Source organism: Homo sapiens, chromosome Y (assembly GCF_000001405.40).
Source record: "Homo sapiens chromosome Y, GRCh38.p14 Primary Assembly".
NCBI lineage: Eukaryota > Metazoa > Chordata > Mammalia > Primates > Hominidae > Homo > Homo sapiens.
This window is the reverse complement of record NC_000024.10, coordinates 9,582,658-9,654,746: the sequence shown is the minus strand read 5'-3', so window position 1 is coordinate 9,654,746 and position 72,089 is coordinate 9,582,658. Positions and strand designations below refer to the sequence as shown.

Genomic DNA, 72,089 nt, shown 5'->3' with positions numbered 1-72,089 from the left:
AACTATCGCAAGAACAAAAAACCAAACACCGCATATTCTCACTCATAGGTGGGAACTGAACAATGAGATCACATGGACACAGGAAGGGGAATATCACACTCTGGGGACTGTTTTGGGGTGGTGGGAGGGGGGAGGGATAGCATCAGGAGATATACCTAATGCTAGATGACGAGTTAGTGGGTGCAGCGCACCAGCATGGTACATGTATACATATGTAACTAACCTGCACAATGTGCACATGTACCCTAAAACTTAAAATTAAAAAAAATTAATTAAGAAAAATAATAATAATTATATGTATTTAAGATTAATATGCTTTCTTTCACCTGACATTTGGTCAATTTTGTTAATTTCTTTACTAAAAAGTTTAAAAATAAAAAAAAGACAGGCGTAAGAAATTATAAAAGTATTAATTTGGGGAACTAATAAATGTCCATGAAATCTTCACAATTTATGTTCTTCTGCCATGGCTTCAGCTGGTCCCTCCATTCAGGGTTCCTGACTTCCGCAACAGTCCTACCAAGGAATCAGGCTGAATTTATAGAATGAAATGCATGGACACAGTCTGAAACATATACAGTCAAAGAGTTGATCCTGAATGATTCTCTAGCAGTAAATTCATAGACATAGACAATAGCTGATGCAGACAAGCTGTGGACCAAGCCTGAATTTCCAGCCATAAATCTCTGTACAAAGTTTCTAGGTGATAGTACATACCATGGATTCAGGATGCCTCTCCAGCGATGAATCCATTTACACAGTATCTATCTTATACAATCAAACCATGGGACCAAGATGAGTCTTCAGCAGTAAAACTCTGTACACTACCTGAATTTGATAACATTATCCTGTGGATACAAGCCAAGTCTCCAACAGTAAATCTGTGCATAGAGGATGTTACTTCCACAGTCATACCATGGGCCCAGGCTGTATCTCCAGCAGAAATTCCATGGACACAGCCTATACCTTTGATAGTCATAGCTTGGACCCACATTGAATATCTATCAGTGAATACCTGGACAACCTCCATAGCTGATAGTATCACACTATAGAAAGGGGCTGAATTAACAGCAGGATTTCCATGAATACTGCCTTGGGCTGCTACTATCACACTAACGGCACAGTCTGAATTTCCAGCAGGAAATCTTTGGACACAGCCTGTGAATGATACAGACACATTATGGCCTCAGGCTGAACCTCCAGTAGTAGGGTACTGGACAGAACCTGTAGCTGATACATTTCGTGGACTCAGTTTGAATTTTTAACACGAAAGCCTTGGATCAAATCTGTATCTGATACACTCATACCATGGACCCAGGCTGAGTCTTCAGCAGTAAAGCATTTGACAAGGGCAATAGGTTATACAATCAAACTATGGAACCAAGTCAAATCACCTGCCATACATCTCTGGAAACAATATGAAACTGATATCCTCACACAGTGGACCAAGACTAAATGTCCAAAAGTAAATGCCTGGACACAGCCTATACCTGCTACAGTTAGTTATACCACAGAACCAAGCAGGTAAGAGTAGCAGTAAATCCCTCCACAGAGCTTGAAGCAGAAATTGTCTTACTGTGGACTCAGGCTGATTCTACAATCAATAATCTCTGTACACAAACTCTACTGATAGATTGAAACCATTGGCTAAGAATGTTTATGTAGCAGTAAATCCATGGAGCCAGTCTAAAACTGAGAAAGTCACATCATGGACCCAGGATATGTTGCCAGCAATAAGTCACTTAACAGTGGCTGTGACTGGTATAGTCACACTGCAGTACATGGCTGTATTTCTAATAATAATTCCCAGGACAGAGGCTCTAGATGATACAGTCATAACATGGACACAGACCAAATCTTCAGCAATCAATTTCTGGTTACAACCTGTACCTGATACAGTCACACTATGGACCTAAACAAAACATCTAAGTAATCACTTGGAATGAGGCTGAATTTCCAGCTGTAAATCCCATGATGAAGTCTAAGTCTCCAATTGTAAACATCTGGACAGTGTCCAAATCTCCAGCCCCAGGTCCTCTGTTGCAGGATAAGACTATTGATACAGTCACACCATGGACCCAGACGGAATCTTCGGCAGTAAATGCCTTGACAAATCCTGTTGCTGATACACTCACACTGTGTACACAGCCTGTAACTCCATCATTAATCTTCTTTTCACAAAGTTTACATGCTACACTGAAAACAGGGCATCAAACTGAATGTCTACCCATAAATACCTGGACAGAGGCTATAGCTTCCTAAGTTACACTCTGGACCAAGGCTGATTTTCCAGCAATAAATACCTGGACACAGCCTGTTTTTTATAAAGCTACAATTTGGGCACAGGCTGTATGTGCAACAGTAAAGGACTGTGCACAACCTTCACCTAATACAACCAGATTATGGTCCCAATCTGAATCTGCAGCACTAATTATGTGGATACTGCCTGTATCTGAGACATACATAGGATTGATCCAATTTGAATCTTCAGCAGTAAATCCCTGATTACTGCCTATATTTAATAAATTATCATTGTGGACCCAGCCTGTATCTCTAGCAGTCAATCGTGGATAGAGTCAATAGTTTCCAAGTCACCCCATGGACCAAAGCTTTACTTCTAGCAACAAGTCCCTGGCCACATCCCATATTTGATATAGTTGCACTGTGGACTCAGGCTGAATCTTCTGCAGTCATTACCTCCACACAGCCAGTATCTGACAAAATTATACTGTGGCTGCAGGCCCAGTATCCAGTAGGAATTACCTGGACACAGACTGTATCTGATATACTTACATCGTGGACATATGATGAATCTTCAGCAGAAAATCCAGGGGCATGGGCCATAGTTTCCTCAGTGTTACCATGGACACAGGATATCTCTTCAGCAGAAAAAGCCTGGACACTAACTGTGTCTGAATCAATCATGCCATGATCCCAGTCTGAGTCTCCAGTGGTAAACACATGGACAGAGACCGCAGCTTCCACAGACACAAAGTGGACCTATGATGATTTTCCCGCTGCAAATTCTTATACACAGAGTGATATGGGCTCATTTTGGACAATGCTTAAAACTGAAGCTAAGAAACTCTGGGCAATGCCTGAAGCTAAATTATTTATAGAATTTCATTACTGTCTCAACCTGATACCATACAACCTTTGATCCAAGATGAAAATCAAGCATCAATTTTATGGACACATCATTAAATTGAAAATATCGATGAATGGACCTTGCCTAAATTTGGAACACTTGTATCTTGGATAGTGCCTATGCCTCAGGCAGCAAAACCATGGTCCAAACTTGAAGCTCTAGTTACAGAACTTTGTTTAAAACTGGAACAGAAAAAATAAAACCTTGGGCTCAGTCAGAATTTCAAACATTAAGCACATTTACTCCCTTTGAACTTGGTAAAATTGAATCCTGGGCCAAACAGAGAACTACAACATTTATAACATGGATCCAATGTGAAACTGATGCCTCCTTCCTGTGTACCCAATCTGAAGTAGGTACAATGAGACCCCAGATCATTTCTGAAGCTGCTACAGTAAAACTATGGATCTGGACTGAAACAGGCACAATCCACCCCTGGACTCAAGGTAAAACTAATACGATCCTTGTCTGATACACTACTTTATCAGGCTGAAATGCAGGCAGTGAAATGCTTGACCATGCCTGACATTAATACTCTGAGTGCTGGGTTTCAGACCCAAAACAGTGTAAGAAGAAATGGTACTCAACTTTATTCTCACAGAGTTACTACCCGGATGAAGCCAGAATGGCAAATAATCCACCCATTGAACCAATCTGAAAAGAATGCAGTCAGACCCTGGACCCAGTCTGAAGGTGATGTTCTGCAACCTTGGATCTATGCTGAAACCAATACAGTCAGACTCTGGGCCCATTCTGAAACTGATAAAATAAAACAATGGACTGAGCCTGAATCTCAAGCAATTAGGACCTGACCTGAGGCAGGTATGTTGACAAGTTGGTCCCCAGCTCAAAGCGCTGCAGTTTGGACCTGGACCAAATTTGAATCTCAAATGACACACTTCTGGACCCAGAATCAAATTAGCATAAATTACCCTTGGGCTCAGCATGTACCTGCTACAATCATACAATAGACTTATTCTGAAATTCATCCCTGGACCCACTCTGAAGCCAATACAGTGATAAGATACTGGTTCCAGATTCGAATTCAATAAGATCTTGGAACCAACCTGAAACTGAAGTATTCCAAATTTGGACTGTAAGTCAAGAAATGAAACCCTGCAACATGACTGAAATTGATACAGTCACATCTTGCTTATAGACTCAATGTGATACAGTTAGACCCTGGATTCATCCTGAAAGTTAGCTGCTCTCTCCCTGGCCCCAGACTGAAGTTGGTATATTTTGGCCCTAGACTCAGCAAAGAGTTGCTACATATCCAACCTGGACCCACCTGAAACCCAAGCAGTGAGATCCTGGATCAAGCAGGAAACTGATATAGTCAGATCTTCATTTTACATTCACATGAATAAAGGCAGATCACGGGCTTATTCAAAATCTCAAAGAGTCAGTCCCTGGATCCAGCTGGTAGTTGATATAATTCCATCTTTTATCCAGTCTGAATCCTTCCTACTAAGATTCTGGCCCAAGGTTCCATCTCCAGTAGTCAAAACATGGACCTTGCTTATGGGAAGAACACTCATATCTTGGATACTGCCTGTAACCTAAGCAGACAGACACTGGATCCAGTCTGAAGCTGATATTATTGAATCCTTTGGTGTTTTTAAAGCTGGCATAGTAAGAACCTGGATCCAGCCTGAAACAGAAATACTAAGACCCAGAACCCATTATAAGGCTGATATAAGTGCATAGTTTTCTCCTCCTGAAATTGAGTCTGAGAGACACTATTAATGAGTCATTTTGGCTGCTTGTCTAAACGTGCACTCTTTTTGCCTGTAAAAAACTGTTTCTTTCCCAGATCAGTATTTTATCTCTCTGTTAACTGAGATAACTGCCTCAGAAAGCCAATATGAAATCAATTATCTCCAACCAAGCCAGCTTACAAGCATTTGGCTTCCTGGAAGAGCTGTTTACCAGCACTAAAGCAGGAAATTAAAAATTATCCAAATAAAACAATGCCCTGATGTCCCAGGTACCTCTCTTATCTCTCTTTCTTCCTCCATTTTCCTTCCTCTTTCTTATTCTCTTCCATCTCCATGTACACTGTGCCCTTCTTGTTCCGTCTTTTCTTCTGGTACATTCCCTTCATTCTTCATTTTCCCATCTTGTTCAGTTATTTCTCCTCTTGTCTCCTCTCCTATTCTCCTTTCCATAGCCTCTTCTGCTAACGCCCTTCAGAAAATATTTTCCTCAACATTTCCTGAAGAGTCCATTCTTTCTCATTCTTTTTCATTCTTGCATGCTGCTGCAGCCACACTTTTAACAAAATAACCTCATCTGATGCCTGGACAATCTGGACCCAAGTCTGAACAACAACCTCTTAGGCATTCAGAACTCAAATGTTTCCCTGGTTGAGTGTCAACTAGCTGTGATCTGGAAAGAAAGTTTGCAGGCTTTCTGGCTCTTCAGAATAGTTGTTATTTCTCATGAAACCACAGACACCTTTGGTCTAGTCATATGTTTAAGTTATTATACCTGGTACAAAGACTCTTGTTGAACCCTAAAACCACAGTTTGTAAGATCAGAGGTTATGTCCTCAAACCTTTGCAAAACCAAAATTTATGTTATTGTATGAATCAGCACAGACATCCCAATATTGAGAGAATATCTTATTTTTGCCAGACAGGATTTGTGGGCTATGTTTTATAAACACAATTCTATTCAGAGAACAGTATTTTAAAGATAGTCTTACTTCTTAGAAAGGATTTATTATTCCACTTGAGGTATATAAATATATACACACATTATTGGATAATAGTATAATATCTTGGATATAAATAATAAGATATATATTTATATATACATTAAATTATTATTTGAAGGAAAAGCATGCAGATAACCTCTGTAGTATATCTAAACTTGTAGGATGAATAATGTATATTTCCAAGGATTTTCTCAGATTGAAGATACTGAATTTCCAAGCTTATTCCTAAAAACCTAAAATTAGATTTTAGAAATGGAAGAGTAGTAACACTAATCTCACTCTATTCCATATGTATATTCCTTCTGCAGAGTGTGGATTATGCCCTGGCAATGTCACCCTCTGTCCCAACTGCTGGGAGTCAGAAATTGGTGAATTCCCTTGGATAGTTGCTGTACCACTTTCTCTCATGTCTGTGCTGGCTCCATACTAAATGAACAGTGGTTCCTTACTACAGCTAGATGTGCCAATTTTATGTGAGTCTAAGTAATTCATCTTAAGATTAAGATATCATTATAAAACAATAACAACATTGAGATTATAAATGAATATATTTCCCTTTATTTGTGTGTGTGTATGTGTGTGTGTGTGTGTGTGTGTGAGAAAGACAGAGAGAAAGATAGATAGAGACAGGGTCTTGCTCTGTTGCCCAGGCTGGAGTGCTGTGGCATGATTCAGAGTAGCCTCAAACTACCAAGATTAAGGAATTCTCCTACCTCTGCCTCCTGAGTACCTGGGACCACAGGCACACACCAATGCATCTGGCTATTTTTTTCAGCAGAATTAAAGTCTTATCATGTTGCCCACCTGTTCTCAAATAAACCTTGAAAATAGTTTCTAGAGGAGTATTTGTATTTTAGTGCTTTGCTGGACTTCATCTGATTCATGTGACCTCCAGGGCTTTATTCAAATTGAAATGTAGAAATAATATGACTTTTTATTGACTTTTTTCCCCTGAAAAACTCAGCAGCCCTGGTCCTGGTCCAAGTGGGGCTTAATCATCTTCTGGATTCTGCTCAGACTGTCAGCATTGACTGTGCCATACCCTACCTAGGTCCCAAGGGACTTCTGGGACCTGTATTGATCTTCCTGAAGCAGCCACTATATTTTCAAACCCTGGTCCTTCCTATATGCCCAAAGGAGAGTCTGGAACAGGAGAAATTTATACTAGTATATGGCTGTTGACTACCTGTTGGTCCCTTATGAGGGCTGAGTAATGAAGAAGACAGTGGGATGGAAGAGAAGCATGTTTGGAAAGATAATATTATCCTCTCTTGAATAATAAATAACTTGTCTTTCTCTTCACCATACTTCTCTCTCTAATCTAGGCTAGGTTTGAAAACAAGCAAACACAAACACCTCTTCTCTGTTTTCTATCAGGAAGTCCTGTAGTTCTGCAAAAACAGCACCTGAGCGTCCTACAAGTCAGCACTTGTACCAAATTTTGCCCAAAGCTGAAGGAATTCACTTTTTGTGTGGAGGCCCAGAAAGCTATGTGGGAGCCTGGCTGTAAGGTGACAAATTCACGGGGTGTGACTGCCAGGGAGAAAGAGGAATATCTTGAACACCAAAAGTTACTTCTGGCCCTCCTTCAAAATATTGATTGCTATCTTCTCTCTTGTTTCTTGCAGGGTGAACTGGCAGCACCTTTGGTGTGCCATCTACACCAAAAGGACACTTGGGTGCAAGTGGGAATCTTGAGTCATTTTGAGGAGCATTGCACAAAGCCTTATGTCTTCAGGCAAGTGCACTCTTTCCTTTTCTGGCTCCAAGGAGTGACATGACCTAGCCATGGACCCTGGCAACACCAAGGGCCCATGACTACTTCTGCTTCCATGTCCCTTTCAGTCTACTTCTACAAATGCTTCAGCTTTTATCCCCACTCCCACTTCAATGTGGCCACATTTCATCTCTCTGCCACAGCCTCAGAGTAAGGCTCAAAAACCTGGTAGGACAAGTAAAGGAAGAAGAAAATGGAAATATAAAATAATAGAGAGAAGGAAATGGGAGCTAAAGCTCTTCCTGAGAAATGCATGAGTTTTTTATCTACCAAATCATAGAAATTATTTTCTTTTTGGCTTACAAAGGCATTTCATACTTGATATATGATACAATTCCCAGAGTATCCCCATAGATTACTCTGATATAGAACACATAACATGATTATTATACTTATCTTAAATGTATATTCTGATACTACATAAATACAATGGACTGATCAAATTCCCATGTCAAAAGATGAACTGGGTTATCATTAAGACACACTCTCCTAATACAAAGATATTTCTTTACTACCACACAGAAGCTTACATTTGTAATAGAGTTATTTTAAATTAAGTATATTTTAAGTTAAAGATATGATATTTGGAAACAGCATAGTTGGTAAGTAATGAGATGTAGGTGACGGTGTACCAGACTGCATTACATTGGGATTATCAGTTTCTCCCTTCCCTTGGCTGCTAGAAAACCTACCAGAATATTAGCAATGGCTATTTCACATTACTGTCTATCCTCTTATTTTCTTGGAAATTGAGACATCTCTTTCGGTCTCATCAATTAAACATGCTCTTAACCACAGCTATTTTATACCTAACACCCATTGCCATAGCTACGGTGAATAATACATTTAAAACATAAAGGAGGCCATAATTATTTGCTCACATCCTCCAAAGTCTAATTCAGAGACAATTACATATAAGATCTTAGTTATGCTTCCAATTTCATCTCTAGTTGCTTACCCCTTCTATAGACAGATTATCTTCACCATTTTTCTCTCCCTATTTATATAATGATGAGTATATCTTCCACTCAATTTTCTGAGGAACTCTCAAATGATTTTAAAAATATGAGCTCTTTCCTGAAACTCAGACTTGGATTTTCTATTTAAAGTATTGGTTTGGTATCTTACTAACATTATAAGTTTATGAAGATAAGCCCTCTCCAATTTAGAGACAGGTGCTTTATCTCCAAATTTTTCATTATTTATCTAATATCTTCAAATCATTGCATTTTTTGTTGCCTATCTACTTCAGTGACTTCTAAGTAGCTAAAATCATAGATATATAAATGTTGCAATGGGGGAGAAAGCTGGAATGACTCCCAGTATTTTGATTAAATAAACTTAAGCTAGGACTTAAAGAAACTATGATCTTGGAAAGATAATAAGAGGCATACTTATTTTCAAGAAAAATTCATAAACACAGAAGAAGTAGAAGTTTGTCTTTGTTAGTCATATTTAACAATTCTGACTCAAATAGCAGAAATAGGAGGGATTTAAAACTTTAAAAAATGGTCTACAAATGGCAATTCTATTTAAATTAGCACAGTTAGCTTATTATTCCTCCTCAGCTTCAGCAGATCAGATTTCTCTTGAATACGCCATGCCTTGGAAGGCTGGGATCAACATCTTTGGCAGTCATGTCTGCCATAGTTAGCAGCTCTTGGGTTCTCACAGCTGCCCACTATGTTAGCAACGTGTAAGATTGTGCCTGCCTCTTCTCAACTGTATAACTCATTATCCCATAATTACATTGCTGATGGTGTCTATGTCCAAATTCACTTCTATAATGCATGACCATCTCACTTGTACAGATAACTTTTTTTAGGCTAAAAAGAAATTGTCTCACTGTGTTTGGCTTATAGTACCTCTGTTAGTTAATTCCTCTGCAATCCCATTGTCTATGGACTCTTTATTCATAGATTTCTGATTTCTCCGAAGATGAGCTAGGGACCTTGTGTATCATGACTAAAGCAATATACTGGAAAGCCTGATGTAGACTTAAGGTTGAGGTTTTCTTTTTTTTTTAACTTTTTTTATTATACCTTAAGTTCTAGGGTACATGTGCACAATATGCAGGTTTGTTATATATGTAAACATGTGCCATGTTGGTGTGCTGCACCCATTAACTCATCATTTACTTTAGGTATATCTCCTAACACTATCTCCCTCCCCACTCCCCCCACCCCATGACAGGCCCTGGTGTGTGATGTTCCCCTTCTTGTGTCTAAGTGTTCTCATTGTTCAGTTCCTACCTATGAGTGAGAACATGTGGTGTTTGTTTTTTTTTCCTTGGGATAGTTTGCTGAGAATGATGGTTTCCAGCTTCATCCGTATCCCCACAAAGGACATGAACTCATCCTTTTTATGGCTGCATAGTATTCCATGGTGTATATATGCCACATTGTCTTAATCCAGTCTATCTTTGATGGACATTTGGGTTCATTCCAAGTTTTTGCTGTTGTGACTAGTGCCACAATGAACATACGTGTGTATATTTCTTTATAGCAGCAAGATTTATAATCTTTCATGTATAATCCCAGTAATGGGATGGCTGGGTCAAATGGTATGTCTAGTTCTAGATCCTGGAGGAATGAACAGACACTTCTCAAAAGAAGACATTTATGCAGCCAACAGACACAAGAAAAAATGTTCATCATCACTGGCCATCAGAAAAATGCAAATCACAACCACAATGAGATACCATCTCACACCACTTAGAATGGCAATCATTTAAAAGTCAGGAAACAACAGATGCTGGAGAGGATGTGGAGAAATAGGAACACCTTTACACACTGGTGGGACAGTAAACTAGTTCAACCATTGCGGAAGTTTCAGGTTTTCTAAAGAATGTACTATAATAAATATTTGCCTATGCATACAGGAATCCTGAAGACACTGCTGTGATTCTGGGCCTGAGGCACCCTGGGGCACCAATGAGAGTTGTGAAGGTGTCTACCATTCTACTGCATGAGAGGTGCCAGTTGGTGAATGGGGCAGCAAGGAATGACCTGGCATTGCTACTCCTCCAAGATGTCCAGACTCCCATTTGGCTCTCAGCACCCTTGGGCTATCTGAAGAACCTGAATAGTTCAGAATGCTGGCTGTCTGCACCACAGATTATTATACCAGGTCAGCAGTGAGTTTTCTTATTAGGGTAGCAGTTCTACAAAATGAGGTTCATATTTTTAATATTATGGTTCAAGGAAGAAGTATGATCACAACTGTATAAATTACTAATTATAAGATATTTAATGCACATAAAAAACCCAATATGAAATTTGTTTTCATGTTATAAGTTGATGGTTCTGATGATAACTTCATAGGATTTTAGATCTGAAAACAATTATATGAGTATCTTTCTCTGTACAGTCAATTTTGTAAACTAAAGTAGAGATGATTTGCTTTCCAACTCTTTGGTGACTAAAAAAAAAGGAAAAAGAAGTTTTTGTTTTGTTTTGTTTGTTTTTCCCTCTTTGTGAAAAAGAAGCTGAACTTGACTTGGAATTTGGAATTTCGTAAGTAAAAATTTACTTATTACTTTTGAAGGGTGGCATTTAAAAAGTGATTAAAGAGTGACAGTGCTGTCCACAGTGTCTCACTCCTGTAATTCCAGCACTTTGGGAGCTTGATCTAGGAGAACCCTTTGGGCCCAGGAATGTGATACCCATCTGGGCAATGTAGCAAGACTTCATCACTAAACAACAACAACAAATAGCCTGTTGTGGTGTTGCACACATGTAGTCCCAGCTACATGGGAGGCTGAGACAGGAAGATAGCTTGAGACCGGGAGGTTGAGGCTGCAGTGTGTGAAGATGGTAGCAATGCACTCCAACTTTACGTGGGTGACCACGCAAGAACTTGTCTCAAAAAAAGGGGGCGCTAGTGTGGTGGTTCATGCCTGTAATTCCAGTATTTTGGGAGGATGAGGCCAGTGAATCACCTGAAGTCAGGAGTTTGAGACCAGTCTGACCAACATAGGGAAAACCCATCTCTACTAAAAATATGAAATTAGCTAGGAGTGGTGGTGTGTTCCTGTAATCCCAGTTACCCAGGAGGCTGAGTCAGGAGAATTGCTTGAACCCAAGAGGCAGAGGTTGCAGTGAGATCAGGCCACTGCACTCGAGATGAGTGACAGAGTGAAACACCATCCCCACCCCCCAAAAAAATCAAGGACTAGAAAGCGAATGAAATACATAAACATATCATGTAAAATGGTAATGGTGACAAAATAAACTGAATTTATTTGTATAGGTTATACGTACAAGTTTAAAGTAATGATGACACAGTGATAAGACAGTTCATGGTTTTATCTCAATACTTAGTGTTTAAATGTAACATATGTTCCTTAGGATGGTTATACTCCATTTTTCTTCCTAGGAGAGAATGATGAGTTTCTAGAAATGTTAAAGGTGCAAGTGATGGAAGCTTCCAGCTGTGCCCACCTGTACCCTGACATAGGCAGTTCCATTGTTTGCTTCATTACCCAGGCCAAAGACTCTAATGCAAATGTGTACACAGTCAAATGTTTTTTCTATCTACATGATAGAAAATATAACTTTGTCCCTATGTTAAAGGGTATACAGCATATGCTTAAATGAAAAATTTAAGTGAATCATTGATCAACAGGAAACCATTTTAAAAGTCTTTAATTACAGAAAAAAATCTCTGAAAAAAATTTGTTGTTAATCTCTGAGTTTTCTTACATGGGTTGTTAATCTCTAGCCATACTAAATAGCTAGCATGCTGCACTTGAAACAAATTAGACATTATATATAATTCCCATATTCTAATAATAGTATCTTCACACCTCAAAGTTGAAAACAGTCTAACCTTTTCCTATTTCCCCAATTAAATAACTTTTTAAGGCTTAATCCTCTGATTTTTTTGTAGTAATATTTTCGAATGTATTTGATCAGGATGATTTTCTTGTGTACTTATCTGATGTCTCACTTTCTTCTGAATACATATTTTATTATCCATTTATTAGATGTAAGTTTAAGATGTTGGAACAGGGATTTAAATCCAAATTCTGCATTTGAATTTACAGGAGTCAGTGAGTCCAGGAAGTGCCATTATGTGCAGACCAATATCTGGCAATGGCAGTTGGAGACATATAGGCTTCAATAGTCTCAAAGCCCTAGCTACTACAGTGAGTTCACACTTCTCCTGGATCTTATCTACTTCAGCAAAAGAAGGCCACCCACTAAACCAGGCCCTTATGCCTTGAGCGCAAACTCCTAAGTCCTCTAGTCTCCTTAAACAGCCAACCACACTGCCACTTTCTTCAATAATAATTACTGCAGCCCTGAGACTTTGGTAGCCTAGTGACTATAACTAGTGATGCTACAGTCTGCTCACAGTATGATAAAACACCAGAACAACAAAAACAAAATATTGACTTAAGCCTCCTAAAATATCTCTAAATATACCTTCAATAAATATGCTTTTTCTACATAACAACTGCTTTCTACTTACTTCCTGAACTAATGCTTGGCCTTGGATTGTTTTCATTCTTCAGATTGATTCAGAAGTGTCTATTTAACATGAAAGTGAATACAGAATTTCATGTGTCAGCAAATAAAAATTTCAAAATGATGCAAAATACAAATGTGAAATTGAATTTGTGAACTTTACTATGCTTTCAAATTATGTATTCATACCTACCCACTCACACAATTTTTTATAACTATCTGCATGTTCTCCTCAGGTGGGAGAAAAACAGCATCAGAATTCTTGAATAATTTATGAAAGACAGAATGACGACACTATACAAGGTTTAACCTATTCACAATACTGTAGTGAATGAAAACATTACATTTAAAATCCTACCAAGTGTTGAGTAAGTAAATAAAATATGTGATTTCAATCACTCTAAAATATGTGTACATGAAGAAAATAGAACAATGATTAAAACCTCAGCATAACCAGGCGACTTTTCTCCCACGCGCCGGCCTGGACCCACTTTCCCCAGGCCACTCCCGCTGCCCTCGCCCCAGCAGCCAGAGAATTCTCCGGATCTGCAATATTCCGTACCATCTACCTGGCTTGCGTAATGAAGTGAGACGTTTCATGTGTTCCTTGTGGGTCAATGGCTTGCCACACTCAGGATGTCAGTTAGGGCACAGGGCTCACATGCCAGCATTTCCAAAGGTCACGCAGCCCGCGTGTGCCTGGATGCAGCGCTACCTGGCACTAGCTCTGAGGGCTTCTCAGAGTAGGCTTACCCCGGGAGGCTGGGACTGCAGGCCAGCCTTGGTTGGTGCCGCCCAGGGAGATGCGCACCGCCTCGCACTGATTGGCCGCAGGGGGAGGCTGGCGGTCTTGGCGCGGCTCCAGGTGCCCTTTGAGTGCAGTCCGTTAGGTGGCGCCTGGAAGCCAGGTGCATGCGCCCTGAGTTCCCGCCCACCCACAGGCTACAGAAAGGGCAGCGCAGGGTTCCTGTGCTATGGGTCGGGCTGCACAGGCGGTGGTCTATGGGAGTCCGGAGAAGGACACCGTCTTCAGGGTGCACCGTCTTCACTCTGCCCGAGGCGCAGAGGGAGGAGGCAACCTTGAAGCAGGAGACAGTGCTGGTGTTGGATGACATAATGGCGGAGGTGGGGGTGATGGCCGAGGAGGAGGCCCTCGTGGAGCGGCAGAAGGACCAGCGGGCACAGCCTGGCCCTGGGCCCATGACCCCAGAGTCTGCACTGGAGGAGCTGCTGGCCGTTCGGGTGGGGCTGGAGCTGGTTAATGCCCAAGCCAGGAAGGCCTTTTCTCGGCAGCGGGAAAAGATGGAGCGGAGGTGCAAGCCCCACCTGGACCGCAGAGGGGCCATCATCCAGAGCATCCCTGGCTTCTGGGCCAATGTTGTATCCTTTTCAGTGTTTCTTCTGCCTTTCTAGTTGAGAGGTGCTCTTGGGGAAGTGTAAGTAACTTACGGGCAGCTCGGCATCTATCAATTTTTGAGAAACTTATACAAGTCTCAGCTAAACAGCTGGCACTGGACCACTGCCCTTTCAGCTGCCTGTTGCTGACTTCTTTCGTTAGATAATATCCCCCAGGCAGCAACTGCTTGTGTCACCCTGCCTCCACTTGATATCCTAAAGACCAATATCTACTGTTTAAAACACTTTAAGTCTTAGATATAGCATAAAGGGTTTATGGGATACAAAACAACAGTCGGACACAAGAGATTCAGTCATTCTTTTTTAAACTTTTGTTTGTAAGTATTTTGTAGTTTATCTTATCAGAAGTGAGAGACCAAGAGAGTAAAAACACTGCTTCCTTTTCATCCACCCTAATGCATCTCAAACATATGTCTCATCACTTGCTTTGTATGAGATGTCTGTATATGAGCTCCCATAAAATGTTGCATAATTTATACAAGCAAATGGTCCCATGAAACAATATTAATTTTTAAAGATAAATCCACATTCAAAAGTAAAGATTTTCAAAACCAGAAATAATTTACAGAAATGCTAAAAAATGTGGCATAATTATCATAATGTGGAAATGGAAATTCAGACAAACTTTCACATTGTTACTGAGAGTACTTTTCCTTGAAGACCTACAGTTCTGGCTATCTGCATTCCAGGAATATTTTTCTTATTTTTTATCATCTCATAACCAAATGGCCAACTAGGTTAGATTTTCCATGATACAGTGTTTGACTGAAGAGTCAATAACCCTTGCAACAGAGAACATCCTTAGAAATTAGTTGACCAAAGTCTCAAGTTTCCCAAGGCCAGTCCTTAGGGTTCAATCTCAGACTGTAATAGTGTTTTCTGCAGAACAGTGTCTTTAAGTAGGCAGTTATTTTCACATTTATAATCTGTTGGTGGAAACTCTGGTCCTAAAGTAAGAGCAGAAGATGCATCTCTCCTTTCATGACAAGTTTGACACTCAGGAGATGATAAACTTATAGGAAAAAAATTATTTTCTCCATTTTTCTTTGGCCATTTATTCCCAGAAGAAATTAGAATAAATATATGAATGATATTTAAAAACATTTTGGAAAAAATTAAAGAATATATTAAGAAACAAAACTTTTGCCAGTATCAGTCTTTGACAAAAAAGTTAACCATTTTAACTATAAAGTATAAATGTATTTACAAATAAAGTGATGCATAGGGAAATGTTTCTTGCATTGTACACACTTTCTCCAGTGATGTCCTAGCCACTCGTTTAAAATGGGTCATTGATTGAATTACAACTATAACCTTAATGCAAATAGTACAGTAGAAAGTTTTTTAAAACAGAACACATGTACACAACAGTTGGTCTTCCAGTTGCACAGTTTTTTTTTATGCATGTGTGTATGTCTATGTAATTTTATATACTTATAGAGATTAGATTTTGGGCAAGCAATTAGAAGTAACCAGATTTTCTTTGTAATAAGAAGGAAAATGTTTAAATTGAAATTTTAGTTGAACAGTAAAACTGTATAAGAATTTACACTGCTCAGGGAAAAGATGTATTGTGTTTTGCAGACTGAAAGAGTTCTTTCCTGAGTAACCCAGTGTTGGTATTCACTGCAGAAATAGATTTGTTTTGGTAGACCCCTCTAACCAGCTACCTGCAGAGAAGGAAATCCTGCTGAACAGAATTATAAATAGAATAGTTAAATATTCTTTCATTTCAGTGAAGCGTTCACATACGATATTCTCTTTTATTCATTTATAAACATTTATATTTAATACATTTCCCAAAAAAATAAAGTAATTATAAAAATTAACAAGAGATTTGTATATTCCTTATTTAAAATTTTTAGCCTATTCAAATATAAGAAGTCCACTCTGAAATGCCTGAAGATGATATATGAAATGAATAAGAAAAGAAAATACAGCAGAATGTACCAGATGTTTTTTGTGTGTTGGATGTACATATATCTGTTAGCTTTTAGTGGCAGACAGAGTGCAGTCTACATAATTTTATTCATAATAGATGCCTATGCATCATACATTCACACATAAATATTATTTCTCTGAAGATTGAAATAGAAAGCTAGGAGAATACAACATGACACATATGCTGAATTACATATAAGCAAGTGTGAATTATGTAGTTAAATGATCTCTTCACCAGTCTTCTTCTCACTCTCTCACTGGGTAGTCTAAGGATTAATTAAAGTTCCTCAGCTCTTTCAAGCTAAGAAACAGTATGTAAGTGCTATGCATTATCATGGTAACACAAGAGGGAGGTATAAGTGATTTATAACTTCACAGGCTCTGTGAAATGTGTCTAGCCTGATAGGTTTTTCTAACAGTGTTTTATGGATTGGAAAGTGCTTATCAGATTTGAAGATGGAATTTGCTCTATTAAAATCATGCTAATCTGCAAAACCAATCTTTGTTCTATATGTATGTAGAGTGATGTTTCTCAAAATAGAAGAAAACTTGGGATATGATTTCGGAGGTAATATAATAAGGTAGAATGGTGACATGAATTATAACTTATCTATTATTGTTTGACTCAGCTGATGCTCTCTTAATTAGGGCAACTGAAGTCTAATTAATTTGCATAAGGTAGCCATCCCATTTTTATACTTTTAAAGACAGTCAGGAGACATCACCGTTTCCACAAAGCTTATATAGATTTTATTAGCATGTTTCAATTACGTATCACTGCAATAATGTCAATTCTGTAATGTAACATATTATTTCCTTTAGTAGTGTATTTATTTTATTTGTATTTCATTTTTAGTATAGATTCAGAGAGTACATGTGCAGGCTTGTTACAAAGGCATATTGTGTGATGCCGATGTTTAGTCTTCTGTTGATCCCATCACCCAGATACCGAACTTTGTACCCAATAGGAAGATTTTCAGCCCCTGCCTCTCTCCCTCTGTCCCACTTTGGAGTCCCACTGTATAATGTTCCTGTCTTTATTTCTGTGTGCACCTAAGTTTAAGCTCTTTTTCATAATTGAGAATATTCAATATTTGTTTCATAATTGAGAATATTCAATATTTGTTTTTCTGTTTCCTCATTAATTTGCTTAGGTTAATAACACAGCTAAGTCCGTGTTGCTGTAAAGGAGATGATTTTGTTCTTTTTATGGCTGTGTGCTAGTACAGGGTTCATATGTACCACATTTTCTTTATCCCATCCACCATGGATGGGCTCCTAGGTTAACCTCGTGTCTTCGCTATGGTGATGAATATGAGATTTCCTGTGTCTTTTTGGTAGCTTTAATGATTTATTTTCCTTTGAGCATATACTGAGTAATATGATTGCTGGGTGGAATGGTAGTTCTATTGTTAGTTCTTTTAGAAATCCCCAAACTGCTTTCCACAGTGACTGAACATTCTTACCACCAGTGTATAAGAGTTCCTTGTTCCCTGCAGCCTTGCCCACATACATCATTCTTATTATTTTCGCTTTTTAATAATAATAGTCATTCTGACTTGGTATGAGATGGTATCTTGTTGTGATTTTGATTTGGATTTCTCTGATGATCAGTGATGTTGAGCACTTTTCTTATGTTTCTTGGCCACTAGTATGTCTTAAGAAGATATTTTTAAAATTTTCTCTCATTATGTAGGTTGCCTTTTCACTCTGATAGTGGTTTCTTTTGCTGTGCAGAAACTCTTTAGTTTAATTAGATCCCATTTGTCAATTTTGGCTTTTGTTGCCATTGCTTTTGGTGTTTTAGACATGAAGTCCTTGCCCATGCCTATGTCCTGAATGGTATTGCCTAGGTTTTCTTCTAGGGTTTTTATGGTTTTAGGTCTAACATGTAAGTCTTTAATCCATCTTGAATTAATTTTTGTATAAGGTGAAGGAAGGGATTCAGTTTCAGCTTTCTACATATGGCTAGCCAGTTTTCCCAGCACCATTTATTAAATAGGGAATCCTTTCCCCATTGCTTGTTTTTGTCAGGTTTGTCAAAGATCAGATAGTTGTAGATAAGTGGCATTATTTCTGAGGGATCTGTTCTGTTCCATTGGTCTATATCTCTGTTTTGATACCAGTACCATGCTGTTTTGGTTACTGTAGCCTTGTAGTATAGCTCGAAGTCAGGTAGCATGATGCCTCCAGCTTTGTTCTTTTGGCTTAGGATTGACTTGGCAATGCGGGCTCTTTTCTGGTTCCATATGAACTTTAAAGTACTTTTTTCCAATTCTGTGAAGAAAGTCATTGGTAGCTTGATGGGGATGGCATTGAATCTATAAATGACCTTGGGCAGCATGGCCATTTTCACGATATTGATTCTTCCTACCCATGAGCATGGAATGTTCTTCCATTTGTTTGTATCCTGTTTTATTTCATTGAGCAGTGGTTTGTAGTTCTCCTTGAAGAGGTCCTTCACGTCCCTTGTAAATTGGATTCCTAGGTATTTTATTTTCTTTGAAGCAATTGTGAATGGGAGTTCACTCATGATTTGGCTCTCTGTTTGTCTGTTATTGGTGTATAAGAATGCTTGTGATTTTTGCACATTGATTTTGTATCCTGAGACTTTGCTGAAGTTGCTTATCAGCTTAAGGAGATTTTGGGCTGACATTATAGGGTTTTCTAGATATACAATCATGTCATCTGCAAAAAGGGACAACTTGACTTCCTTTTTTCCTAATTGAATGCCCTTTATTTCATTCTCCTGCCTGATTGTCCTGGCCAGAACTTCCAACACTATGTTGAATAGGAGTGGTGAGAGAGGGCATCCCTGTCTTTTGCCAGTTTTCAAGGGAATGCTTCCAGTTTCTGTCCATTCAGTATGATATTGGCTGTGGGTTTATCATAGATAGCTCTTATTATTTTGAGATACATCCCATCAATACCTAATTTATTGAGAGTTTTTAGCATGAAGGGTTGCTGAATTTTGTCAAAGGCCTTTTCTGCATCTATTGAGATAATCATGTGGTTTTTGTATTTGGTTCTGTTTATATGCTGGATTATGTTTATTGATTTTCATATGTTGAACTAGTCTTGCGTCCCAGGGATGAAGCCCACTTGATCATGGTGGATAAGCTTTTTGATGTATTGCTGGATTCGGTTTGCCAGTATTTTACTGAGGATTTTTGCATCAATACTCATCAAGGATATTGGTCTAAAATTCTCTTTTTTTGTTGTGTCTCTGCCAGGCTTTGGTATCAGGATGATGCTGGCCTCATAAAATGAGTTAGAGATGATTCCCTCTTTTTATATTGATTGAAATAGTTTCAGAAGGAATGGTACCAGCTCCTCCTTGTACCTCTGGGAGAAAATTTTTGCAACCTACTCATCTGACAAAGGGCTAATATCCAGAATCTACAATGAACTCAACATATTTACAAGAAAAAACATAAAACCCCATCAAAAAGTGGGCAAAGGATATGAACAGACATTTCTCAAAAGAAGACATTTATGCAGCCAAAAAACACATGAAAAAATGCTCATCATCACTGGCCATCAGAGAAATGCAAATCAAAACCACAATGAGATACCATCTCACACCAGTTAGAATGGCGATCATTGAAATGTCAGGAAACAACAGGTGCTGGAGAGGATGTGGAGAAATAGGAATACTTTTATACTGTTGGTAGGACTGTAAACTAGTTCAACCATTGTGGAAGTCGGTGTGGCAATTCCTCAGGGATCTAGAAATACCATTTGACCCACCAATCCCATTACTGGGTATATACCCAAAGGATTATAAATCATGCTGCTATAAAGACACATGCACACGTATGTTTATTGCGGCACTATTCACAATAGCAAAGACTTGGAACCAACCCAAATGTCCAACAGTGATAGACTGGATTAAGAAAATGTGGCACATATACACCATGGAATACTATGCAGCCATAAAAAATGATGAGTTCATGTCCTTTGTAGGCACATGGATGAAGCTGGAAACCATCATTCTCAGCAAACTATTGCAAGGACAAAAAACCAAACACCACATGTTCTCACTCATAGGTGGGAATTGAACAATGAGAATGCATGGACATAGGAAGGAGAACGTCACACACCGGGGACTGTTGTGGGGTAGGGGGAGCGGGGAGGGATAGCATTAGGAGATATACCTAACGCTAAATGAGGAGTTAATGGGTGCAGCACACCAACATGGCACATGTATACATATGTAACAAACCTGCACATTGTGCACTTGTATCCTAAAACTTGAAGTATAATAATAATAAAAAAGAAGATATTTTAAATAAACATACAAATGTTTCCTCTACTTATACATGAAATTCTGCCTGTGTCCTTCTCTCTTCTACTACGTGATTTTACATGGATAATGAGTCAAAAAATGTGAAGTGCTGGTAATATATTTTATCTCACACTTGTAAAATGTTTTTCTTTGAAAATACCACTTGTTCTAATTTTTAATTTTTTTAATTTCTTGGAAGTGACAATTGAGACAAGGAAATTGTAAAGCAATTACTTCACAAGGTGATTGCAATGTAAATGGTATTATAAAATTATTTGGTTTTGAGGAAAATTTAAAAAGATATAGAAATACAAAATAATATAACAAATACCAATTTAACCCCACTTAAAAATAGCAGCTATTAATATATTCCTTTTTCTACTTACATTACCTCTGGTTGTAATTGGAATATTCGCCCTCAGGTTAGTTTCCTTTTTACCATTTCTTAGGCACCATTATCAGGAACTGGTATTATATTCATATTTTTAAAATTTATTAAAATATTTATTTCTGAATAATACTGGTGTTTTGTGAATTTTGAGTGTTTATGTCAATATTATAATGTGTGTATTATTTCACATTTTTTTTCTGTTAAGATTCTTGTTGACAGCTGCCATTATTGATGGCATAGTTCGCAGTCTACTGAATTCTTATGTTCCATGATGGCTTTATTGAAATGCTACAATGAAAAACCTTCCCTATCCCTCCAGTTACACATATGTGAGAGTTTCTAATGAATATACTAGAAGAATGTCAGGACTGCAGTGTGTGTACAGTTTTAATTTTGAGGAGATAAAATATTCTCATTAGCTCCCTGGACTACCACTTTATTACTATTGTTGATCCATGCTAATCAGCTTAGCATATGTCTTAGATTTTTCATTTTTAGTGAAGTATTATTATAAGTTACATTAATTAGAACCAGCATGTGTGTGCTAAATGTTCATTTTGTTTAACAATTACAGCTTGTCAGGCCTCTATCAGTATGTGAGAAAAATAAAATGTTAACAGAACGATGACTTTAGTGTGGGGATAATCTGAAAATCAACTTTAGTTTCCTGACACAGTTCACACAAAACATAGATCCTGCTACTTTTCAAGGACTGCATGTAGCAGACTGAGTGACGGTAAATCAATATGCACTGAATCAGTAGTAGCTAGGGATGAGTAGTTTCTTCCAATCTTGCCTGGTGATGGAAGAAGTATTTGACATGGTTTATTTTTTGTTTTGTTTTGTTTTCTTTCTATGTGGTCCACTTATATGACACTCCCAGATCATCGTGTGGTAGGTTTGGGGAAAATGAAGGAAATAATAGGCTAGATATACGTAAATTATGTGCTAGAAATAGAAGCTTAACACACAGAGCATAGTTAATTGGTCTGGCCACAGTGGTTTTGTCATCTCTCATATACCTACAACTATTTATGGGCTGCTTGCTAATGACTATTTTACAAAAATCTGTTTCAGCAGCAATGGTTGAAAAATGCAAGTAGGTATTTAATTAAAAACTTCTCAATTTCCCTTTAAATCAAATTATGGGTTGAAAAGTGCCAATAAACAAATGATGTAATCATAAAGCCTTGTATTCCATGTTAGAACCACAAGGCTAAAAGTGATATCCTGAAATCCAGCATATAGAAAGCTGAGGGGAAAAAGCAGCTGCTATTTCAGAAGGTAATACTTAGTTACATTAAGAAAACTGTGCCTGAAGATGACATTTTCACAGGTTTAGTATGTGAATTCGGAAAAATTAAGCATATAATTCTGAGATGCAGGGCTTTTTATTTACATCAAATTACTATTTTTTAAAAAATCAATTGTGTATATATTTTAATTCTAATTTTTTTGCAGTTAAGAAATATGCATCAGTAATTGTTAGTATGTTAGCTCCATTAGCTACAGAAGAAATTCCAAAAGAATTCAATAATGACATTTAGATGTTTCAAACAGAAAATTAAATTAAAAATGGTTTGAACATTTAGTCAATCATTGGAATTAAAATAAAGCTCTTGAAATTTTATTGTGCGAGAAATAAAACATTGAATAATGTGACAAATGATTTTTAATGTTCAGTTACACTAAACATTGTTGATAACTTTTATTGGTAACAAGAAGCAACTTTGGAAAAGCTTGCAAGTAACTTTATTTTAAAAACCAATATAAAATTGAAAGAAATGCATTTTCCAGAAAAGAACTATGGATAATTATTGATAAGAAACAGATCAGTTCATATAAATATGTTCCGGGGTCATTATTCTGCCTACTATTTCTAATGTTTAAATAATAAATGTAAAGAAGCTATTTTTCTGTTTTGCTTGAAGATATGTAATTGTGGTTTTAAATTTTTGAAGGAATTTCATTTTCAAAAATAGTTGGAAGATAACTATGTAATAGATCCATCGATATAGTAAAAACAATTTGCCTGTAAGGAAATAATATACTAAATAATAAATGGTTTTGTATATGTTAGGACTCTTTTATCCTAAAAAAAATTTCCGTTGGAACAATAACCCTTGTAGTCACCCTAATTTTACTAAATATCATTAGATAGTCCTGTGGATTGATGGAAAAAATTACACTTTTCTTACATTCTTGACTCCACTCAGTGTTATTATTTTAATAGTTGCCAAGCTAATGAAGGAAAGTTAGAACCTAATGTGGTTTTGATTTATATCCCTGGATTACTAATGAGCTCAAGCATCTAGTCATTTTTCGTTGGTCATTTGACTTTCCTCTTTTCTGAAAAAGATCTAACTACTTACCTGTACTGCTTTTTCCTTCTCCTGGGCTAGATTGTATATATTTTTTCTTGTATATTTGTAAGAGTTATTTTTATTATTTTGGATACTGGTATTTTTATTTATATTTTTCTTAGTGATTTTTCTTGAGTTTTATAAACACTCAAGATAGTTTTTAGAATTTATGATCTGAAGATTTTCAAAAGGCTAACTCAGAAGTCATTTGTGGCTATGATGCTAACTTCAAATGAAAAAATAATTTTGCCACTTTAGCAAAACATACTTTAAAGATACTAATTAGAAAGCACTGAAGTGCTTAATTATGTCTTTTTCATAAAACTCATCTAAATAGTCATTTCAATAAAATCATTTACCCTTATAGTAAGAACAAATTATTAAATGTTGATTACCTAGCTCCTGCATGGTTTTCTAAATATCTCACAATTGTCATTTGTTAATAATCTCTTAGCATACTTGTTAGAATTACTGGTTCTCCAGGTCTCATTTCAGATGATTGAACCAGGATTTTGAAGGAAAATAGCTGGAAGTATCTGGACATATATTTTATGACCCACATAATTATTTGGGGTTGTTTGTGAAACTTTGGTCTCACACATAAGAGAAAGTAAAAAAATAACAAAACAAAACAAACAAAAAAAACCCAAAACACAAAAAAAATAAAAAACACACACACACACACACACACACACACACACACAAGAACATCAAGTCAGGAGTCAGGAATAAATACCTTATCCTTCCCTCACTCCAGGCTTCTCAAGTTGTATGCCCCTAAATGCATTTTCATTCTTGGCAAATACTACTCCAACTATCTAGCACTTCAGAGTAGTAATTAACCTGTTAGTTTGCAATTTAGCAAAAAATAAGAAACCTATTTCTTAACATTTTCTTTAGGATCATATTTCTAGCTATACCCTGTGTGTCAGTTAATGCTATGTATGGCTATAAAATAGCAGTATTTAACAAAAATATTTGACCACTGCAGCAAAATTACCTTCTGTAAATGATCCACTGCTACTAAGATTAACTGACAATTTGGAGATTGTACTGGCATTTTGAATTTCATACATTCAAGGAAGATTGGAAAGCATCTTCAGATGCCATTGTCTATAATGATAATAGTTAATAATCATATTAACTTCCAAATTTTTCTGTGTTAAAGCAGGTGTGCAGGTATTGGATGAACAGGTAGGCCACTACTGTGGTTAGAGTTGTAAAAGTTTTGGTGAAATTGCACATGACAGCATCTCCACAGAAAATTTAGATTTTGGCACAGCTAGGAGAGGTGGAAGAAAATGACGTTTTTGTTGTTGTTGTTGTTTTTAATGATTCCCCATCTGGATCTTAAAGGGAGATAGCACAATATTGTGGAAAGAGGTATTTTTGTAATCTGAAATTAGACTTTAAGAGAAGTTAAGTATTTTGAGACCCAAATTTCAGACATATGAAGTGGGGTCTAAAATATCTAGTACCTGTATATGTAGTTATAAAGATCATGTAATGATGGATTCTATTTGCCTTGTACTTGTCTGTAAAACAAAGCCCTCATTTAATTGTGTTACTTAACATAGCTTCATGTGGGCATTTTTAAGGAACATTTATCTCGTGATAAATAAAATAGTAATATTTGCAGAGAATGGTACTTTCTCCAACATTGATATTGCAGAGCTCCAGCTGTTCTGTAGAGAAACTGACACAAATTGAAAAAAAAAAAGGATGATTGAAGGTTGTTTAGGGGCCAGTCATTATTTACTGAGACTATATAATTCTCAGAGGGGACACACAACCTGTGAAGAGTTGGATGTGAATGATGAAGAGTCATTGAGAAAAGGCTGCCTGAAGAATCATCCTCTACATTTCTAGCTTGAAACACAGGGTATTTGGTGCTGTGAATTTCTGAAATAGTGGAATACTGTAGGAGGAAACATGTTTGGAGGATGAAATGAAGATCTGGTTTTGTTAGTGGAGATGTAAGGCATGCAGTTGGATATGCCAAGTCTGAAGGTCAGAACAAAGATCTGGCCTGAAACTGGGAATTTGTTAATGGTCAGCACAAAAAGGGTGTTTTAGCCTTGAGAAAACCCAAGAGGATCCATGACTGAGACCTGAACAATGTCACCACCTACAGATTTAGTAAAGATGTCAACAAAATACAGACCAAAGTTCATATTAAAATTAATGGGAACAGTCAAACTACTTAGTGAGTGGTATTCAGTCAACTAGCATTTAGCTAGTTATTGGCTAGCAAATTTGGGGGAAAAATGTATAAAGAATCTTTGATTAGGTTTCCAAATATACAAAATAAAAGCCACTCACATGTTAGAAGTCAATATACAAAATTATATTATGTTAATGGTACTATTTAGTGCTAATAGAGAAAAATGAAAATTATTCTGAATTAAATCAATAGACAATGTATTTTCTATCGTTGTCTTTGTTTTCTTCTCAATTTATTTGTGTGTCATTTTAACTCACTAAGCAATGACTCCTCTTAATCCCATTACTTTTTATTTAACACTGCATTTGTTTTTCATGTGTACAATATCATACTGCCCAATAGAGAGGAAATGCAGAATTTGGGCTATTATATCAGAAACATCTTTGCTTTTCAGATTTGGACTTCTGGAGTGTGGTTAATTTAAGTATTCTCATCAGGCCTTGATATTTCAGATTTCCATAATCACTTCTCCAAAATAAACAATGTCTGAAGGTGATGACTACAATAAAATTAAAATTATACTGGCTTTTAAGATAATTATGTTTATGTAAATGTGACGCCTTTTTTGGGGGGGTGGGGTGGAGAAAAAGTTTTGCTCTTGTGGCCCAGGCTGGATTGCAGTGGTCTGATATTGGCTTACTGCAACCTCCACCTCATGGGTTCAACTAATTCTCCTGCCTCAGCCTCCCGAGTAGCTGGGATTCCAGGCACTTGCCACCATACCTGGCTAATTTTTGAATATTTAGTAGAGATGGGGTTTCACTATGTTGACCAGGCTGGTCCTGAACTTCTGACATCTGGTAATCTACCTGCCTTGCCTACCCAAGTGTGCAGATTACAAGCATGAGCCATGCCTCCTAGCCTTCAAATTACATTTTCATACACACTCACTCACACAATTTTTTGTAACTATCTGCATGTTCTCCTCAGGTGGGGGAAAAACAGTAACAGAGTTATTGAAGAATATATGAAAGAAAGAATAACAGTACTACACAAGGTTGAACCTATTCACAATACTGTATTTAGTGAATAAAAATATTACTTTTAAAATCCTACTACAGTATTCAGTAAATAAATAAAATATATTATTTCAGTAACTCTAAAATACATGTACATGAAGAAAATAGAACAAGCGTTCAAATACATAAAAAAACAAATGAGGCCAGGCATGGTTGCTCACACTTGTAAGCCCAGCATTTTGGTATGCCAAGTCAGGTGGATCACTTGAGGTCAGGAGTTTGAGAGCAGCCTGGCAAATATGGTGAAACCCAGTCTTGACTAAAAATACAAAAATTAGCTGGACATGGGGGCATGTGACTGTAATCCTAGCTCCTCAGCAGGCTGAGGCAGGGGAATTGCTTGAATCTGGGAGGCACAGTTTGAGGCGAGTGGAGATCCTGCCAATTCACTCCAGCCTGGATGACAGAGCAAGACTCCATCTCAAAACACACACACACACACACACACACACACACAGAATAACCAATGAAAATAAAAATTTTGTACTAGAAAAGGTACTCACAGCCAAACTCACATATCTAACAGAAAAAAAAAGTCCTTTAAAAATTCCACAAGAGGCAAATAAGAAAACAAATTTATCACCTTGCATATAAAGTTCAAATAATAAACTGAAGAGAACCACAGGAGAAAAAATTCAAAATTTACAAGTAAGTACTCTAAAAGAAGCTAAAAGTCACTCAAAAATTTTCGGATTCTATGTCTGTACATTGCAAACATGACCATAAAATTTGCCAGGAGCAGAACAATCAAAATGTATCTTAAAATTCAATAAACACTTCAAGTCTCACATAAGAATTGTAATGGAAAATGGATGCATCTGCAGTATTTCCATACAAATCTGAACAAACAGTATTTCTTCTTACTCATTGTTTCACTATTCCAAGAAAATAACTTCCATATTAATATTAGGGGATGTGACAAAGCAGGTCTTCATCATGATAAGTAACACTGGGTGTCCACACCAGTACTCAGGTGGGCCTTAATTCCCCACCAGTTTCCCTCCCTGGACACACACTGAAGGTCCCCAGCTATTTTGCAGTCTCTTCACATTTCCTCCCCTGTAAGCCCAGTGTGGTCCTTCAGATTCCCTGTGCAGTGGCCTCTCGTCTGGAGGAGTGGGCCAGTGTGAGTGAGGATGGCAGAGGGGAGTAAACATGTCAGGGGAGCCTGGGATCATTGTAACTGAAAATGATGGGCCTGGGAGAGCCATTCTGGGAGGACACAGAGACTGGCCCTGGGGGACATCTGTGTGGAGGGTGAGAGAGAGTGAGAGAGCCCAAACTGAGCACCAAGTGGTAGCCGGCCTCAGGGCAGGGAAAAGAGCGGGCAGGGATGATGAGACAGCTATCCCTTGAGCCTTGCTTCTCACCCACTGGCCTTAAACACTTATGCCCCTTAGGAGGCTTCAGGTGCCCCAATCCTAAAATGTGGGTGTTACAGTTCTCTGATGGCCATTTCTCCACCACCCCTTGAATGGCTTGGGATTGCTCACTGCAGTCACCTCCCTGAGGCTCAGATTCTCCATGTGGGGCACAACTCCAGGAATCAAAGGCCTCTCAGTCCCCAGCCCTAGACTGCTCACCTGACCTCCTCTCTGTTCCCTCTCTAATGGCCTCCCTCCATTGGAATGTACGCAGGGTATTGAGCACAGGCCCTGGCTGACGATCTGGGGGACTGCAGACGGGGCTACAGGACAAATCAGGTCATGGCTCAAAGCCAATTACCCAGAGGTGAAGGAATGACCAGCAAGGTTCTTTTCCATGATGCCCCACCATGGTGCCTACCTCAGCTATTCTGCCAGAACCTGGGCACCCATGGTCAGCCAACCAGCTGAAAAAGCTCAGGTAGGAGGTGTAACTGCCTGCAGCATTGACCTTCAGGATGCCACAACCACTGGACTGCAGTGGAATGAGATACCCTGTATCCTAGAGAGAGAGGAGACAGACAGGTTCATGCCAGACCCACCCTCCCATACTCCACCTCCCCTATTATGCTGGGAGGCCCTCCTTACAGAGGATGCCAACACAATATCCCTTAATGATACCTTCATTGTGGAAATAAAGGTTATGATGAAAGGAAAACTTCATCCTGCCACTGGTACTCAGGATGGCTGTGTTCCTCTCCCTACCTGGCCAAGAAGAAGAAAGAGGACGGACTCAAAGGACCATTTCATGTAGCTAGGCTGAGTTTCATGGAGTTTCACTGAGTTAGCTGGAGTGAAGAACGCGTTTCCCCTTTCCAGCTCTCCCGCTGAGACACCCCGCGGCCCCAGAGCGACCTCAAACTCACTCAGAAACTGAATCCCTCCTGCAGACCCAGGTTCCTTAGCCTGACCTACAAATCCGTCAAGTAGCTTAGGAAGACTGACTTCATTATCATTTGTGATCCTGGCCAACATCTGCGTGTGCCGCACAATCTGCCTCTGGTCAAGGAGCCGCCAGATGACTGGGTGGGCATGCAAGGAGACACCCTGCAACTTTGCAAGAGCACGGAGAGTGTGGGGCAGGGCTACCTCGCAGGACTTTGGTCTAGCACCTTCCCTTCCTGGTCCTTTGTCTCTGTCTGGCATGGGGGGCACCATCGCGGCTGTGGTGGTCTTGGCCGCCCAGACAGCGTGCTCTGACCAGGGTCAGACACAGAAGAAGTGGTCAGGGGGTTGTGGGCGGGGTATTGTGGTGTCAGGCGGCTACTTGCTCAGAGTTCCTGAGCTGCAGGAGGCCCTCGTGTGCTGGGTGCTGGACAGCTTCTGCTGCTGTCCGGATGTGCGCTCTCCCCTTCTCCTGGTCTCCCTGAGGGGTGGGCTTGTACACACGAGGGAACCTCTGTGGGTAGAAGTGGCTGCAGGGCTATGCCTGGCTCTCCCCATGGGGCTCGTGTGGGTTCAGGGGAGGTTATATATGCTCAGGGCCTACACGTCTTTGGGTGCAGTGCCGGGGGAGGGAAGAAATCCTGTCTTGGGAGCTGTTGCCTGCCTTGCAGGGTACAGCAGCCCTGTGCACTGTGAACCCAAGTCTTGAGCACCTTGTGTTTCTGGGGTGAGTCTGCTGGACACAGGCATGGGGAGCAGGAGTAGTTCCATGGCTGGCATGGGCATGCAGACTCCCTTTCCTGCAGGGACTTTCCCAGTGAAACCTGTCCTTCAACTTTCTGCTGTTTATGAAGGGTCCTTTGCGCTGTTATTCTCCCTTGTGTGTGTTGTGCTTGGCTTCCTGTTCTTACCACGTGCCCTCAGGGCACCCGCAAGCAAGCTGCCCTCCTATCTGCAGGAGCCTGTCCTCGGTTGCCATCCTTGTCCCCCAGCCCCTGAATCTTGCTGACCCCTGGTGCCTACCACCATGCTTCTCCCAAACCCTCTCCCGGGAGCTTGATGCCCACCCGCTGCTGCCAGCCACGCTGAATTGGCAGCTGCAAAGATATGGCTCTGGCCCAGAAGTAGGGGATGCCCTGCAGCCTGCGGCATTCACGGAGTCCAGCTCCAAGTGAAGGACGTCCAGAGAGTCTGTTGTGGGCCGTGGCGTACTGGGGCCTGGGCCAGGCTATGCCTGCTAGTCCTCCAACTGCCGCTCCACATTGGCCTCCTTGGTCACCACCTCCATCTCTGCCATGGTGTCATCCCCCACTGCCATGCCTCCTCCCGCAGGGTTGCCTCCCTGCTCTCACACAGTCCGCCCTCTCCTGCAGAGCCTAAAGCCTTAACACAGTGCCCTCCTTGAGGCTCCCACAGATTAAGGCCTGCACCCCCCATCTCACCTCCCTAGCACCCCTAGACTCTAGAGGAAGCTCCCGGAGGAGCCCGCCGGCCTAGCCCTGCTGAGAACCACGTCTCACACCTAGGTGTATACAGGGCTCCTGGGGAGCTCCTCAGGGCCCACAGCCTGCCGCGCTCTTCATGGGGCCCAGACACCCAGCAGGGTTACCTGCGCACAGTAGCCCTGGAGTCGGAGGCCGAGGCCCTGGGCTTCCAGAGCCCCGCTAGCAGGCACTACGGCTGCTACTGCTCTTGCAGGAGACTCTGCGCCAGCAAAGCAGTGCACATGGGTCATCGAATGGGGGACCATGGCGGCTGGCCTCCCGTGTGCCCAGGGCACAGGATGAGAGGTCCTTTGGAATGCCCCTGTGAGTAGAGTATCCTCAGGGAGGAAGTGTGGAATTCGGAGTCTGCATTTGCCTAGACCTGAGAGTCCTTGTGGGGTTTTGGCTTCTGGTGCAGATGAAATCCACCCCAGCAATGTACCAGTCGACTTTCCTCCCACGTACCAGCCCTGCCCAACCGCCCCCTAGCCACCACTGCTGCCCTCGCCCTAGCAGGCGGCTCTGGTCCCTCTCTCTCTCCTCTGGATCTGCAATATTCAGTACCATCAGCCTAGCCTGCCTAATGAAGTGAGGTGTTTCATGTGTTCCCTGTGGATCAATGTTTTGCCACACTCAGCATGCCAGTTAGGGTGTAGGCCTTCCATGCCCACAATTCCAAACGGCTCACAGTCCGCGTGTGAATGAATCCACCGCCGCGCGGCACAAGCAGCTTCTCAGGGGATGCTTACCAGGGGAGGCTGGAGCTGTGGGACAGGAAGGGGCGGGGCACCTCGGGAGACACCTACAGCCCTCGCAATAATTGGCCGATGCCCACCGCCCTTGCAATGATTGGCCACTGGAGGTAGGCAGGATTTCCGGGAATGGTTTCTCCCGTCCTTCCAGCTCAGGCCAGCTCCAGGTGTCCTTCCTGCAGTTGGCCCTGTAGTGTCCCAAAACAGGATGCATAGGACCAGAGGCCCGGATCCTGAGGCTGTTTGTCCTACTGAAAAGCACCTCCACTTTCTGTTTCTCTGGACAGGTTGGTCTCTCGGCAAGAATAGAAAGCAAACTTTTGGGATTTTGTCTGTAAAAGGGGATGGGTTTTCCATGTGCGGGTGTTGAATTGTGGGAGGAGACAATAGGGAAAGAACTCCTTAGTACTATTAACTCATTTTTGTTAAACTCACTGATTCTTCTTGAGGATTCTACCTTTAACTGTTGGATATGTCCGACAGGTGGGCAAGTTGCGGGAGATGGTGCTAAGGTGACATTGTTTTCATGTGCACTTTATATTAAAGTAGTTTTTCACTGTGAAATGTGCTCATCATTCAAAATACAGGCAATATACTTAACCACTGCAATTAAAAACTTATACTTTTCGTCAGCACATGTCACATGTCTGATTTGCTTGGAAGGAATTATCAAATTTTGACATAAATTGTGTGACTTTCATGTATGTAGAAATGTGGGGCCATAAATAATCTCAGTTTAAATTTGCCTCTGTAAAAACTGTAATTGTCTTCTTCCTTGCATGACAGTATTTGAAACATGTTTCAGGTATCTCTGGCAGCGTAAATAATTTAAACTAAGTAAGTGGATGTAATCAAGATAAATGGAGTTAGATAGCCTAAAACGGGAACAAAATAAATGCGCTTAAGTTATTCTATTAACCTGGCACACTGACTTACTCTTGTAAACCTGCCATTTTGGGAAGAGGAGGTGTGAGGATGGTTTGAGGTCAGGAGTTGGAGACCAGCCTGGGTAACATAAAGGGCTCCTTTAATATATTGCCATTTTTGCAATGGGGATCAGTTTAGTGGGAGACAGTTTTTCCTCAGACAAGGGTTACACAGGGGAAGAAGGTGGCAAGGTGGACACCTTTGGCAGTGGGGGCTGGCAGCAGGGCCCGGAGGGGCACGTGGTGGGGCTGGGCTTCCAGTGGGAGCAGTGTGACAGAGGGCGGGTGGGGCAGCGGGGCTGTCACAGGGACAGGGTGGGGCAGCAGGGGAATAGGGAGGATGGTTTCTGGATAAAACTATACTACTTCAGGTCATCCTCAAGCTTTACATTCTCCACAGACAGGTATTACAGGTCATCCTCAGGCATTACATTCAGGCCACAGACAGGTACAGGTTGAAGACCAAGATTTGGGAATCCTTAACCTATTGTATATTTCAAATTACTAAAAGATGGTAAACTATTTAAAGTGTTCCCCCCTAAGAACATTTTAATTAGCTTGATTTAATCTTTTATCCAAATATCATTCTGGGTGTGGTGGTTCACCCTTGAAATCCCATAACTTTGGTAGTCCCAAGACAGCAGATCACTTGAGCCCAGGATTTGGAGGGTTTGGGCAATATGGGGTAACCAGTGTCTATTAAACACACACACACACACACACACACACACACACACACAAATTGCCCATCTCTGGTAGAAAGCCCCTGTAGTTCCAGCTATTTGGGAAGCTGAGATGTGGGAGGATAGTTGAGGTGGGGTGGAGGAGGCTGCAGTAAATAGTGCACTCTGGCCACAAGAGATATACATCTCAAGAAAAAAAAATACACAAAATATCACACTGTACCTCATAGATATATAGTTTTCAAAAAAATTATTTAAATGGGGGCATCTTTCATATTGCAACTTAGGAAAATTACAATAGCTTTGCTTATCTAATGTTTAGAAATGAGATTTTGTGAGGTACATATTAAAATGCATCATTTGTCCATGAAGTCATTGCCCCATTTGCTCTAGATGTTACAAATTTTACATATTTAAAGTAAGAAATACTAAAAAGATGTCAGCCTCTGGAAGGGAATTTTACTTGAGTTTTCAACACAGTATGTAACAAAATTTTATCTTTTTAGCTTATTTATTTTTATCTAATTATAGATAATTTTTTACCACCTACAGTACAATGGCAGAAGCAGATCATCCCAGCAAGCTTTTCATTGGTGGCCTCAATAGACAAACCAATGAAAAGATGCTTAAAGCAGTATTTGCAAAACAGGGTCTCATATCTGAAGGTAACACTTAAAACTGTGTGTGTGTGTGTGTGTGTGTGTATTTTCATAGGTATACTTCAATATGTATATTTAAAATATGTTATATGTTTTGAAAAATATATTTTTTTCAAAGTTCATTGTATGCATACACTAAAATGCTTTATCATTTTTAAATTCTTACTTTGAAGTTTCTGTTTGATATTTGGAAAATCTCATAGCACCAGATGAAGGGTTTGTGGTAAGGATCACCTACTACTTAGAAAGGAAAATGAGGAAAAGTAAATGTGTTGTGGAGTTCAGGAACAAACTGGAATAAAATAGGCTGACTATAGGGGTGACTTAGTATTAAGAATCATAGCAGTGATGTGAAATGCAGTTATTTTTTGGTTTGATGTAATTTTCAGATAGTACCTTGGTGATTCCATTATATAAATGTAAAATGTTTTCATATGTTTTAATTCTTTTGTTAAAGGATTGAACCAGCAAGTCCAGAGGCTTTGTGTTTATTATTTTTGAGAAAAGTGCAGATGCTAAGAATGCTGCCAAAGATATGAATGGAAAGGTAAGTTTCCCTTATAAATAATATTCTAATGCTGTTCTTCAATTAACAGAATTTCCATGTATTTTTATTATTACTAAACTTTTGAAGGTTATAAATGCCATCTGAACCAAAATGCTTTAGCCATGTTCTTCTTTTTGCCATATACATGCAAGTGTAGTTTGAAGGGTATTGGAATAAACATTATATAAATTAATATATGATAACCTTTTTCTATGTTTTTATTTCTATAGATAGATTTTTGAAGCTTTTGAAGATCTTTAAAACTTAGAAGGAATCCTCATGTGAATGAAAGGAATAAGTCAATATTTATTAAATGCTATTAATGGAATTACATCCAATTCATGGAAATACTCCTAGAGCATAGACAAACTGTGGATAGACATCTAGACAGACTCACAAAAAGGAAAGATTCTCTCCCACTTTCTGAAAATATATTTTTGAGAAAGTATATTTAAATAAGACCTTTATATTTATGGAAGTGTCAAGTACTTGAAAATAGAAAATAATATGAGAACATTGAAGTTGGATAACAGAAGAAGTAACTGGCATTTTTGCCTCATCCTTGCTCTCTTCTCCTAAGGACTTTTTTTTCCTGTCACCAGAGTGATTTATGTAACAGGAATACCTAATAACTCATTTTTCCCAGTGTGTTTGAGGACTTGTTTTGATCCAACCAATGGTCTCTTGTCCTACTGAGTCTTAAATCTAGGGATTGTGTGTTTACTAAAGCTTTAAACTTTCATATAATTCTATTAGCTATTGAATTCTTTTACATGGTAGTCAACATCCTTCCATTCTGGGCCCTTTAGAGGTTTTTTTTATTTATAACATTATCCCAGTCAGGCAGGGCGTGGTGGCGCAAGTCTATTATTCCAGCACTTTGGGAGGTCCAGGTAGACGGATCATGAGGTCAGGAGATGGAAACCATCCTGGCCAACATGGTGAAATCCCATCTCTACTGAAATACAATAAAATTAGTTGGTCAGGCTGGTGTGCACTTGTAGTTCCAGCTACTCAGGAGGCAAGGCAGGGGAATCAGTTGAACTCAAGAGGCAGAGCTTGCAGTGAGCCGAGATCAAGTCACTGCACTCCAGGCTGGCAACATAGCGAGACTCTGTCTCAAAGAAACAAAAAGTAATCATAAATAACATTATCCCAATGTGTTTTTAGCTCCTGTTACTCTCTATGCTATCCCCCAAATGCTTTTTTGGACTCCTTGAGAATTATCCTTCCCCGTGTATGTCTAAAAATAACAATTTATGCTTCAAAGAAACCCCTTAAATTTCATATTTTCTTCCTCATTGCATATCGTAGGTATTTTATACTCACTGTATCATGTATTAAACTATTGATTGTTAAATTGTCTATAGTGCATATTTAAGTCTTTCTAGTTGTTTTTATTTCTATTACATCTAGCACACTTCCTGGCACATAGAAGAAAGTACATTTTTATTCACTCTTATAAATTAGTAGTTTTTCTTTTTTTTTGAGACAGAGTCTTGCTCTGTCACCCAGGCTGGAGTGCAGTGGCACGATCTCATCTCTCTGTAAGCTCCACCTCCTTGGTCCACGCCATTCTCCTGCCTCGGCCTCTCCAGTAGATGGTACTACAGGCGCCCGCCACCACACCCAGCTAATTTTTTTAGTTTTTAGTAGAGACAGCTTTTCACTGTGTTAGCCAGGACAGTCTTGATCTGCTGAACTCGTGATCCACCCACCTCAGCCTCCCAAAGTGCTTGGATTATACAGGCGTGAGCCACCACACCCAGCCTCACTCATAAATTAGTATTTTAAGCTGTGGTAAAAACTGAGAGTGGCTTTTGGTTCATAGCTTTGTGGTAGGTATGGAGATAATTTTGACTTAGGCACAGTAATCTATGATAATTTCTTTTTTCCTCCTATTTTTTGAGCACAAGAGCAGGTAATTTGTGTAGCATTTGTTAGTTTGTTTGTTTGTTTATTTTTTAGGACAGTCTCGCTGTGTCACCAGGCTGGATTGCAGTGGGGCAATATTGGCTCACTGCAACCTCGGCCTCCTGGGTTCAAGTGATTCTCCTGCCTCAGCCTCCTGATTAGCAGGGACTACAGGCACACACCACCAAGCCCATCTAATTTTTTACTTTGAATAGAGACGGGGTTTCACCCTGTTGGCCAGGATAGTCTCTATCTCTGCACCTCGTGATCCACCCGCCTAGGCCTTCCAAAAGTTTTGGAATTATAAGCATGAGCCACTACACCTGGCCAATGTTATTTCTAAATTACTTCCCCTCACATATTTTACTGTGTAAAAATTAATTTGAATGTTACATGCACATAAATGTTAAGATGGCCAGTAAAGGAGGTTCTTAGAGTTTTCAGGGGGAATTAACAGTTTAAGGAATTTTGGATGACTTTGGAACACTGGGAAGGAAGCAGCCATGCAGAAATCTAGGGAAAATATTTTGGGCCCAGAAATAACAAAAAAAGTTCCATGGTAGGAGCAACTGGCGATGTGGCTGCAAAAGGTCCTATAAGGTATTTAATATCTTCCCCCAAATAACAAAAGCCATGCAGTTTTTAAATCAAGTTCTTAGCTGAGCTGTTTTCAAAAATTAGAGTGGCCTACAGAAAAGAGTACACTGAAAAATGTTATTGTGAAATTAATTAGAACATTTAAGGATTTCTGAGAAATTACATGGAGTACTGTATTAAGAGTCATTTTTTATGGACAAGTCTAAGACAAAATAAGAAATGAGTAAGGCAAGAAACCTTAATAAGACCAAACAAGGATCATATTTATAGAAACATTTCTAGAGTAAATATATAATTGTAAATCATATGGGGGTATTTTATGTAAGTATTAGCAGATCAAACAAGAAACAACTCATAATGAATAATGTGACTAATCACTTTGAATAGGTAACCTCACTTTTTTAAATGACACAAGTTTCACTGCGACACTGAAAGTTTTAAATCAGTGTTGTGAATACAAAGATGAAGTGGATTATAAATGTGCCACATTATTTCATAGAATGTGTGATAGGTTAATCTTTTTTTGTTTGAGGTGTTTTTGTTTTAATAATGGAGGAGTTTTCAAGGAATTTGAATAATAACATTTGTGTTTGGTTCCATAATGGAAGGCATGTGCTCAGTAAATATCTCAAATTTGGCATTGAGAAAGATGTGTTCATTTTAGGAGAAAAAAAGGTTGTTTTGGGTGAAAATATATAGAATTGAATTATAGTTGATGTAAAACTGTTAGTAAAATGTGCTTAGGTTAAACGTGCCAATGTTATTGATAGTACCCTTAATACTTTTAGTCTTTTGATGGAAAGGCAATAAAAGTAGAACAAAGCCAAAAACTATCTTTTCAAAGTGGTGGTAGGTGGAGACCACCACCTTCAAGAAACAGAAGCCCTTCAGGAAGTGTGAGATCTGCAAGAGGAAGTAGTGGAGGAACAAGAGGGTGGCTTCCCTCACATGAAGGACACGTGGGTAATGTTTTAAAATATAAAGATGGAACCATAGGACTGAAAGAAAATAAGTTTGAAGATACTGGAATTTCTCAATTTTTTTTATTTCCTTTATGAACAGAAAATTAACATGATAAGCAAAATTATTTCTAAGTACTAAAGTGTATTATAAGAACGATTAAACTAATATCTAAAATTTGTTTTAACATTGTAATAACTTTGCATTAAAATAACACAAATTTTAAACTGAACTGAGTTTATGAATGCTGATTGCCTGTACTCAACAGGTTTTCTGCAGAATTCATTTATATTCATTATACTTTAGAGTTTTCTAATTTGAGGCCCAGAACTTCATATCAGTTGTATTATCAAAATATGATGGAATATTTAAAACTTTCCAACAGGAAAAAAGTAACTCAGTATTTAAGATTGATTTTGCAGTATTTGTTTTATTTATGTATACATGTGCAAATATCTAAGCAAATCTATTGCTTTGTAATTTCGATACAGGGAGTTTGTACATTGGCCTGCCATAAAGCATTTTCAATTTAAGAAATGCAGAAATTTAATTTCTGAAAAGAGTCTGCTACTCTGGAAAGGTCTAAACACCACTGCTTCACAGATATGTATGTTTCTTTCTTTGCTGGAGGGTTAATCACTGAAAATGATATTTATTTGTGATTTACACAATAGAAATCAGGGGTCAATTTTTACATAAAAAAGAAAAACAAACCACGTATTTAAAAAAAGAAAAAAAAACTATTAGATGGGGTGGGCAAGGTGGCTCACGCCAGTCATCTCAGCACTTGGGGAATATGGGGCGGGTGGACCAAGAGGTCAGGAGTTCCAGACCAGCCTGGCTAACATGGTGAAACCCTGTCTCTCCCAAAGATACAAAAAATTATCCTGGTGCGGTGGTGTACACCTGTAATCTCAGCTACTCAGGGGGCTGAGGCAGGAAAATTGCCGGAACCTGGGAGGCAGAAACTACAGTGAGCTGAGATCACACCATTGCACTCCAGCCTGGGGGACAGGGCAAGAGTCCTTCTCAATAAATAAATATATAAATAAACAAACAAACAAGCCTATTGGTTAACTTGTATTATGTATTAACCAAGCTTCAAAAATCTAACATTTAAGTTTGAGTTTTAATAACCAGATGTATAATTAATTGGAGATTTTTTAAAAAGTTGAAATTACAGTGTTTGCTCCATTTTAAGATGTATAGCTTCATGGTTACTTTGTCTCTATTCGTCTTGAGGGTGAGGTTAAATAATACTCTGCCATGAAGGAGAATGTGCATAGTCTAACCTGAAACACCACCTGGAAATTGGAATATATCTACATTTTTGGTAGATATATAAAAATATTTATATATTATTCAATGTGCAATTCTTAAAGATTATTAAAATTTAGCATAGTCTAATCTGAAGATTAGTGTTTTGTAAGAGAATCGTAAGAATTCTATATTATATTAACAATTTTTAGTGATAATGTATTTTCCTGATGTGTCACGTTTTGATATTGTAAATATTTAAATTTCTTTGAATGGAATTTAGTTTATGATATGCTTTGAAAATTTTTCCTCATAACAGAATGATATAAACAGTCATTTTTCATTTTTCTTTTAGTATTTTTATGTATATTATACTTAGATATTTTACTGATAGATTTCTGCTCTGTGTTCACTTCCCACTTTTCCCACATCTCTGTCTCTCACCAACATATTATGATTCTTGAGTTTCTTTCTAGATTTTCTAAATGGACTTTTATTGCATGAATTGCACTAATTTCATATAGAAATGTTAATTTTATTAGTTTAGATAAATATGAATTTGTAAGATTTTAATATGTAGAAAACCTTTATAAACAACCAAAACTTAGCCATTTAAGAAACAGTGATGTTAGTCAACTAAAAAGATTTTGTTTGAAATACACATGATGGTGGATACACTCTTGATTTCAACATGAGTTCTTCTAGGGGACCCATTCCAATTAAAAGAAGTCCATCTTCAAGAAATGGAGGTCCTCCTCCTACAAAATCTGCTCCTGTGACAAGAAGCAATAGTCGGATGGGAGGCCAAGGTAAATGCTACCTGATAAAAAGACTGTATTTTTTGTATGAATAAAAATGAGTTATTTTACCTGTCTGCTTAATTTTAAGTTCATCAAACAAGAGAAGTGACACATACATGGGCATAATTACAGATCGATAACTTTTATTATAGTTTCTATCTCACTAAGTACATTTCAGATTTATGGTGAAAATATACTTGAGCCTCTCATTGCAGATCGACGAAGTGATTGGATTGAGGCTGACATTCCTTTTCATCCTGTGTTGCTAGCAGATTCATCTTAATTTTTCTAAAAGCTCCTAGAAGTATTCTTTGATGGTAGGTTTCTTCATCTAATGAATTCTTCCATTTTCTAGGTCCCCTGGTAATGGTCCCCTGGTGTCCCAATCTAAAAATTGCTTGTTACATTTGTTTGTTGGATTGGAGTCTTGCTCTTACGAGGTCAGAGTGCATAGGTGAGATGATGGCTTACTACAGCCTCAAATTCCTGGACTCAACTAATTTTCCCGTTTCAGCCTTCAGAGTTTCTGCAACCACCAGCATGCACCACCACACCTAGCAAAAATTTTTTTCCTGTATTTTTGTAGAGAGAGGATCTCACTATATTGTCAAAACTGACCTTAAAGCCCAGGGATCAAGCAGTCCATCTGCCTCAACCTTCCACACTAGCTCATAGTGTGAGCCGCTGAGCATGGCCATCCAGCTTCTGAGAATTCAATAATGCTTATGTACAAGGCATTCTTACAGCTTATATAAAGACTCAAAAGAAATACAAGAGCATTGGGCAGAAAAGGCATCCCTGGGTTTAAATATTTTTTAAATATAAATTTAAGGCTTGAAAGGTAGACATGAAGGAGTCCAATATTCGTAAATTAACTGGATATCACAGTAGTGCAGAGTTGTGAAATATAAGGGGAAGTGAAATCAATAATTAAGATTGTACCTGAAGGACTATAAATCATGCTGTTATAAAGACACATGCACACGTATGTTTATTGTGGCACTATTCACAATAGCAAAGACTTGAAATCAACCCAAATGTCAAAAAATGATAGACTGGATTAAAAAAATGTGGCACATATACACCATGGAATACTATGCAGCCATAAAAAATGATGAGTTCATGTCCTTTGTAGGGACATGGATGAAATTGGAAATCATCATTCTCAGTAAACTATCACAAGGACTAAAAACCAAACACCACATGTTCTCACTCATAGATGGGAATTGAACAAGGAGAACACATGGACACAGGAAGGGGAACATCACACTCTGGGGACTGTTGTGGGGTGGGGGGAGGGAGGTGGGTGGGTTAGCATTAGGAGATATACCTAATGCTAAATGACGAGTTAATGGGTGCAGCACACCAGCATGGCACATGTATACATATGTAACTAACCTGCATATTGTGCACATGTACCCTAAAACTTAAAGTATAATAATAATAATAATAATAATAATAAAGAAAAAAAGGAGATTGTACCTGGATGTTTAAACATTAACACAAGATCCTTAGTGCAAGAAGTGAAATTGTTTGAGGAGAGAATTTAGAACTAAGCAATATGATGTGAGCGGTAGGACTGAATAGAAGTAATATTTTGAGAAGGAAAATTGTAAGATTGCAGACTGTACAGAAGAAAGCAAGACAATAAATTAAATTTCCTAGTAAAGAAGCTTAAGCAGAACTAATTAAAATTCTTATTTAGTCCTCCATCCCAATATGGAGGAAATTGAAAACTGCCATTTTCAACTTTACATTTCATATGTAGAGTATTGGTGAAGTTAGGTATTTATCAACTTCAAGATACATAAGCCAACATATTTCCATTGGAAAATTAGCCAGTGAACATATCATAGGTGAAAGACTGACCTCTAAGAAATAGCACATGAAGAGTATATTACAGGAGAACCTTTTCTATTTTGAAATAGCAACAATGTTGTAATCTCCCCTTTAATAGAATTGCTTATTGCAATAAAATAAATCTTGGCCATCATTAGAATATCTTCTCTAGTACATTTTAATTTGTCAACATTTAAAATAAAGCCAACCACTTAGAGATAAAGGAGAACTTTTATGTAAAAATTTAGCATGGAGTTGTTCAAAGGTGGCAGTGTTTGTGTGTGAGATGAAGTAAACAAGGGAAAATTTACCTTCTTCAGCTGAGAAAGGACAATGTACATAAACTTTAAAATCAGTGAAGAGTTTGATGGTTTTACATTTGTCCATGTGCCATTAGTAGTAATCAGTAATTCATATGAAAAGGAAAATAATAACTAAGGAAAAAGGAAAATAATAACTAAGTAGTTATTAACCATTACAAATGAACTTTTACCTATGAATTAATGTTTGGCTTCAGCTTCCTTAGAAGAATTGGCCTTGCAGGAGCCATGAGATTATCCAAAGCCATAAGAAATATTCACAGTATCATGACTGTCTAGCGATTTAAGGAATGAGGAATGGAGACATAGAAGAAATAATTTTAAAAAGTTGCTTGAGAGAAGAGAAAATAGTGTTTCAGAAAATAGTGTTCTTTTCATAATGTTCCATCATTTTTAATATTAAAGGTCCCATATCATATGGAAGAGAGAATTATGGAGGTCCTCCATGCAGAAAGCCAATCTCTTCCTGGCAAATAACCATATGTCACCAAGAGATGACGGTTATGCAACTAAGGATGGGTAAAGGAAAAATTTTTAAAAAACAGTTGATTGTTTTTGTGGTGATGAAATTCACATAACAAAATTAAACATTATAAGGTAAACAGTTAAGTGGCATTTAATACATTCTGTGTCACACACCAACTACCTCCATCGAGTTCCAAAACATTTTCATCACTCCAAAATAAACCTCCAACTACCAGTTAAGCAGTCCCTTCCATTTTTTCCCTTTCCTCAGCTGCTAGCAAACACCAATCTGTGTTCTAACTCTGAACCCCTGGTTGGGAGCATTTAATGTTAATGGGCTCAAACACTACACACTTTTCACATCTGTGATGTCCTGAAGATTCATTTACATCACAGCACTTTACTCCTTCCACAAGCTGTTAACCCATTATTTTATTTGGGTTGTTTCCATGGCAGTATTTCTACGCACTAATATTTGTTTGAGTATGCTTATTCAATTCTGGGTGTATGTGAGTGGAATTGCTTGGTCCTGTGATAATTATGTTTGTTTTCTTGAGGAACCACCACATTTCTCCATAGTAGCTGCATCATTTTCCATTCCAACTAGCATTGTATCAGGGTTCCAATTTATTTACATCCTATCAAACACTTGTTATTTCCTGCTTTTTAAAATTTATTGCCATTCCAGTGTGTGTGTGAAGTATGGTATCTCATTTGGGATTTGAAATGCGTTTTCTGTATGACTGATTATGAGTATCTGTTCCATGTGCTTTTCAGGTGTCTATTTTATATGGAGAAATATCTATTTAGATGTTTGGCCTTTTAATTTTGTTTAAGTTGTAAGTTAGTTATGTTTTGGATACTAGAAGTTGAAAATTTAAAATTTGTTTAGCTTAAACTTATGCACACAGAAATCATCCAAGTTCCCCAGAAACCAGGGATTATGCTCCACCACTTAGAGACTATGCATACCATGATTATGGTCATTCTATTCAGGTTGAACATTCCTCTAGAGAATATAGGTACTATAAGGTTTTCCAGATTTGTCAAATAGATTTCTTAAATTGTTTATTCTAGCATTAAGAAAACTTTTTTTTTCCAATTTAGTGATCAGGATGGCTATGGTGAGGCCCGTGGTAGAGATCATTCTGAACATCCAAGTGGAAGTTCTTACAGAGATACAATTCAGAGATATGATGAGGGTCCAGGATGGATTCATAAATTATAGAATTATATTTATTAGATCAGATCATTATTTTAATGAACTTCTAAGGAAAATTATAAGGGACAAATATAACGATTAAATATTGAATATTGTTAACAGTATAAAGCATATTAAATGATATGAAGGTGAGAACTTCACTTCGTGTTCAGAAAATGTGACTCAACCTTTACTTTAGGATTAAATTTGTTAAGCTTCAAAATGCTACTCTTACACTTCTTTTAAATAAAACTTCTGACTATTGCAGGCATAATTAATATCCTGCAACAAAGGCAGAGGAAAACAGATATTTCCAAATAGTACTTTAACTAATTCATGCTTTAGTGGTAGCAGTAAAAATGTTTGGATGTAGTCCAACATATTATTTTATCAACCCTGCAGGGACCTCTCATGGTGCACCACCTGCACAAGGGCCTCGGATGTCTTATGGTGGAAGAAGCCGCCATTATTATAACAATACACGAGATAGATATAGCAGAAGTCGGAGAGTTACTCAAGACACTGTGGTGATTTTTATTCCTGTTTTCATGAGCACGTTGGCAGAAAAGACCAAAGGAATCTAATTTCTCTGGATAGAGTGCACCCTGCTCCTCGTGAAGCATATGGTAGCTCAAGTTATGTGGCATCTACAGGAGATGGTAAGAGAAGCTGATCTGAAAAAGGAGACTGAAGTAGATATTAAAGCAAGTATTCAAAATAATAGTTATTGCATACCAAACCTTCTTTGCAAATCGAAAATTGAAATGTTATTTATTCATTGTTACCTGCATACCACTCAAAGCAACATGCTGGTTTTGTGGAGAGACATAGATACTTACTCCATAATTTTTCTGAGATATTCAGAGGAAAAGGAATTTTTTTCAAAGTAATTTCATACTTGTTAATGCTATTTGGAAACTCTTTGTTTAGATGTAATATCTGCATTAAAATTTTCATAAAGAAATTTTACATGTAATGCAAAATGCCTGATGTTACTGCTTAGCTACACATGCTTAAAAGCAAATTGAATAGGAGAGTAAATTGTGTTGTTTTTGAACATATTCCTTTGTTTCTTCGAACATAAGTAGATACAAAATCAAGCATATGTTATGTCTCCCTTGCAAGCTGCATAAGTTTTCTAATTATGCTGTGTTTCTCTTTAAAAAATTACAAGCTTAAAATGTTTGAGAAATCTTCAGAAGGACTACACAACTGTCTGCCTCACCATATAACATTTATCTTTTAGAGGAATATTACAGGTCAAAGGAAATAATTAGATGTGGTTGATATTAAAGTTTAAGACATCTGGAACATTCTACATGAAGGATTCTGTGACTGAAGGGGGATATTGGGAATGAAAACTTTTTTTTTTAACCTAAATCAAAACTGAACCAATTAAGTTTCTCAAGTGCATAGCATAATGAAATTAAATGTTCCTACTTTAAATAGTGGAACGTATGTGTTTTGTCTTGAGAGTTATGCATGTTAATTTTTTCTTGAAAGATTTGACAATGGATACTATAAGTAACGGTTTAGCAATAAGTTCTTACAAACAGGAATAATCTAGTATAGTTGGGATTTTATCAATTTTTTTTTGAGATGCAGCGTAGCTTTGTTGCCCAAGCTGGGGTGCAGTGGCTCGATTTTGGCTTACTGCAAACTCTGCCATCTGGGTCCAAGCTATTCTCCTGCCTCAGCGTCCTGAGTAACTGGTATTAGATACGTGTGCACCATAGCTGGCTAATTTTTTGTATTTTTAGTACAGACAGCATTTCACCATGTTTGCCAGGCTGTTCTTGAAATCCTGACCCACCTCCTCAGACTCCCAACGTGCTAGGATTATAGGCATGAGCCACAACTATCAGCCGATCAGATTTATTTGAAGATGCGAATGTGAACGTTTTAGACCTCATACTTTTGGAAAGTGAAGTATATAAAACATAAAACAACAGCCTAAAGTTTCAGACAGGGGATTGCTTAAAGGTTTAATAAATCATCAAATGATAAAAAAAATAAAATATTTGTACCCAAATAACTAAACCAATTAATTTTTCTGATTATCCAACCTAAAGAAATGAAATATATGAAGTTCTAGAAGTTTTACAGTCCATCATTCTTACAATTAACAGACTATTCTGCAAGGACAAAGTATTTTCTTGGCAAAATTTTAATAAGATCATCAATTTTTATAGGGTAAGGGTGCAAATAATTTTAAAGGGAGAAGTTACCAACTTTGATTTTCAAGTGAGTTATTCATGTTATGAAGTTGTGTTTTCATTCATCTACAATGTAGCATTGTGAGGATGAAGTAAAAAGATAAATTCCCTAGTCTTTTGTATGTTACTGTCCAGGTGTGATGGCTTAGTTCTTTAATTGCAGCACATTGGGAGGCCAAGGCTTGCAGATCACTTTAGGTCAGGAGTTCAAGACCAGCCTGGCCAACACCATGAAACCTATCTCTACCAAAAATACAAAAATTAGCCAGCCATGTTGGCCCACACCTGTAGTATGTTACAGCTAATTGGGAGGCTCAGACAGGAGAATCATTTGAACCTGGGAGCCTGAGACTGCAGTGAGCCCATATACAGTCTAGCCTGAGTGACAGAGCAAGACTCCAACTCAAAAATAATTATATAAATCAACAAATATGTAGATAATCTGGTATCCTTCAGTTTAAGCACTTATCATTTCTTTATTATTTTTAGAGACAGGGTTTCACTATGTTGTCCAACCTGGACTGCAGTGTCACCATCGTAGCTCGCTGCAGCCTTGAACTCCTGTGTTGAAATGTGTGAGCCTTCCATTTCAACCTCCCAAGTAGCTGGAATTACAGGCACACATCACTGAGCCCAGCTTTTGTGTTTGTGTGTGTGTGTGTGGTAGGGACAATGCTTCGGATATATTGTTCAGGCCGGTCTGAAACTTCCAGGCTTAAGTGATCCTCCTTCCTTGGCCTCCCAAAATGTTGTGATTATAGTTGTGAGCCTCTGAGAGTGGCATATCATTTGTTGGTATGAGTGACATTCCATCTTCACTCTTTTAATTCTTTTGAAATATACAATAAGTCATTGTTAAATGTAGTCATCCTATGCTGCTGAACACTAGACCTCATTCCTTCTAAGCAGCCATAATTTAACCCACCCCCAATCCCTCTTTGATCCCTTCCTTACCAATACACATTACTTGTATCAAAATATCGCATGATATTGCCGAAAGTATCTACAACTGTTGCGTACAAATTTTTTTAAATAAGTAAAAAAATAATAATAAAGGGTATATCCACAAGGTGACAAAATAGGAGGCTCTAATTTGTTCCTCCACACAAAAATGCAACAAATAAAAAGCCACAACCACATCAATTTCCTGTGAGACAAACGCAGAAACCAGTTAAGATACACACGTAGAATTATGAAAATACTCACTTAAAAGAGGTAAGAAAAATTGAATAATAATTTTTTTCTAGAGTTTATGTCTGATACAGTGCCCTTGAATGAATAGGGAACTGTTATTTCACAGCTCCTCTCAGAGGACTGAAGTATTAAACCACATATGTAGTACTCCACCTGTTACATCTGCTTCTCCATGAAATGATTCCTAGCTTGCCATTCTCTGGATTCTAACACAGACTGGCATTTATAACTCTCATAGGACCTCCAAGATGAAAGAGGGATTGAAATAGACATTCAAGAACTTCCGAAACTGTTTCCTCCTGGCTTACTGGATCTCACGCAGTCAAGAAAGCTCAGCTCCCACTTTGTACCTCTAAGAACTTAGTTTGTACATCTAACTTCTTGACATTTTTTTTCTTTTTTGTTTTGATACGGTGTCTTGCTCTGTTGCCCAGGCTGAAGTGTAATGGCACAACCTTGGCTCACTGCAATCTCCCCGCCTCCCAGATTTAAGCAATTCTCCTGCTTCAGCCTCCTGAGTAGCTGAGATTGCAGGCATCCACCACCATGCTCAGCTAATTTTTGTATTTTTAGTAGAGATGGGATTTCAAGATGTTGGCCAGGCTGGTCTTTAACTCTGGACCTCAGGTGATCCACCCATCTCAGCCTCTGAAAGTGCTTGGGAGTACAGGAGTGAGCCACTGTGCCCAGCCTTTTCTTCAGCTTTAATATCATCTAATTTTGAAAACATTAGCAATTAAATTGTTATTTTCTTTTTTCTTTTCTTTTCTTTTTTTTTTTTTTGAGAAGGAGTCTCACTCTTTTTGCCCAGGCTGGAATGCAATGGTGCCTTCTCGGTTCAACACAACCTTCACATCCTGGATTCAAGCAATTCTCCTGCCTCATCCTCCTAAGTAGCTGGGATTACAGGCATGCACCACCACACCCGGCTAACTTTGTATTTTTCATACAGATGGTGTTTCTCCATGTTGGTCAGGCTGGTCTCAAACTGCCGACCTCAGGTGATCTGCCTGCCTCTGCCTCACAAAGTGTTGGGATTACAGGCATTAGCCACCATGTCCAGCCAAAATAATATTTTCAGTGTGCATTTCTCTGATCCTTGGAGGAGGTTGGGCAGCTTTGTCTACGTTTGTGATCTTTTTCTTCCCCCTGTGGATTGCTGTATTCTGTCATCTTCAGTATTTTGCTCTTTAGTTAATTTGGTTAGTCATCATCACAATGTTACATTGAAAACTGCTAATAGTTGTGTGATAATGGCAAGCTTCTTCCCCCAGACAAATTTTAGGGTCAATGATACTAGACTGGCTTGACCACCAAAGTGTGCTTTGAGAACTGTAATGGAATTACAGGAACTCATGTCTGGAAAGAACAGAATTCTAGCTGTCATTTAGTCCTACCCAACCACCTGATGTGTAAACCTTGTCTTCAAAATCTTAGCCAAATATTCAACTTCAACTGTCTGCCTCCTGAGACACTCCACTCCATCTGTAGATAATTCTGTTGATTATAACAGCCTTGCTTGTATTAAACCAGATCTTGTCTCCCTGTATTTTCTACCCTCTGTCTCCAGCCTTAGAGAACAAATTTACCTCCTCTTCCACGTAACAGCCACGTATATAAACTGATACGTAGTAACAGTTTATATAATAATTGAAGTCATCTTTTCTTCATGTTAAACATGCTGGTTCCCATAAGTTATCCTTATATGTTGAGATTCTGAGGGTCTTTTCAGTCACTTTGTGATCACAGTCTGTTGAATGCTTACTAGTTTATCCCTTTTTAAAAAATGTATCACTGAGTTCAGTGTCTTAGGGTGATCTGAATAATAATAATAACTAATAATAATGGTAGCTAGCCTTTATTGAGTATCAAGTACTTTGCCAAGTACTTTACTTGTATTAATTAATTTAATCCTTACAACATGACAAGGAGTGTGGAATTTGAATCCCCATTTGGACAATGAGGAAATTGAGGCATATGGAAATTAAGTAATTTACCTGTAACTGCACTCAGTGGAGTGGAACTAGAATTTCTCCTATTACAGTTATCATATTTCAGTGTATATGTGCCTAAGATTATATGATTTTTAACTCCTAATTGATTTATATTAACTATCTACTCAAACTCCCAAGTCTTATTTGAATGTATTACTGGTAAGCCACTACTTCCCATCTTGTACAGTTGAGTTCTGAAGCCAAGTCCAGGACCTGAAAAACTACACTTAACCTCACTGAGTCTATTATAGTTTGTAGCCCACAGTGCTTTTCAGACATCTTGCTTATCCAGTTTTTCTTCCCTGATATAGTTAGCTGGCTCTCTTCTCTTCTGGTAGTGATTGACTTCACATTTGACACTGTCATCTACAAACTATATACTACATGTTTTCATCTTAGCTGTATGTGGATGAGTTGCTTAATTTATTTTACTTTTCTTTTGTGTTTGCATTCAGAAAGTAGCTTCCCAAAATAAAGAGCAGTGGGTGTTTTCCCACAGTTGTATGGAGGTTATCTACTCCATTGTCCCTTCCTCATGGAAGGATCAAAAACATTTACCAATATGTTATACACTTCAGGTAACAGTTGTTTGTGTTCCTTTCAATATTTTTTTCATCAGATATACGCTTGAAAATGATACTGTGCACAGGACTTCTCAACTTAGTTTCTGCCTTTCTAGTTAAGAAAAATGTATGTTTTAGTTTATTAACTATAAAATAAAATGCTCCTTTTTCTCTTCCTAGGCTTAAATAGAAAAATTAGTTAAAAAATCAAGAAACTATCTTATACACATTTCCACTATATTTTTCTGCTTTGAATCCAAAAGTAAATTGAGTGGTATAGTGAAAAGACAAAAGGATGGGGATTGGTGAGTTCATGGGCAGGAGACTTGGTTTCCACTGTTAGTTTTCTCATTATCTGTCAGTATGAATTGCCAGAAGTTTTTTCTCTTCTCTAGGCTGTAAAATCTGTAAAATGAGGGGACTGGAATAAAATGAGGTAAGACAATTCATTACTTAAAAATTACCTTGAATTCAATGTAAATGTAATATAACTTGTTATCTTCCAAAATATTAAAATGGCTTTGCATGAGTGCTTTGTAAACAACTCCCCAAGCTTTATTTAAAAAATATTTCTGGATATTTGTTTAGAAGAAACATTGCCAATTAAAACTTAGAGGACAAAACATTCTGAGTATTACTTACTGCTGGATCTTATAAAAATGCCAATAACATTTGGCTTTTTTGTTGTTGTTTTTTTTGAGGCGGAATCTCCCCCTGTTGCCTAGGCTGGAGTGCAATGGTGTGTTCTCAGCTCACTGAAACCTCCGCCTCCCAGGTTTAAGCAATTCTCCTGCCTCAGCCTCTCGTGAAGCTGGGATTATAGGCACATGCCAGCACACCTGGCTAATTTTTTGTATCTTTGGTACGGACTAGGTTTCACCATGTTGAGCAGGCTGGTCTGGAACTCTCGACCTCGTGATCCACCCGCTTCAGTCTCCCAAAGTGTTGGGATTACAAGAATGAGCCACCACACCCAACCTTTAGATTTTTTTTATAGTGTAAGTTCTTCTGTGGATGGCTATAGGCAAATCCGAGAGGCATTTTCACATTTTTGGCATTTAAAGGGGAGTCAGAGGCCCGCAACCCTCTGCTTCTACCCTGTAATCTATCTACTGAAGGATGAGCCCCCAGGAATGCTGGGAACCTCTCAAAATTCATTCACACACCTGCACAATCACCCACCAATTTATTAAAAAACAAGTTTCCTGTGAAAATTCTTGATTGCTTTCTGTGTGTGAAAGAAAAAAATCACAATAAAAAACATCTCGGAAATATCTTTAAACTTCTTTGCAAATTTATTTTTGGTGATTTTTAAAAGCTACACTGAATTACCCAAAATACTATAAATCATGCTGCTATAAAGACACATGCACACGTATGTTTACGGCGGAACTATTCACAATAGCAAAGACTTGGAACCAACACAAATGTCCAACAATGATAGACTGGATTAAGAAAATGTGGCACATATACACCGTGGAATACTATGCAGCCATAAAAAATGATGAGTTCATGTCCTTTGTAGGGACATGGATGAAATTGGAAATCATCATTCTCAGTAAACTATCACAAGGACAAAAAACCAAACACCACATGTTCTCACTCACAGGTGGGAATTGAAAAATGAGATCACATGGACACAGGAAGGGGAACATCACACTCTGGGGAATGTTGTGGGGTTGGGGAAGAGGGGAGGGATAACATTAGGAGATATACCTAATGCTAAATGATGAGTTAATGGGTGCAGCACACCAGGATGGCACATGTATACATACGTAACTAACCTGCACATTATGCACATGTACCCTAAAACTTAAAGTATTATAATAATAAAATAAAATAATAAAAAATAAAAGATATGCTGAATTTTCCTTTTTTAAAGGCAATGCAGACTTAAAAATGATTTTGTAATAGTTTACTGGTGTAAACGAAGATATCAGTGAAGATAACATTTATTTATATGCATTTTTAAATGCTATTTTCCTGCTTGTTTTCACCTTGTGTTTTATTCTTTATTTATAGTTTCAAAATGTTTTACTGAAGGGAAAATTTAATATTTTTGTTTTTTTTCTTTTCATTAAGTCTATGGGTACATTTATCATTTAAAAGATACTTTCAAAATAAAATTAGAGAAATTTAAAATAGATGTATGTATATATATTTATTGCCAATTTTCCTCAATAATTTGCTTGTAAACAAATACAATTGGCTGGGCGCAGTGGTTCATGTCTGTAATCCTAGCACTTTTGGAGGACAAAGGGGGCAGATTGCTTAAGCTCAGGCATTCAAGACCAGCCTGGGCAACATGGCGAAAGCCCATCTCTACCAAAAATACAAAAAATTAGCTGGACATGAGGGTGTGCACCTGTATGTAGTCCCAGCTACTCAGGAGGCTGAGGTGGGAGGATTGCTTGAGCCTGGAAGGAGGTGGAGGTGGCAGTGAGCCTAGATCATGCCACTGCACTCCAGCCTGGGTGACAGTGAGACCCTATCTCAAAAAAAAATACAATCAATGCCAGCAAGATACATCCTTGCAGAAGTGAATGAAATGATACAACTTAAAAATACTTAACAAAATTAATTTCATTAGTTAACATAAGTTTTTTCTGGAGTCTCACACTGTTGCTTGGGCTGGACTACAATGGTGCCGTCTCAACTCACTGCAACCTCTGCCTCCTGGATTGAAGAAATTCTCCTGCATCAGCCTCATGAGTAGTGTTCGCCAACACACCCAGCTAATTTTTTGTACTTTTTAGTAGAGATGGGGTTTCACTATGTTGGCCAGGCTGGTCTCGAAATGCTGACCTCATGATCTTCCCACCTCAGCCTCCCAAAGTGCTGAGATTACAGGTAGCCACCAGGCCGGCCTAACGTAAGTATCTTAACTCTATTTTCCTCAGAATATTAGTTACTTTATTAAGAACTGGAGAAAAAGAAACTACTGCTAAAATTGAACACAAACTTAGTAGAAATGTGTGTATATATATATATGATATATATGTTATATATGTTATATATGTTATATATATGTTATATATATGTTATATATGTGTTATATATGTTATATATATGTTATATATATACACAAACACATTTTATATATATACATTATATATGAATAGATTAATAGGAAGTTAAATAAACAGATTTTTCCTATTCAACTACCCAGTATATTGGGAACTCAGAAGAAAACTGATGAGGAAAGGGTAGAACTTAGGCTTATCAAAGAGTAAATTAAGGCACCAATACCAATAATTATATACAACAATTATGATATGCATGAAACATATCTAATTACATCACTTTCCCACTCACAATCTCTTCTTAAGACAAATATGCACATTCTCTTCTAGTCATAAGATATTAGATTAATCTGTAATCTTCAAAGGCTTCTTTGGTGTTTCCTTATCTATGACTTCCAAGCTTCCAAGTTTCCCCTTTTCTCTAGTTGGCTGCAATAGCTCTGTGCTCAGATTCACTTGGCAGTCCTTGCCTGCAGATCTTTTTGCCTTAAGAGCCAGCATTTTATTTATTTTCACTTTTAGTGTAAGTCCACAATTACTCATATGATCATTCAACAATTCTTTCATCAGAGATTCCTATTTGTGAAGTACTCTTCCAGGCATTGGGTGATTCAGTAGTGCATAAAACTAACCAAATGTTTCTGCCTTCATATAGCTTCCAACTCAAGAGCAAACAAATATTTAATTTCAAGTAGTGCTGTGAATAAAAGAAAAGGGAGTAGAGAGTTGGCAGAAGGAATGGGGTGAACAATGCTTCTACAGAGAGATGACATTTAAATGACATAAAGAATTAGGTAGGTAAATACTTGGAAGAAGAGCGTTCTGGGCAGAGGAGATAGACAAGTTCCACATCCTTGTTGTATGAAGCAGCTTGAAATGTTCAAGGAAATCTATAGAAGACCAGTGTTCTGCTCTTCTGGCAGGTGAGGACACAGCATTCTTCTCCTCTGGAAGATGCAGTTACAGGGTGCCATCTTGGAAATAGAGAGCAGCACTCACCAGACACCTAATCTGCTTTTGCATTGATATTGAACTTCATGGCCTCCTGAACTGTAAATTACTAAGTCTAAGGTACTTCATGGCCTCACAAATTAAGACAAATTGGTATTGACAAGTGAATGTGCTGCTCTAACATATACCTAAAAATGTGAATGTGGCTTTGGAACTGGGTAGAGGTTGGAAGAATTTTAAGGTGCAGGCTAGTAAAAGCTTAGATTGCCATGAATAGATTGTTAAGGGCAATTCTGGTGAGAGCTTAGAAGAGGAGAGCTATAGAGAAAGCCTCAGTTTTAGAGATTACCTATGTGGTCATGAACAGAATGTTCATAGAAATATGGACAGTAATGGCCATTCTGATGAGGTCTCAGATGGAAATGAAGACTATCTTACTGGAAAATAGAGGAAATGCCATCCTTGTTACTAAGTGGCAAAGTATTTGCCGGACTCGTCTCCATGTTCTGTTTTGTGAAAGGCAGAATTTAGGCTGGGCGCGGTGGCTCACACCTGTAATCCCAGCACTTTGGGAGGCCGAGGCAGGTGGATCATGAGGTCAGGAGATCGAGACCATCCTGGCTAACACGGTGAAACTCCGTCTCTACTAAAAACACAAAAAAATAGCCGGGCGCGGTGGCGGGTGCCTGTAGTCCCAGCTATGCAGGAGGCTGAGGCAGGAGAATGGCGTGAACCCCGGGGGACGGAACCTGCAGTGAGTGGAGATCGCGCCACTGCACTCCAGCCTGGGTGAAAGACTGAGACTTCATCTCAAAAAAAAAAAAAAAAAAAAAAAAAAAAAAGAGAAAGGCCAGATTTACAATGATGAACTAGAATATTTGGTGAAATAAATATCTAAACAAATTGTTCAGGGTGCTGGATGGCATGGCTTAGCTGCTTATAGTAAAATGCAATAAAAGAGAAACACATTAAAGATTTATAATTCTAAGGGAATTAAAAAGGGGAGAAGACCCTGAAGATTTCGAAAATTGTTAACCTCGCCTAGTAAAGAATAAAAACCTATGTTTAGGAGACAAAACCAAGTGTGTGGCCAAGTGACCATTAGATGAGGAGATTAGTATAGATAGGAAGAAGCCAGATTCCTTTTATCAGAACAATGGAGGAATGATCCTGATGGCAAAACAGAGATCTTCCAGGCTACCTCTCTCACCACAGGCACAAAGAACTAAGTCTTTGAGGGCAGAATAGTTTCAAGGGAGGGTCCCGGGATGCCTGAAGATCCTCAGTGTTTGCTGCCTAAGCCCACCTCAAGTCTCTGCTTCCCCCATTCCAATGTAGTGCTCCACAGCATTCTCAGCTGTGGCTCAAGTGGGCTTAGTTGCAGCAAGGGCAAGTTCTCTGGAAGATACAGGCTATAATCCTTGACAGCATTCATGTGGTGCTAACTTTGCAGTCACGCAGAGCAAATGAGCTGTGGAGGCATGGATACCTCCTAATTTTCAATGAATGCCCCAGAGAAACTTGGGGTCCAGTCAGAGAAATACTGCAGGATCAGGGCCACTGCGGAATGCCTGCATTAGTCTGTTTTCATATTGCTATAAAGAACTGCCTGAGACTGGGTAATATATAAAGGAAATAGGTTTAATTGACTCACAGTTCAACATGGATGGGGAAATCTTAACAATCATGGAGGAAGGCAAAGAGGAAGCCAGGCACCTTCTCACAAGGCAGCAGAAAGAAGAAGTGCTGAGTAACAGGGTAAGAGCCCTGTGTTAGTCCATTCTCACACTGCTAATAAAGACATACCTGAGACTGGATAATTTATAAAGGAAAGAGGTTTAATTGACTCACAGTTCTATGGGGCTGGAGGGGAATCAGGAAACTTACAATCATGATGGAAGGGGAAGCAACAAGTCCTTTCTCACATGGCATCAGAAAGGAGAAGTCCTGAGCAAAGGGGGAAAAGCCCCTTATAAACCATCTGGTGAGAACTCACTCACTATCATGACAACAATATGGAGGTAACCACTCCCATGATTACATTACTTCCCACTTGTTCCCTCCTATGACACATGAAGATAATGGGAACTACAACTGAAGATGAGATTTGGGTGGGGACACAAACAAACCACATCAAGCCCCTTATAAAACTATCAGATCTCATGATAACTCACTAATTATCAAATGCCCCCATGATTCGATTACTTCCACCTGGTCCCACCCTTGACATGTGGGTATTATGGGGATTACAGTCCAAGATGAGATTTCGGTGGGGACACCAGGAAGCCTAACCATATCATTCCCTCCACTAGCGCAATGCGCAGTTGAGCCATGGGGTCAGGGTTACCAAAGGGGATCTCGACAGGGGAAATGTCCAGTGGAGCTAAGGGGTCATGGATACTGCAGATAGCCACCACTAGAGCAGTGTTTACCAAGATTATTGGATGAAGGTCACCTCCAAGACCCCAGGCCTGCACAGCCGCTACTGCAATGCCAGCCTGGGAGAGCTCCAGGCAAATTAAATCAAACCCTAAGAGCTGTGGCATGGCTGTACCCCAAAAATCAATGTGAGAAAGTTTTTTGCAGCCTTGGGGACTCAACCTTCACTCAAGTGTGTCTGGAATGTGGGACATGGAGTCAAATAATATTATTCTCAGGCCTTAAGATACAATGTTGTTCGTCCCGTTTTGTTTTGAAACCAAAAGCAAACTATCACCCCTTTCCTCTTACCTAGTTGTATCTTTTGGATTGGGAATACCTATCCCATGACCATCTTCCAATGGTATTTTGGACTCTGAATGGTAATTTGACTCTAGATGAATCATACTTTGAGTATCCCCCATATCTGATTTAGATAATATTTGCATGTTCTAGATCAGACTTTGCATATAGACTTTAAAAGTTATGCTGGAATGTGTTAACACTTTTGGGATAGAATTAATGTATTTTTGTATGTGAGGAGAACATGAATTTTGGCCCACCACTGGTAGAGTGCTATGGTTTGAATGTGTCCCTTCCAAAATTCACATGTTGAAATTCACCCCCATGGTGATGATATTAAAAGGTGAGGCCTTTTGGGAAGTGATTAAGTCATGAGGGACAGATCATTATAAAAGGGAAGGAAGGAACTAACTTAAGCCCTTTGGGCTTTTCTTCCACATGAGAATACAGCATTTCTCCCATTTGGAGATGCAGCAACAAGGTAATAGCTTAGACAAAGTGTGTAACCCTCACTAGACATCAAACTTTCTGGTATCTTGATCTTGGACTTCCTGGCCTCTGGAGTTATAAAAGGTTAATTTGCTTTCTTTATAAACTACCCAGTCTAAGTTATTTTGTATAGCATCACAAATAGACTAATATAAGTTATTGACTTTTTTCTTTTATATTTTGTACTTTTTCTGTTGTATTTTAAAAAATCTATGCCAAATCCAGATTCATAAATATGTTGTTCCACATTATCTTCTTGAAATTTTATAGTTTTAGATGTTATATCTAAATCTAAATTCCATCTTGACTAAATTTTAATATATGGTGTAAGGTGTGGATTGAAGTTAATTATAATTGTTATTTACATATGGATATCTAATTTTTCTAACACAATTTGTAAAAATGACTATCCTTTTCCACCAAATTTTATGTAGATCTTTGTCAAAAATCAACAGACCATTTTGGTCTGGGTCAATTTCTGGACTCAGTATTCAATTTCATTGATATATGTGTCTGTCTTGATAACCATTTGTAAAATCAAGTCTACAAATCATCTGATGTTAGTATTTCAGTGGTGTTTTTACTTTTAAAGTTTTAATGGATATTCCAGTTCCTTTGTATTTCCACATACATTTTATAATTGGCTTCTCTTTTTTCTTAAGCCTGCTAGGTTTCTGATTGAGATTACATTGATTCTATTAATAACATAGTGGAAGATTTGAAATTATAACAATATTCAGCCATCAAACCCTCAATAAGCCCCTACTGAACCCAAAAGGGGCCTATTATCCCCTTCCATTATTCATATGCTATATCAATATATGATATTTCTCCTATCAATTATGCATAATAATATGCTTCACTGTATTTAGGTTTTCTTTAATTTGTCTTTACAATACTGTGTTGTTTCTGCTATATAGTTCTTGCATAGATTTTGTCAAATTTATTATTATGTATTTTATATTTTTGTTTGTTAGTGGCATTGTTTTAAAATTTTAATTTCTAATTTTTAGTGTAGTTTATAGATTTATCATTTTATACTGACCTTAGATTCCACAACCTTGAAAAATCCACTTATTAGTTCTAGATGATTTTTGTAGATTGTAACATTTTTTTAAATTTAGATGATATTGTCTATTAATAAGCGGTGTTATTTATTTCATTCTGGAAAGATTTTTTTTAATTATACTTTAAGTTTTAGGGTACATGTGCACAATGTGCAGGTTAGTTATGTATGTATACATGGGCCATGCTGGTGTGCTGCACCCACTAACTCGTCATCTAGCATTAGTTATATCTCCCAATGCTATCCCTCCCCCCTCCCCCCACCCCACAACAGTCCCCAGAGTGTGATGTTCCCCTTCCTGTGTCCATGTGTTCTCATTGTTCAATTCCCACCTACGAGTGAGAATATGCGGTGTTTGGTTTTTTGTTCTTGCAATAGTTTACTGAGAATGATGATTTCCAATTTCATCCATGTCCCTACAAATGACATGATCTCATCATTTTTTATGGCTGCATAGTATTCCATGGTGTATATGTGGCACATTTTCTTAATCCAGTCTATCATTGTAGGACATTTGTGTTGGTTCCAAGTCTTTGCTATTGTGAATGATGTCGCAATAAACATACGTGTGCATGTGTTTTTATAACAGCATGATTTATAATCCTTTGGGTATATACCCAGTAATGGGATGGCTGGGTCAAATGGTATTTCTAGATCTAGATACCTGAGGAATCGTCACACTGACTTCCACAATGTTTGAACTAGTTTACAGTCCCACAAACAGTGTAAAAGTGTTCCTATTTCTCCACATCCTCTCCAGCAAGTGTTGTTTCCTGACTTTTTAATGATCCCCATTCTAACTGGTATGAAATGGTATTTCACTGTGGTTTCAATTTGCATTTCTCTGATGGCCAGTGATGGTGAGCATTTTTTCATGTGTTTTTTTGGCTGCATAAATGTCCTCTTTTGAGAAGTGTCTGTTCATGTCCTTTGCCCACTTCTTGATGGGGTTGTTTGTTTTTTTCTTGTAAATTTGTTTGAGTTCACTGTAGATTCTGCATATTAGCCCTTTGTCAGATAAGTAGGTTGTGAAAATTTTCTCCCATTTTGTAGGTTGCCTGTTCACTCTGATGGTAGTTTCTTTTGCTGTGCAGAAGCTCTTTAGTTTAATTAGATCCCATTTGTCAATTTTGGCTTTTGTTGTCATTGCTTTTAGTGTTTTAGACATGAAGTCCTTGCCCATGCCTATGTCCTGAGTGGTAATGCCTAGGTTTTCTTCTAGGGTTTTTATGATTTTAGATCTAACATTTAAGTCTTTAATCCATCTTGAATTGATTCTTGTATAAGGTGTAAGGAAGGGATCCAGTTTCAGCTTTCTACATATGGCTAGCCAGTTTTCCCAGCACCATTTATTAAACAGGGAATCCTTTCCACATTGCTTGTTTTTCTCAGGTTTGTCAAAGATCAGATAGTTGTAGATATGTGGTGTGATTTCTGAGGGCTCTGTTCTGTTCCATTGATCTATATCTCTGTTTTGGTACCAGTACCATGCTGTTTTGGTTACTGTAGTGTAGCCTTGTAGTATAGTTTGAAGTCAGGTAGTGTGATGCCTCCAGCTTTGTTCTTTTGGCTCAGGATTGACTTGGTGATGTGGTCTCTTTTTTAGTTCCATATGAACTTTAAAGTAGTTTTTTTCCAATTCTGTGAAGAAAGTCATTGGTAGCTTGATGGGGATGGCACTGAATCTATAAATTACCTTGGGCAGTATGGCCATTTTCACGATATTGATTCTTCCTACCCATGAGCATGGAATGTTCTTCCATTTGTTTGTATCCTCTTTTGATTCATTGAGCAGTGGTTTGTAGTTCTCCTTGAAGAGGTCCTTGACATCCCTTGTTAGTTGGGTTCCTAGGTATTTTATTCTCTTTGAAGCAATTGTATATGGGAGTTCACTCATGATTTGGCTCTCTGTTTGTCTGTTGTTGGTGTATAAGAATGCTTGTGATTTTTGTACATTGATTTTGTATCCTGAGACTGCTGAAGTTGCTTATCAGCTTAAGGAGATTTTGGGCTGAGACAATGGGGTTTTCTAGATATACAATCATGTCGTCTGCAAACAGAGACAATTTGACTTCCTCTTTTCCTAATTGAATACCCTTTATTTCCTTCTCCTGCCTAATTGCCCTGGCCAGAACTTCCAATACGATGTTGAATAGCAGTGGTGAGAGAGGTCATCCCTGTCTTGTGCCAGTTTTCAAAAGGAATGCTTCCAGTTTTTGCCCATTCAGTATGATATTGGCTGTGGGTTTGTCATAGATAGCTCTTATTATTTTGAGATACATCCCATCAATACCTAATTTATTGGGAGTTTTTAGCATGAAGCGTTGTTTAATTTTGTCAAAGGCCTTTTCTGCATCTATTGAGATAATCACGTGGATTTTGTGTTTGGTTCTGTTTATATGCTGGATTACATTTATTGATTTGTGTATATTGAACCAGCCTTGGATCCCAGGGATGAAGCCCACTTGATCATGGTGGATAAGCTTTTTGATGTGCTGCTGGATTCGGTTTGCCAGTATTTTATTGACGATTTTTGCGTCAATGTTCATCAAGGATATTGGTCTTAAGTGCTCTTTTTTGGTTGTGTCTCTGCCTGGCTTTGGTATCAGGATGATGCTGGCCTCATAAAATGAGTTAGGGAGGATTCCCTCTTTAGGATTCCCTCTTTTTCTACTGATTGGAATAGCTTCAGAAGGAATAGTACCTGTTCCTCCTTGTACCTCTGGTAGAATTCGGCTGTGAATCCATCTGGTCCTGGACTTTCGTTGGTAAGCTATTGATTATTGCCACAATTTCAGCTCCTGTTATTGGTCGATTCAGAGCTTCAACTTCTTCCTGGTTTAGTCTTGGGAGAGTGTATGTGTCGAGGAATTTATCCATTTCTTCTAGATTTTCTAGTTTATTTGCGTAGAGGTGTTTGTAGTATTCTCTGATGGTAGTTTGTATTTCTGTAGGATCGGTGGTGATATCCCCTTTATCTTTTTTTTATTGTGTCTATTTGATTCTTCTCTCTTTTTTTCTTTATAGTCTTGCTAGCAGTCTATCAATTTTGTTGATCCTTTCAAAAAACCAGCTCCTGGATTTGTTAATTTTTTGAAGGGTTTCAAAAATTAGTTGAGCGGTTTTGAGGGAGATTCTTAATCCTGATTGCACTGTGGTCTGAGAGATAGTTTGTTACAATTTCTGTTCTTTTACATTTGCTGAGGAGAGCTTTATTTCCAAGTATGTGGTCAATTTTGGAATAGGTATGGTGTGGTGCTGAAAAAAATTGTATATTCTGTTGATTTGGGATGGAGAGTTCTGTAGATGTCTATTAGGTCCGCTTGGTGCAGAGCTGAGTTCAATTCCTGGGTATCCTTGTTGACTTTCTGGCTCGTTGATCTGTCTAATGTTGACAGTGGGGTGTTAAAGTCTCCCATTATTAATGTGTGGGAGTCTAAGTCTCTTTGTAGGTCGCTCAGGACTTGCTTTATGAATCTGGGTGCTCCTGTATTGGGTGCATATACATTTATGATAGTTAGCTCTTCTTGTTGAATTGATCCCTTTACCATTAAGTAATGGCCTTCTTTGTCTCTTTTGATCTTGTTGGTTTAAAGTCTGTTTTATCAGAGACTAGGATTGCAACCCCTGCCTTTTTTGTTTTCCATTTGCTTGGTAGATCTTCCTCCATCCTTTTATTTTGAGCCTATGTGTGTCTCTGCACGTGAGATGGGTTTCCTGAATACAGCACACTGATGGGTCTTGACTCTTTATCCAATTGGCCAGTCTGTGTCTTTTAATTGGAGCATTTAGTCCATTTACACTTAAAGTTAATATTGTTATGTGTGAATTTGATCCTGTCATTATGATGTCAGCTGGTTATTTTGCTCGTTACTTGATGCAGTTTCTTCCTAGTTTCAATGGTCTTTACATTTTGGCATGATTTTGCAGCGGCTGGTACCGGTTTTTCCTTTCCATGTTTAGCACTTCCTTCAGGAGCTCTTTTAGGGCAGGCCTGGTGATGACAAAATCTCTCAGCTTTTGCTTGTCTGTAAAGTGTTTTATTTCTCCTTCACTTAGGAAGCTTAGTTTGGCTGGACATGAAATTCTGGGTTGAAAATTCTTTTCTTTAAGAATGTTGAATATTGGCCCCCACTCTCTTCTGGCTTGTAGAGTTTCTGCCAAGAGATCTGATGGGCTTCCCTTTGAGGATAACCCAACCTTTCTCTCTGGCTGCACTTAACATTTTTTCCTTCATTTCAACTTTGGTGAATCTGACAATTATATCTTGGTGTTGCTCTTCTCGAGGAGTATCTTTGTGGCATTCTCTGTATTTCCTGAATCTGAATGTTGGCCTGCCTTGCTAGATTGGGGAAGTTCTCCTGGATAATATCCTGCAGAGTGTTTTCCAACTTGGTTCCATTCTCCCCGTCACTTTCAGGTACACCAATCAGATGTAGATTTGGTCTTTTCACATAGTCCTGTATTTCTTGGAGCCTTTCTCATTTCTTTTTATTCTTTTTTCTCTAAACTTCCCTTCTCTCTTCATTTCATTCATTTCATCTTCTATCGCTGATACCCTTTCTTCCAGTTGATCGCATTGGCTCCTGCATTCTTCACGTAGTTCTCGAGCCTTGGTTTTCAGCTCCATCAGCTCCTTTAAGCACTTCTCTGTATTGGTTATTCTAGTTATACATTCTTCTAAAATTTTTTCAAAGTTTTCAACTTCTTTGCCTTTGGTTTGAATGTCCTCCTGTAGCTGGGAGTAATTTGATCATCTGAAGGCTTCTTCTCTCAGCTCATCAAAGTCATTATCCGTCCAGCTTTGTTCCATTGCTGGTGAGGAACTGCGTTCCTTTGGAGGAGGAGGGGCGCTCTGCTTTTTAGAGTTTCCAGTTTTTCTGCTCTGTTTTTTCCCTATTTTGTGGTTTTATCTACTTTTGATCTTTGATGATGGTGATGTACAGATGGGTTTTTGTTGTGGATGTCCTTTCTTTTTTTTTTTTTTTTTTTTTTTTTGTATTTAAGAGTAGAAACATTTTAATTGGAATTTTAACAACACTAATGGATTTTTGTTGGAGAAGATGCTTTCTGAGGAAAAGACTAAGTCAATTTAAGACCATAATTTTCTCTATCGCACAAATTATTTCCAATTGTTTTCATTTACATTGTTATTTCACTAAAATTCTTTTTTTTTTTTTTTTTTATTATACTCTAAGTATTAGGGTACATGTGCACATTGTGCAGGTTAGTTACATATGTATACATGTGCCATGCTGGTGCGCTGCACCCACTAATGTGTCATCTAGCATTAGGTATATCTCCCAATGCTATCCCTCCCCCCTCCCCCGACCCCACCACAGTCCCCAGAGTGTGATATTCCCCTTCCTGTGTCCATGTGATCTCATTGTTCAATTCCCACCTATGAGTGAGAATATGCGGTGTTTGGTTTTTTGTTCTTGCGATAGTTTACTGAGAATGATGGTTTCCAATTTCATCCATGTCCCTACAAAGGATATGAACTCATCATTTTTTATGGCTGCATAGTATTCCATGGAGTATATGTGCCACATTTTCTTAATCCAGTCTATCATTGTTGGACATTTGGGTTGGTTCCAAGTCTTTGCTATTGTGAATAGTGCTGCAATAAACATACGTGTGCATGTGTCTTTATAGCAGCATGATTTATAGTCCTTTGGGTATATATACCCAGTAATGGGATGGCTGGGTCAAATGGTATTTCTAGTTCTAGATCCCTGAGGAATCGCCACACTGACTTCCACAATGGTTGAATTAGTTTACAGTCCCACCAACAGTGTCAAAGTGTTCCTATTTCTCCACATCCTCTCCAGCACCTGTTGTTTCCTGACTTTTTAATGATTGCCATTCTAACTGGTGTGAGATGATATCTCATAGTGGTTTTGATTTGCATTTCTCTGATGGCCAGTGATGATGAGCATTTCTTCATGTGTTTTTTGGCTGCATAAATGTCTTCTTTTGAGAAGTGTCTGTTCATGTCCTTCGCCCACTTTTTGATCTACAACTATCTGATCTTTGACAAACCTGAGAAAAACAAGCAATGGGGAAAGGATTCCCTATTTAATAAATGGTGCTGGGAAAACTGGCTAGCCATATGTAGAAAGCTGAAACTGGATCCCTTCCTTACACCTTATACAAAAATCAATTCAAGATGGATTAAAGATTTAAACGTTAGACCTAAAACCATAAAAACCCTAGAAGAAAACCTAGGCATTACCATTCAGGACATAGGCGTGGGCAAGGACTTCATGTCCAAAACACCAAAAGCAATGGCAACAAAAGCCAAAATTGACAAATGGGATCTAATTAAACTAAAGAGCTTCTGCACAGCAAAAGAAACTACCATCAGAGTGAACAGGCAACCTACAACATGGGAGAAAATTTTCGCAACCTACTCATCTGACAAAGGGCTAATATCCAGAATCTACAATGAACTCAAACAAATTTACAAGAAAAAAACAAACAACCCCATCAAAAAGTGGATGTCCTTTCTGTTCGTTAGTTTTCCTTCTAACAGACAGGACCCTCAGCTGCAGGTCTGTTGGAGTACCCGGCCATGTGAGGTGTCATGCCCCTGCTGGAGGGTGCCTCCCAGTTAGCCTGCTCAGGGGTCAGGAGTCAGGGACCCACTTGAGAAGGCAGTCTGCCAGTTCTCAGATCTCCAGCTGCATGCTGGGAGAACCACTGCTCTCTTCAAAGCTGTCAGACAGGGACATTTAAGTCTGCAGAGGTTACTGCTGTCTTTTTGTTTTTCTGTTCCCTGCCCCCAGAGGTGGAGCCTACAGAGACAGGCAGACCTCCTTCAGCTGTGGTGGGCTCCACCCTGTTGGACGTTCCTGGCTGCTTTGTTTACCTAAGCAAACCTGGGCAGTGTAGGGCGCCCCTCCCCCAGCCTAGCTGCCGCCTTGCAGTTTGATCTCAGACTGCTGTGCTAGCAATCAGCGAGACTCCGTGGGCATAAGACCCTCCAAGCCAGGTGGGGGATATAATCTCCTCATGCACCGTTTTTTAAGCCCATCGGAAAAGCACAGTATTTGGGTGGGAGTGACCCGATTTTCCAGGTGCCATCTGTCACCACTTTCTTTGACTAGGAAAGAGGGAACTCCCTGACCCCTTGCGCTTCCCGAGTGAGGCTGTGCCTCACCCTGCTTCGGCTCGCGGACAGTGCATGCACCCACTGGCCTGTGCCCACTGTCTGGCACTCCCTTGTGAGATGAACCTGGTACCTCAGATGGAAATGCAGAAATCACCCGTCTTCTGCGTCGCTCATGCTGGGAGCTGTAGACTGGAGCTGTTCCTATTTGGCCATCTTGGCTCCTCCCCCCCAGAAAGATTTTACATCTTTTTCTTCAATTATTACATTGTCTAGAAACACTAATACAACATTGAAGAGAAGTAGTCAGCACTAATATCTTCATTTTTTTCTCTATCTTCGAGGGAAAACCATTCAACGTTTTATCATTAAGTATGGTGCTGTAGGTTTATTACAGATGCCTTTTATCAGATAGGAGTATTACCTTTTTATTGCTAATTTGCTGAAAGTTTAATTTTATCAAGAATGGATGTTGGATTTTGTCAAGTGCTTTTTCTGTGTCTATTGTCTTGCTTTCTTTTATAGGCTGTTAATTTTTAATGATGCTGAGTGATACTGATTATTTTTCTAACGATAATTCAACATTACATAAAACTCACTTGATTATGGATATTTTATCCATTCTGCATACTGTTTTAGTAAAAAAATAGTTAGAAAATTTTGAATTTGTTCATGGGGGACATTAGTTTGTGATTTTCTTGTAATTTGTTTGTCTAGCTTTGGCATCAAGGTAATGTTGGGCTTGTATAGTGAGATAGATAGCATTCTCTCCTTTTAATTTTCTAGAAGATTTTGTGTAGAGTTGGTATTATTTCTTCTTTTGATGTTCGTTAGAATTCTTATGCAAAGTAATCTGGGCCAGACATTTTCTTTGTGTGAAAGTTTTGTTTAAAAATTTCATTTCTGTTTTTAGATATAGTGTTGGGTTTATCTATTTATTTTTGTGTTAGCATTGGTAGCTTGTCTTTTCAAGGTATTTGTCATTCAGTTGTTGCTTTTATTTGCATAAAGTTGTTTTTGACATTTAATTATTATCCACTTAATAGATGTAGAACTTTAGTGATGGCACCTCTATCATTCCTAATGTGTATATTTTTTCCACATTGATATGGCTATAGGTTTATCAGTTATATTAATCATTTCAATGAACTACCTTTTCATTACATTGATTTTCCTTAGTATATTTTTGTTTTCTGTTTCATTTCTACTTTAATTTTATTTTCTTCATTCTGTTTATTTTGGGTTTCATTTGCTCTTTTGTCTTATTTTCTCAATATAGAAATGTAGATGCTCTCATTGTTATGAGGGCAATCTTTTTTTGTCTCTCTCTGATGTCCAGGCTGCAGTTCAGTGGCACCACCTTGGCTCAGTGCAACCTCCGCCTCCTAGGTTCAAGTGATTCTGTTGTCCCAGCCTCCTAGGTAACTGGGATTACAGGCATGCACAATTATGCCCTGCTAATTTTTGTATTTTTGGTAGAGACAGGTTTTCCATGTTGGCCAGACCCGTCTTGAACTGCTGACCTCAGGTGATTCACCTGCCTGGCCCTCCCAAAGTGATAGGATTATAGGCATGAGCCACCACGCCCAGCTGAGACCAATCTTGTATGACGTAGAAATTTTAGTGCTATAAATTTACCTTCCAATATTTTTAAATCTGAGTCCCACAAATTTTGGTAGGTTGTCTTTTCACTCTCATTTAATTCAAATTATTTTCTAATTGTATCTTATTCTTTCCTTGATCCATCTCCTCTCCGGAACTATGCTATTTAGTGTTAAAATACTTGGGAATTTCCTAGACATTTTTTTTCTGATATTAATTCCTAGTTTAAGTCCATTGTGGTCAGCGAATGTACTTTGTATGGCTTCAATCATTTTACATTTATTCAGACTTGTTTAATGATCCTGCATCTGGCTTATCTTGGTATATGTTCTGTGTGCACTCGAAAAGACTGCATATTCTACTGTTGTTGTGTCACGTGTTCTACCAAAGTCAGTTAAGTCAAGTTATTTGATATTGTTTTTCAAGTCTGTATATTTTACTGATTTTTTCCAAATCTTTTATCATTTATTAAAAGAGGAATATTGACATATTTGACTATAATTGTGAATTTACCTATTTCTCCTTTAAGTTTTATTAATTTTTGCAATGTTGATTTTGAAGCACAGTTATTTTGGATGCCTAAATATCAAATTTTTAAATTCTTACATTTCCTTGGTAAATTCTCCCTTTATCAGTTTACAATGTCCCTCATTTTGCATGTGATATTCTTGCCTCTGACATCTACCCTATCATATTATATAGGTATTCTAGCTTTGTTTTCAAACAATGTTTCCTCTTTGCATTTAATGTGGAAATTACTCTCCTAATGTTTTCAATGTTAATGGTAGCTTTAGTTTGCTAAAGTGGCCATAGTAAAACACCACAAACTAGGGGGCTTATACATCATATATTTTCTCACAGTTCTGGGGACTGGAAGTTTAATATCAAGGTGTTGACAAGGTTGGTTTCTTCTGAGGGCTCTCAGAATCTACAACCTCTCTTGCCTAGCTAGATTCAGTGACTTTTCTGCCTTTGTTTTCATGTGACATTCTACCTGGGTATGTGCCTCTACCTCCAGATTTCCCGGTTATTAAAATGCCAGTAGTATTGTAGTGTTGGATTAAGTCTTTTCCTAATTACTTCATCTTAGCTCACATCTGCAAGAATCTCATATTAAAATAATATCACATTCTGTGGCACTGCGGTTTGAAACTTCAACATACTAATATGGGGGAACAAAATTCAATTGTAGTGTTGGTCTTTTCTTCTGCAGTGCTGAATCTGCTATATATCCACCCATTTTATTTTTGATTTCAGACGTGTAATTCACATCCACGGAAGTTTGATTTTGGTATGTCTTTCATATGTTTACTTAACATGTTCAACCTTTCCTCTTCCTTTTTTTTTTTTTTTTCCTGTCACCCAGGCTGGAGTGCAGTGGCGCAATCTCCGCTCACTGCTCCCTCCGCCTCCCGCGTTCAAGCGATTCTCCTGCCTCAGCCTTCCACGTAGCTGAGACTACAGGCGCGTCACATCAAGGCCCTCTAATTCTTTGAATTTTTAGTAGAGACACAGTTTCACCGCGTTAGCCAGGATGGTCTCAATCTCCTGACTTTGTGATCCACATGTCTTGGCCTCCCAAAGTGCTGGGATTACAGGCGTGAGACACCGCACCCGGCCCACCTTTCCTCTTATGTATTGAACATATATAATAGAGTTAGAATATTTGTAGCTATTTTAATATTATTGTCTACTTATTCTATACGTGCCATTTTCTGGCCTCTTCCTGTTGAATGGCTTTTCTCTTATTTTCCTGGCTTCATGCATGCTTAGTAATTTTTTATTTGATGTCAGAAAATGTGGATTTTACTTTTTTGATGGTGTTTTTCTTCTTCTAATATTATTTTCACACTTAAATCTGAGATGCTTTAAGTTTACTTGGAACAAAAAAACAAAACAAAACATTGATTCTTTCAAGGCTTGTTTTTGAACTTTGTTGGAACCAGACTAGGTATTAATCTCGGGCTTTTTTTTTTTCCACTACTGTGGCGATACCCTCTGAGGAACCTACCTAATGTCATGTGAAGTACAAGGTTTTTCACTCTGAATTATGGGAACATGAACTGTTTGAGCACTAAGAATTTTTTTCTCTACTGTTTTTAGATAGTTATTTCTCCAGCCTCGGTTAGTTTCCTCACATTCATGCACTGATTCGTGCTCAACTAGAGCTGAGGAGGACCTTCAACAAATCTCTGCAGTTGTCATATTTTTTGTGCATGTCTTTTTTCTCTTGTATTCTTCCCTGAAAATTCTAGCTGTATTTCCCTTTCTGGACTCCTAGCTCTGTCATCTCAACTTAGGGAGGCTACTGGATTCCATTTGGGTTCTCCCTTTGTATGATACAGCCCAAAATCTCCTTTCAGGCAGTAAGCCCGGACAATCATAAGGCTTTATTTTGCTTTCACCCTCTAAGGAATTATTCTCTTTCACTACCTAATTTCTAACACTTAAAAACATTGATATATGTATGTATACAGTCCAGTGTTTTCAGTTGTTTCTACCAGGAAGATAACTGCATTACAAGTTATCCCATCTCAGCTAGATGTTTCCTAAGAGAATATACTATTATTTAACTATTTGTAATGAAAATAATACATTCCTATAAAAATTTCAAGCAGTACAGATGTATATACAGAAAAACTTACATTTCTACCATTCTCCCCACCCTCTTTCTCGCAAAATTCAACTGAATTCCTGGTCTTCAAAGGAAACAGATCAGCTCACAATTGGTATGCTCACTTACAGATAATTTTATATTCATTTAAATATATATACACACATACTTTATATATATATATTCATACACATATATGCAAATATTACAAATATATAAATATATATTTTTAGACAGGGTCTTGCTCTGTTGCCCAGGCTGGAGTACATTGGCACGCTCTCAGCTTACTGCGCCTCAACCTCGCAGGCTCAAGCAATTCTCCCACCTCAGCCTCCTGAGTAGTTGGGACTACAGGCATATGTCACCATACCTGGCTCTTTTTTGTTTTTGTTTTTGTAGAAAAGAGGTCTCACTATGTTGCCTAGGCTGGTCTCAAATTCCTGGACTCAGGCAATCCTTCTGGCTCAGCCACCCAAAGTGTTGGGATTATAGGCATAAGCTGCTGCAATTGGCCTATGTAAATATTTTGATATAAATGACATATAAAGCACTTTCTGTAGATTAATTTTCTTGTCTAAATCTGTATCTTTGTTTTTCTTCTATATTTGCCATACGTATCTATATAAATATTTTAATTGCTGGCATATAACTTCATAGTATGGATACATCATTTTTAAATTTAGGTACTTCTCTGTTTGATGTTCAATGTTATTCGCCGATTTTTTCTGTTTAACAAATGCTACAATGAACATTTTTGAATCATGTTTTTGTGCACATGTAGGATTTCTAAAAGAAAAATTCTTAAAAATTTAATGCGCATTTTAAAGTTTGCTAGAGATTGCCAAAATATCCTGTAGAGTACTTGTACTTTGTTCACATTTAACAATGTTAGGATTTCCTATTCCCTCATCATTTTTTGCGTCAATTAAATGGAAGAAAATTGCTTCTTTGTTTTAATTTATATTTACTTCATGAATAGTAAAGTTGAATATCTTTACTTATCTATTTATAGTTATTAATCTGTGAATTGTTGCTGTATTTTTCTATTGGGTTGTTTGATGTTTTATTTATAGAAAGAATTGTATAGTCATTTGTTTGTTATACATATTGCAAGTATTTTCTCATAGTCTCTTCTTTATATTTTACATTTGTATAAGAAATAATTTGCCATATAGAAGTAGTGTTTGAAAACATGCCTTTTGAGAAAGGGCATATCTTGTTCTGTTTTTTCCCATTTTTGGAAAACTCCTTCTCATCCACCAGCTGCAGGGCAAATCACTCAACTAAAATGTTTAACTGGTTTTGAGAAAGAGAAAAACAGCTTCTGACATTCACAAGATATGCCCAGTTGCTAACAGCTGGCTTGGCACTCACAGCTAGGCCTTGGTATTACTATTTCAGGAACACCAGCATTAAATGAGGCTACTCTGTGACCATGATAGATGAAGGCGAAAAAAAGACCACTCTGCAGTCATGTCTGAACACAGACAGAACAGGAACATTGTGCAAGTCAGAAAACTCACCAGTTGTCTCACTATTCTGACTAATATAAGTTACTGCTTTTTTTCTTTTACCAATTACAACTTTACCCTTGCTTTAGACTGCCCTCACAATAGATAAGATGTATTAAGATACTTAATCATCACATTACCCTTACTTCCTGAGAGTATTCAATCCAGAGAAAAATTCTGATCCCTCAATATTTCTCCCAAATCACCTAATACAAATCCAAACACTATAACAAGTCCTTTTATTATCTTCCTACAGAGATGCCCCCATAATTTACAAAACAGTTCCCTATGGTGTACATTCTCTCTTACTGTAATGAGTAATAAACAGAATTTGTTCAACTGTAGTGTGTTCCTGATAGGCTTTAGCTACAGAGCTTTCAAATAATCATATAAAAACATTGTGATATAAAGTCCAACTGCTTTTTATTTTTATTTCATTTTTCAACATTTATTTATTTTAATTGATGAGTAAAATTATATATATTCATTTTGTACATCGTATTGTTCTGAAACACACACATATTGTAGGATGGCTAAATCTAGCTAATTGACATATACATTACCTCACATATTTATCTTTTTTGTGGTAAGAATATTTAAAATCTATTTTATTAGCAATGTACAAGAATATAATGTTTTTATTAACCACAGTCAACATGCTATCTGTAAAATAGATCTCTTAAACTTATCCTTCCTATCTAACTGAAATTTTGTATCCTTTGACCAATATCTTCCTCACCCTTATATTTTATTAAAATTAGTTATTTCCAGTTTGATGAAATCCATTACTGTTTTAAAGCCCTGTTCTCTGTGGGTCACATAATAGTTTAAATTTTGAGAGATACTATGTATATTAGGCTAAATCGTATTAAGGAGTCAGTATAGGATCCTTGTAAGGGCATTGAATTTGATATGAGAACTGGATTTACAACATTCTAGAAGGAGGATTTTGGGGAAATGTGTTAATCACTCCGAGATTTTCCTTCCTTATTTGTAAATGAGGATAATAACTCTTAACAGTACTGTTTTAAGGATTCAATAATGGAGCTTTTTATAAACTAAGACATGTCCTGTAAATAGGAAAGACTTTCAAAATAGTGATGGTAGAGGTTGGAGGGAATTGATTGAATGCACATATCCTTTTGTCGCCCCTTTTTTTTAATTCATGAGAAACAGAAAGAAAAGAGAAGGACAATTAGTTTACTTTAGACCAAGATTGGACTCCAGTTTTTTTGACTCCTAGTCTAGCACCCTCTATACTGCATGGAACCTCTTTTCTATTTTATTTATTTTTGCTTCTATGTAATAAAAAAATCTAGTAAATGATTTTTGATACACTATACTATCTTCCGGGATTAACTCCTCAGAATCCTCCAAACAATTTGCAAAGTTAATGACTCCTGAGTATTTGTAAGCTTATGGTTAAGCCAAGTGAAGCCACAAAAGTATATAAAAAATAATTTCCAGACTTTCCATATCCAAATGATTCTTGAAGAGTTACCTCCCACCCTTGTTTATAGTATGTTGACCACCTTCTTTCTATCCAAGATTCAAGGTCTTA

General features: G+C 38.1%; 3 pseudogenes across 1 annotated transcript; 2 read left to right on the top strand and 1 right to left on the bottom strand.

The window, feature by feature from the left end:
• On the top strand, positions 13,986 to 14,498 carry TSPY16P (testis specific protein Y-linked 16, pseudogene; annotated as a pseudogene).
• On the bottom strand, positions 28,395 to 30,564 carry TSPY25P (testis specific protein Y-linked 25, pseudogene; annotated as a pseudogene).
• On the top strand, positions 39,594 to 44,026 carry RBMY3AP (RNA binding motif protein Y-linked family 3 member A, pseudogene; annotated as a pseudogene). Its single transcript, NR_001573.2, has 3 exons — positions 39,594 to 39,657; positions 39,864 to 39,965; positions 43,876 to 44,026. The product of NR_001573.2 is annotated as an RNA binding motif protein Y-linked family 3 member A, pseudogene (transcript).
• The last annotated feature ends 28,063 nt before the right edge of the window (positions 44,027 to 72,089 follow it).